This window comes from Medicago truncatula, chromosome 3, assembly GCF_003473485.1.
Source record: "Medicago truncatula cultivar Jemalong A17 chromosome 3, MtrunA17r5.0-ANR, whole genome shotgun sequence".
In the NCBI taxonomy this organism is placed as follows: domain Eukaryota; kingdom Viridiplantae; phylum Streptophyta; class Magnoliopsida; order Fabales; family Fabaceae; genus Medicago; species Medicago truncatula.
The window spans coordinates 15,114,010-15,185,689 of record NC_053044.1 but is presented as its reverse complement, the minus strand read 5'-3'; the positions used below and the strand labels follow the sequence as shown (position 1 = coordinate 15,185,689).

The window sequence follows — 71,680 nt, the reverse complement described above, 5'->3', positions numbered from 1 at the left end:
AGCTTAGCTGTTGATCTTTATTCTAAACATGTATTAAATTTATTGTTTACGATCTATTAGATACATACAAAGGCCTAATTCAGAACCCCGAAAAAGGACTACTCTGTTCATTCATATCTCTAGTTAATGTGAGATTTCAACACACCCTCACGTTCAAGATTGGACATCTGGAGTGTGGACAAATGTCGGTGGTCCAATAAAAACATCCCCCACTGCCTAGGTCTAGACATCTAGGCTCTAATACCATCTTGAAAAGGTTTTGATTCGACCTCAAAAAGCCAGGCTAGGATCTGATAAGGACTATTTGACCATATCTCTAGTCGATCTTAGATCTCAACAATTAGGATCTATAGACATGAGAGTATCAACTCTGTCCCTTCTTTTTGGTTTTCTGTTTTTGGAAGTGGTGCTTGTACTTGCTGATTTACTTTGTAATCAATGATAATGTTAGTTAATTTGGAAATACAATATTAAGTATATATTGCTTTTTTTTACATAAATAAAGTATATATTGCTGATATTGGGTTTTTAGGAGAATCTATTCCTGTCAGATTATTCCTCAATCCATATGAATTGACACCCACATATCACAATATCAACAACAAGTTCAGCGTGAAGTATTTTCTAAATCTTGTTTTTGTGGATGAAGAAGACCGGCGCTACTTCAAGCAGCAAGAAATCATAGTTTATCGCCTACTTGAGGACTCCTGAATATCTTGTGCTTGGAGAGCTATATGTTTTTTTTTGCCTTGCAATAAGGAATTGTTTGCTTGTGTCACGTTGTCCCACTCGGTCTATATTTGGTTCTCTTTTGATAAGAATTGATTTTGATTGAATTGATTTTGAGTGAATTTATTCTATCTAAAAGTGAGTTGCAGATAAAGTAATTTGTGTTTGGATACATTCATTTAAAATTGAGCTGAATTGTTTTAAAGAAAAATAAAAGTAAGTTGAATTATATTTTTTGCTTTGTTGAATCAATTTTAGAATTATAAGCTACAAGTAGAACTGATTTTCCTCCCCAAAATTGATTTCTTAAAAAAAAAAAATGCCAAACATAATTTTATGGAGTTAGAATTGCTTTTGTCACTTGAAAAACACTTCTAAGCATCTAGAAGTGAAACCAAACACTCATGAGTTGGTTTCATATGTTTTTAATATCATGTGCTGGTTCGGAGACATATTTAGTCTCCACCGTTGAGTTGTTCACATTTTTGTGAAAATTTTAAATTTCTGCATAAACATAAAACACTGTTTTTCTCCTCCTTTGCCAATATAAATATGATGATCAAGTATACAACTTAAACATTTAGGGGTTATTTGCTTTTTTATATATGGAGCAAACACAAAAGGTAAAAAAATAGAAGTATACGATCGATTACATATAAACATGATGATGAAGTATACGCCTGATTACAACACATTTAAACAAACAAAAAAAAAATTACAATGCATTTAAGCCTGGTTTTCTTCTTCATCGTCCTCTTTATCCTCAACAAAACCATATGGGGCACAAAGCTTGCAATTCTTCACCTTCTTCAAGAAATGCAACCCTTTGGTGTTCAGCTCGACTCCTTTGTCAAGCACCTTCATCGTGGCCACAACATTCTTGAAACCACGGGGAACATCAGCCAAGAAATCATGTTGAACTTCCTCGATCTTAGCTATCAACCCAATCCGGTTCAATTCAGCTAATTCTTCGGGCTCATATGATCCTTGAGGGTCAACGTATTATGTGGTTGTTTTCAGCGCGAATTCAAGTTGCTTTTTCTTACGCTTGAGCTCAGCCACCTTGTCCTCCGCGAACTTCTTAGCACTTTCAAATCCCTCCACTTGCCTTTTCGCGGCAGTGATCTCACTGTCCTTGTTGGCTCATTAGGTGATTAAACCGACCAGGATCTCTTGCTTAACCTTTGTAGTCAGTGAGTCAGTTTCCAACTTACCCACCCAAGCCTCGAGGATTTGCTTCTCCTCGAGTAAACCATCAGCTTTGGATTTATATATGATATCCAAGCTTTTCAAAGCCACTACAACACTCAATGTTTTTATTGCCTAGAGAAAACCTTATGTCAACGAGGATCCAATATGATCCATCGGAATCCAGTATGAACTGGAGAGTCTGTTCAAGAAGTCAAAGATTTTGACCCAATAATCAAGGTATTAGAAAGGTCCTTCCTATTTGTAGCAGTGGTTTTGCTTCCACCTTTTTTGGCAAGTTGAATCATCTTCTCCTAAAAGTTCAGCATAACGTCTACGATCAATACAAGAAATATAAAGTTAGTAACGAACTAAGAGAAATGCAAAAGAAATGTAAAGAATACACCATAGAAAGGAATAGGTTTTTACCCAAAAAACTTTTTGCCTCAACGACGCTCACACACCTCACAAGCTTGTAGGTGTTAATAAAGCGAGTCCTCTTGAGAGGCTGGCCCTCGAAATTAAACAGAGGTTCCTGGTTACTACCTACCACGTCAAAGAGAATCAGGCTAGAAACATAAGCCTAGAGTTTATTGTAGTCTCCATTCTCCCTCGTCGACATGTGATTGTAGGCATAAACGAACTCTTTTGTTTGCTGATCAAAATGATCCTTACACCAGTAGAAAATGAATTAAGGGACCTTAACATTAAAGAAGCTCCCATTTTCCCAAGCATAACTCCTTGTCTGCAAGATATTGTTTAAAGATGATTTGTTTTTGGGTTTGATGAGAAATACATATCCTTAAACTCTCGAACTAGATCAATAAAAATGCTAAAGAACTTCATGTTTGGCTTTAGAGACACCGAACTTCTGCCTCCACCCTTATCTGATCCTTGCAATTGGGTGAAAACAGAGAAGACAAACAGGATGGTAGGGACCAATTGAAGATATCCACACATCAACTCAAAGGCTCGAGCAAACGCCAATGAGTTTGGATATGGTTGCAAGTGGTATAACTCCAACCACTTCATGACCTCTTTTTTTGGAAGCCAGTAAAGGGCATCCTGAAACCCATATTCATGAACGCCACCTAATACATGGGGGTCATGTTCTCCTCGTATCATATTCTCTACGGAGGGAATACTTAATTCCCATTCCTCGCCCCCCCCCCCCCCCCCCCCCCCCCCACCCTACGATTTATGGCCATGAAGGGACGCTCATAAGTCCCCGGGAAGGAATAAATGCCTAGCGTCATCAAAGGTTCATCCCAATCCACACATCTATAAGCTCTTTGATTGAGATATGGCCTTGTCTTCTCCTAGCCATATCAAACCTAAAAGAGAAAGAGGGAAAAATGAATTCAACAATCGTATTAACCTTTCCTTTATCCGATTAAGTCGATTCAACGAGGAAGAGCATAAATGTTTCTCGCGAACGACGAAATCCCTAAAATGAAACTCTGATACCCAAAAATTCTAAATATATGATGAGAACCACCACTTACAATGGCTCCTAGTTTAATTCTAAGTTTAGAGCCATCGTCTAACACCAACATTCATAGCAGAAAACAAAGAAGAACTAGTAAACTACCTAGAACCCGGTGGTTTTTGAAAAACATAAACCGATTTCAGTGCATAACCACCACCTATCACAGTGGAAACAACTAACATTCATCTTCTACTATAAAAACATGATTACCATGTAATTAAATTGAAGCATAAAACATGAAAGAGATGAAAGACGAGAACATCAACCTGTTTTTAAAAAAGAAACACAAACGAGAAGAACGAACTCCTGTTGAATTTGAAAATGCAGAAGCATAAACTTCAAAAGCTTTGTAAAATACTCAAAATGGAATAAACTTGATAAAAGAAGAGTAAAAAGTGTTTAGAATAACTACCTAAGCCTTTTATACTCCTTCTTAAAACATTTGAAAGTCCAGAGACGCCCATTCAGCACAACGCTTCATGTGGAGTCACATTCCATTAAATCGAAACAATAGTCCATATCATAACATTTGATCAATCCAACAGATCAATACGAAATCCATCAAAGTCCAAGTGATAGGATGGATCCAACAAATATGAACCTTCCTCAAAAACCAACACTGGCACAACCAGTCAAAGGCAGGGATGGCAAAACGGGCTGCTTTGCCCCCGTTTAAGCATGTCCCGCTTAAATATGTAAAAAAAAAAAACAGGACGAGACGAGCAAAGACAATTTAGATAGTCGAGTCCAAAATTTCACCACGTCCCGCAAAATAGCGGGCTGACTCATCAAACAAAAAAAAACTATTTTTTAACGCACTTTGTTTTTATAAAAAACAAAATTTAGTGTTATTTAAAAAAAATAAAGCTGACAACAAATATATTTGTTTTAAAAATAAGTTTACAAGACAAATTTAATTGATGACGAATTATTGAGGTGCTTCACTTTAAATTTTGCCGAATCATTAAACAAAAATAAATAAAAACTAGCAAGTTGACGAGTTGGTGGGGCTGACCTGCACCGTCCTACCTCGTTTTTCAGCGAGGTTAATGAGGTGGGCCAGCTAGAGGTAATGAGTTTAAAATTTTGTCTCAGCTCGTAAAAAATAGCAGGCTAAACGAATCAACTCGAAAGATTGGGTTTCGTTTTGCCACGCATACCCAACGACCTATGTAATTAAGTGCATTATTAACCCTTACATGTGATACCCAGTTACCAAAGGTCATATCCCCTCAATCTCTTTCACGAGATACCCGCAATAAATTCTGACAGGACAAACAATCACGCCATTTGAGTGGACACCAAATAGTCACACCCATTCATGAGCAGTTGTTTTAACGAGCATAAGGTAAAACCTTTACCAAACATCGCTCGTAAAATCAACACTTCACTAGCTCTACGCGAGAAGGGTCCTTATAATTGAAAAAAAAAATTGCTCCTTGAGAGCACTCCGTGAAAACAGCTCTGCAACGAACATCATTATCCTTAGTTCTCTACGAGCATAATTATTTCAAATTAACCAGCTCCACGCGAACAAATTACAAAAAACAGTTTGAAATCAAACAATCAAATTCACTAGCTTCTTGCAAGCACAATTGTCTATACGAAAAATGTCCTTCTCGAACCACCCATCTCCATTACTCCTAAAACTTACAATTTTCACACAAATTACAAGCATAAAGCGAGCATCAGACTCTGCATGATTTAGTTCCCACGAGCATCATACCATCACACTCGAAGTCACCACTCTTACTCTAAGAGCAACGACTTGGAAGACTAATGTTTTGAACTTCCCAAAGGCTTATGCTTGCAACAGTCAAGACCCAATTAACTAGCGCAATTCATCGTTGAACAAATTAATCATTAACCAATTATAACTTTGACGGCTCCCATGATTGCTATCTATAACGCTTGACGGTTATAGTCGCTGAACAACGAATTTTGCCATTTACAATGACACCTGAACCTCCTCTTTACATAAGGGGACTTTACAGAGTCCCCAAAGGTACAATTTCCTTCATCCCTTACCTCTATTCTAACTCACAAACTGACATGAAGATCAAACTGTCTGCAGGTAAACCCCATATCCATTCCAAGCTTGTACAAACAACCAACTCATCGTACGGGACACCATTTTGTTTATTAGTTAAAATCAAATATATACATTACTTTTTAAAATTTTATACATAAATCAAATTAATCATTAACCCATTATAACTTTGACGGACAAATTTATCCATATTATAAAAGAGTTAGAAAATAATGTAGATATATTTTTTTTTTGTGGTGGCCGGGGTTTGAACCTAAACCTGACATATATTATGTATTGTCTTTATCAATAGAGATAAGCTCACGAGAACAATGTATATACATTACATTAGTGGTGACTTTTAGGGTGCACAAATTGTTAAATTTGTGTACCCATACACAAACATACCTTTAACCTTAGATTTACTATTTAAAAATTGAATGGCTTGGATGCAGTGATGTCTACATTTACAAAAGGTGTTTATAAGGTTAGTCTTAATGAAAATGAATTTTTAGGATTGTGGTGTATTTATTTACTAATAAAGTATGCATTAAAATTTAAATTTTTCTTCTAAAAAGTATATATTAAAATGTTAATAAAACAGAGATATTTTATTTTTTTTTAGGAAAAACAGAGATATTTTCTTGACAAAAAAAAACAAGAGAGATATGGTTTCGTCACTAATGTGACCTCATTTTATAGAAAATTGTTGTTGATACATTTGGTTTGACTGAGAAACACATGTAAAAGACGAAAATGTTGCTCGACAGTTAACGCCGAATTATGGAACCGGCTGCAGTTAAAAACCGAGGAAAACTGAAAACTTCGACAGTTAACTGCTGAGGAAACCTCAAACCTTTTTTTTTTTGTTGACAAAAACCAAAAATTGTCATTAATAATATTTATTGATTTTGAATGTTTCAATCATTATTTTATACCTTTCAATTGCAGCATTACTTAAATAAAAAAAAATCTTTGTGCACAATTATTTTAACGTAGAAAATATAACAATATATTATACCATAAAAAATCGTTGTGCACAATTATTTTAACGATTTTTTTATTATTATTTTTATTTAAGTAATGTGCAAAACAATATTCAAATGCTTAATTTTTACAATGATTTAAATGCTATTCTCAGACAAATCAAATGTGTCAGCAACAATTTTCAATTTTATATTAGCCGCGTGAATTTGCTTCCTTTTACTTATAACAAATAATTTTAAATACACTTATGTTTTAGGTTTGAAAAGTGAAAAAAAAAAAGGTCCCACAGAAAGTTTGAAAAAATGTAGGTTTATTGGTGATATCATGTAAGAGTTGAGAAAACATGTAAAAGAATTTCATAAAAAAGACGGAAAAAAATGACTCGCAAAAAGTAAAATATAAATTAAAAAAATGAATTTTTTGTACAAATTAATATATAATTAATTGAATTTAACTCTGTTAATAAAAAAAAAGCTGACGAAAAATAACAACCACTATTTACCGCTAAAAAAAACATTATTTATGTTTAAATAAATTTTAGGTTTAATTGCACTTTTCATCCTATCTTTTGCTAATTGTGCGATTTTGCACCCCATCTTTTGTCCCCATTCTGGTTAGATGGACCATCTTATGTTTAATTGCACTTTTGCCCCCCTATCTTTTTGCCAATTGTGCGATTTTGCACTCCCTCTTCTTTTTTTGAGCGATTTTGCACCCCTCTTTTGCCCTCTTTCCCCTCTTTTAATGATGATTTTGAACAAAAACACAATTTGCAAAAGATGGGTGCAAAATCACTCAAAAAAAGAGAGGAGGTGCAAAATCGCACGATTGACAAAAGATAAAGGAAAAAAGTGCAATTAAACCTAAATTTTATTACCGAATAAATGCATCGTGAAAATTCACATGTCTTTTAAAATATCCATTTAATAAAGTAAACAACTTTTGCAAGCCACATCCATATGGTCTAAGTATGTCTATACGTGAGATCCTAACCATCCATTCTTTAAGTGATAAATCAAAGGTTGAATGTGTGTTTGTGTACCTTAAAACCACCTACATTAATATATTGTCAAGAATAAATTGGATAGTGAGAAATTTTTTGGCTTAAGTGTACTTTTGGACCCCTATCTTTTCAAAAGTTGCGGTTATGTCCCCCTAACTAATTTAAATACAAAACAGCCTCCTATGTTTTGATTTCTTGGCAGTTTTGGACCCTCGGTCCATTAGTGAGGTGCCACGTGGCCCCCTAAATAATACACGTGACACCTCACTAATGGACTGGGGGTCCAAAACTGCCAAAGAATCAAAACATAGAGGCTGTTTTGTATTTAAATTAGTTAGGGATCATAACCGCAACTTTTGGAAAGATAGGGGTCCAAATTTACAATTAAGTTAAAATTTTAATAATGAAATTGGGGTTTTATAAATTTATAATGACGAGTGATTTGGAGTATAGCCTCGGGTACGGGTACAGGGTGTATATATATTCCATTCCCCTCTCTAATTTTCCACATTTATTGTTTTACTTTTCTTTCTCTCTCTCTATATCGCAAACTCAAACAAACGCCTTTCTCTCACCTCCTCCAATGGCCGACCAGCTCACTGATGATCAGATCGCCGAGTTCAAGGAGGCCTTCAGCCTCTTCGATAAGGATGGCGATGGTCTCTTTTCTCAGATTCCTTTTTCATTCTCTTTTTCTTTCATTTTTTTCTTAGATCTAGTCTAGTTATTCATATTCTTTTTTTTTTTTTTGCATGTTTTGTTTATTGGTGATCTAGGTTTCCTTTCTTGATTGACTTTTCTTTTTGTGTTGAATTGTTGATTGCTATTGTTACCGAATTTTGTTTGATTCGTGTGGCTTTTGATACCCTTCTGGATCGTAAGATTTTGAGCCTTTTTGAATTTTAATGTGAATTTTTTGATGATGAATTTTGTGCTAGATTTACTTATATTTGAAATCTGTGTGTTGCTGTAATTTGGTTTCATGTAGGAAATTGATCGAGCATTATGCATCTCTGGTTGAAATCTAGGAATTAGGGTTAGTGTTATAAGTTTATACCTCCCTATCATTATAGAAGACTTGTATATGATTGTGGTCATTATTCGGTAAAATCAGTTTTTAGAGTCTGAGTTCCGCAAAAAATGATAAAAATCGTCTATCTCGATTCATGTGCGCCTTTTGTTTTGATTGAAAGGGAATGTGTTATTTGGTTTCTTATTGCTAGAAATTCTTATACATGTTTGGATTTTATTATTTATGAGTATTTTTTTCCATTACGGTACGAATTATGAGGTTTCTGTTTCTACCGTGATGTATAATGGTGTGTACGAGGGAAACCCAACAAACACGTATATATACAGCTTCATACATGATTATCTTTTGTTCCGATGACATGTGTTTAACTATTTTGTAACACACTGTAGGTTGTATTACTACCAAGGAACTCGGAACTGTAATGAGGTCACTTGGGCAAAACCCAACTGAGGCAGAGCTACAAGACATGATCAATGAAGTTGATGCTGATGGCAATGGTACCATTGATTTCCCTGAATTCCTCAACCTGATGGCCCGTAAGATGAAAGACACTGATTCAGAGGAGGAACTTAAGGAAGCCTTTCGTGTGTTTGACAAGGATCAGAACGGTTTTATTTCTGCTGCTGAGCTCCGTCATGTTATGACAAATCTTGGTGAGAAGTTGACAGACGAAGAAGTTGATGAGATGATTCGTGAAGCCGATGTTGATGGTGATGGGCAGATCAACTACGAGGAGTTTGTCAAAGTTATGATGGCCAAGTGAGGACCAATCAACCATAACCGAAATTTTAAAAGCGTATAAAAAAGAAAAGGGACAGGGCAGATAAGTTTTGATGAGGATTCTATTTCCATTAGGGTCGTTAGTTTTTGCTGGTCGAGTGTCTATTTTCTTGTTTGCTTTAATTGGTACTGCTCCTTATTAGTTTCCTACTTGTTTGTTCTGTCCCTTGTTTCAGTAGTTTGGGTTAGCTGTTTCTTACCATGCATTGTTACTTCACTTTTCATCTTTTTTTGGTTATTATTATGAACCTAGAACTATTGGATGCAATTTGTGTTTGGTTAATATGCTGTTAATATTTACATCCTTTGGCATATGGTTTTGGATTTAATGCAATTGGCTTGTGAGTTTAAAAAAATGTTGACTTAGTTATATGTTTTATTTATGATTGTTTCATATATGGGTTTAGCAATCCACACCTCAAGGTGTGATTTTCACTTTTTAGTTATAACTTTGCTAAAAGACACCTTCATAAAAATTAGTCGGTGTCTCTTAGCAAATGCTCATAGAATAACTTGCTAAAAGACACCTTCATAAAAGGTGTCTTCTAGCAAAACCCTTTATATATATATATCACCACTTTTGAGAGGATTTTGAGTTATGCTGTGGATGTGAAAGACAAATTCAGCAGAAAATTGCAAATTTGTTTTTTTATTTTTATTACAAAGCTAAAACAAAGTATTTTAAATTTTCGAAACACTTCACTGATGCAAAAACTTTCACATTCCACTATGAATTAAGTGTTTGTTTTGCAGTAGAGGTATAGGAAACGCACGCAAAAGAGAAGCTACAACTAGTAGCTTCTGTTTTTTCACGTTGGAGGGGCCGTAGAATGCGCGTCATATCTCCTAGATGTCAAACCAAACACTGTGATAGTGAAAGGTTTTGCTTAGGTGTTGTAATCTGTGTAGGGGAAATTTAGCCCAGCTGTGATTTTTTTTCCTTTGTTGATAAAAAGATGCCATGAAACTTGACTTTGTTTATATAAATAAAATAAAGAACAATGATTTCATAGGGTAACAACGTTATATAGAATGTTGAACTTAACTTGTGTTTGCTTCACATCAAAGCAAAGCATGAGTTGAAGAGAATGAAAACAGCTGAATTTGATTTGGTGTCTGCCTCTTTATGTTGTCTTTCTCTTTATGGTCCTGATCTGTAGGGATGCTTATTACGTAGCAAAGAATAACTTTTTCCAGATATACTACTAACTTGCATTCAAAGCATGTGGGAGAAAAGCAGTCCAAAATATTCAATTATTTTAACAGAAGGCAAAAGAGGGTGGAATTTTTTAATAGAAGAAGGTCTAATGGTATCATTCCGAATTAAAAGAAAGTATTGTCCGGAAGTATATTTTCAAAACGTGTGTTGGTTTTTTTAGAAATGTGGGAAGTTGAAAAATAAAAAACAAATAACAATAAAACAAAAGTTATGCATAATGGTAGACATCTCCATACATTAAAACAAGCAAGTTTTGTCCCCGTGAGCATAGCTCAGTTGGCAGGGACATGCATTGTTATATGCAGGGGCCGGGGTTCGAATTCCGGACACTCCACTTATTCTCTTTAAAAAAGGAGAATTCTAGCCACTATGTGCTACCTGATAAAAAAAAAAAAAAAGTTTTTAATAAGGCATTGGTTAAGCAATTAAAATAAGTATCAAAATGTAAAACTTGTCTTTTCAAGACAAAAGATCTATTAATAGATTCCTTAACCATTGTTCTTGGGATAGCCATACAGCGAAAATCGTGGAGTATGAACCAATCATCATGGTTTAAAGTAGGGACATGGCTAGGAACAAATTGTCCCCTATGAAAATGCCACCAATTTTCGTCTATGCATCAATCTCAGTCAGTCATTTTTAATGAAAGATCAACGACTATCAATAAAAATCACACACACGGGTATTGTCTATTTCATTTCCCTCCTCATTCACGTCTCAGCTTCGTGTGAAAATATTCAAACCGTTTCATCTTCAATAACAACAACAACTCGGTGAACACAATCTGTATTGATGTCGTTGTCGAGTGTTACTTATTGACATCGTCGTCGCATGCTACATGTTGACGTTGTCGTCGCCTGCGCTTTGGTTGACGACGTTGTTGTGCTCCGTTGATTGTCATTGTCTACTCTGTTTTATCATCATCGTTGTCGTCATCTACCGCATCAGTGGTTGACGTCGTCTCTCCGCTGCGACATCCATTCATCGTCTATTCCATTTCATTGGCTCTGCTGTTGTTTCAAGCTAATAGGTAACAACTCTTCAAAATTTGTTTATGTGTAATGTAGTTGGGTGATAGTAAACTTAGTTGACAATACTAAAATTATTAAAGTTACAATAACTTGACACTCGTTTTATTATAGTATTAGTAGAACACCCGTACACAGACGCTCAGAATCGCGCGTAGCGCTCCATTTTTGAGATTTTTTTTCTTCATCTTCTTTCTTCCCCTTCATGATCTTTTGTGGTCGTCTTCACACATCTTCCTCACCTTTATTCATCTTTAAACCCAAAAAAAAAATGAAAACAAGAATAACAACTTTATATATTTTTTTACTAAATAATAACTTCATTAATTAGCCCACTTGATTTGGCCAGTGATATTGGCCTAAGACTAAAATGGAAAAACAAAGGTAAAATAAACAATAAAAAAAGAGTACAGAGTAAATGACTTGGTAGATATGAGACTAAAATGTGGAACACATAAATTAGTTAAGGGATAGTATTCAACTTAAAAAAAAAAAAAAAACAGTTAACTTTTGATTACTCGTCTAAACTGCGATCATTAGTTAAAGTTGTGTAAGGCAGCAGAATAAATAAATAAACTTTGAATATTGAAGGAAAAGAGATCGAAAAAAAAAAAAAAAAAAAAAAAAAAAAAAAAAGAGGTCGGGTATATACTATATAGTTGGTATGGAATTTAGGGGAAGAAGATGAGAGACAGAGAAATGGTAGCAATTTCATTATACAGAGGGAATCTTCACCGAGCACCCGATGTGCCTCGTCGATGGTTAATGCCAAACCCTAAAATCTCTCTTAAAGATTTCAAATCCCTTTTATCTCGTCGTTCAAAAGCTCTTTCCAGAACCTCTTCTTCCTCCAACCCTAACCCTAACCCTAACCCCAATCATGTTGTTGATGATGTACCATCATCCACCACAAACCTAAAACAACTAATACAAATTTCCAATGAACCTGAAAAAGAAGAAGAAGAACAAGAACAAGAACAAGAAGAACTCGTTGATTCCAAGAAACCGCTTGATGGATCCGAATTCAAGAATGATGGTTTAGAGAAAGTGTCTGATGATGATGCTGCTGCTGCTGCAGCTGCAACTTCCATGGAAATACAAACTGACCCGGTAAGCTTATTTTGTTTATTTATTTATTTTTTGAAAACTTAGTATCCGGCCACATGACCCGACTAATACAATGGGTCCAATCCCACCATCCACTTGCGAAGGTTGTCTTATTTATGTAATTGATGCCAAATGTGTGTGTGTTTGGTTGTATTGTGGGGAGAATTGATTTTGATAGAATTGATTTTGATAGAATTGATTATGTAGAATTGATTTTGGTTAAAGGATAATTGCTTTTGATAGAATTGATTATGTAGAATTGATTTTGATAGAATTGATTATGTAGAATTGATTTTGGTTAGAAGTAATTCCAACTAGAAGTGGTTTGTGTTTGGATACATTTATGTAAAAGTGAGTTGTTTAACTATAAATATGTATGTGAAAATCAATTCAATAATCAAAAGCTACAAATCCTAGCTTCAAGTATAATCAATTTTGGAGGCAGAATCAATTTTACTCGACAACAACCAAACATGTCAGAATCAATTCTACACCTCTAGAATCAATTTTGGTCACTCTAGAAGTGGAACCAAACATACACACTAGTGTATTTAGTTCAAAATTAATTGATGCAGCAGCTCTAAATGAGATTTTAGATACTTGAAATATTTTATACAAGCCTGCTATTGGTTTAAACCGTGCTGATAGAAGAATTTATTTTTGTGCTAGATTATTGAAAATCATGTAGATCTGCTTAATGATGAAGACGAGAAAAGGAAAAAGGAAGTTCAGGACAAGTTACAAGTTTTGAATGCCAAAAAACATAATCTGGTGTTAGTGTTGAAGCAGGTAATGACATGGTTTGATATGTTTTTCTTCTTTATGTGTGTTTTTGAATTTAATTAATCATGGTTGGTTGCATTAATTGGCAGATTCTTAATGCAGAGGAGGAATTGAAGAGACGGAACAGTGTGCAACAGCAAGGGATTGCCATGCGTGGCCCTTCTGTTCCTCTTAAAGCCGATGGGACCAATGATACTGCTTCAGTTTCAAGGTATATGGCTCCAAGGGTTGGGTCTGAGGGAAATCTTGTAGGTGACATGGATGGTGTTGAAGCTGATGATTTTACTAATCATAATATGCAACATTCTCGCCTTGTACTTCGAACTAGTAGCATGTCTCCTTCTTCAGACTCCCCTCTCAGGAGGACCCCTAGTGGTCAACAGAACATGGTAATGCACATGGTTTATCACGATTAGTTATGTCACAAATGTTTTTCTGTTTGTTTAACTGTTTTTTTATTCTTTTATTTTGAGAATTGGTACTTTGGTCGGTGTTTTTAGCATGAATATATGTAGGAACACCAATTCTGACAAGACTAGTTAGAGTTTAGTTATGCTTACATACGTGAGATGGATTCATGAAAATTTAAAGAACTGATATATTAAAATGAAAGTGGTACAGTAGTGATCTCTATCGCATTTCCAATAGTCTAAGCTCCGAACGATTTCCTAACATACTCTCCCCATCAATTTATTATGTTCTCCTTACAGCTTCCTGGAAATTTGAATTATAGATTAACAAATCCTAGATAATCCGTAAAGAAAAAGGGCAACCCGGTGCACTAGAGCTCCCGCATATGCAGGGTCCGGGAAGGGGTCCCACCATTTGGTGTATTGTACGCAGCCCTACCCTGTTTTACACAAGAGGCTGTTTCCAGGACTTGAACCGGTGACCTTTCAGTCACATGACAACAACTTTACCAGTTGCGCCAAGGTTACCCCTCCTAGATAATCCGTAAATCAAAATTTAAAAATAATATTGCAACAAATAATAGATCGATTTCTTATCTCTTCTAGTGTAGACTCTAAACCTTGGGCCCACTACTCTGTCTTGCTAGTTGGACTCTTATCAGCATGCCACTAACTAAACCCAAATACTCACCAAGTATTAAATTGTGCCTGCCTGGAGGACTTTGCACCTGTTTTAGCCCCGGCTGGTAGTTGTATCAAGTACCAAGACATGTTCAATCTGTATTCTTTGATTTTTCAGTGACTAAATTGAATTTGATGGAGGTCATGTTTCATGTACTCTATTGCCTGATATCTTTTATTGCTATGATCTGATGCTACAAACTAGCTTTTGTTACAAAAGTTTTTTGTGTAGTTGTCTCAGCTGCATTCCAAATATTTAATCTTATATTTCTCCTAATTTTAGCTCGTTACCATTTTAGTAGATACTTTCGTAAGTAGATTAAGCCATTTTCAGCTAAGTTGAGTCGAGGTCAATCTGGTTCGCATACATGATATAGAGTTAATGTTTACTCATTACTTTTTTTATGAAGGTTTCAAACCCTGCTCGGGGAAGTTTCGCAGCTGCTGGTAGTCCATCACGTTTTGCTCAATCAGGACAGCAGGGAAATCCGATGAACCTACCTTCTGTATCTGTGTCAGGAACTAGTTACATTGCATCATCCCCTTCCCCAGCGGCATCTGGTGGAACTTCTGTTTTTAGAGATGCGCGACACCCAAGTCCATGGAAGTAGAACCCTTTTCTTCCTTGTAACAATGTCAATGTGTTTATTGAGTTCTGAACTTCGGTTGCTGTATATAATTCTCAGAACGAGCTATGCTACCTCTGTCTCTATGTACTGAAAATTCTGTGTATTTTGTTTATTTGTTTAGTGTCCCTTGGGTGGAGTTAGGGAGGTACTTGGAGATTGGTCTAGCATGATACCATAATGCCGAATTCTTTTTTGTCTACTCTGTTTAGCTTAGCTTGATTTCAATGAGATACATCAAAATTGCCTTACATACTTTTATCGAACAAGTTAATTTTTATGTATCTCATTGGCATATCGAATAATTTTAGATTATTGTCAAGTTTTATACATGATCTTTTAATCCAATGATGAATTTTGTAATATAGATATGGTGTGTATACACACACACAAACACGGTTTTTAGCTACATGGTCTCCATTTTCTGCTTTAGGCCGTACTTTTGATAACGAATATATCTGTTTTTAGAGATGCGCGGCTCCCATTTTTACGCTCCATTTCTACTATAGTTGATGGTTTCTTCGTATAAAATAAAATTTCCAGCGTAGAATTGAAGTAGGGATCCCTTTTTCGAGAAAAATAGATAATAATGTTTTTTTTAAAAGGAAAATAGATAATAACTTTATAACTTAAGTTTTTGATGAACAAAAGTCTAACTATATTTATTATCTGTCTCATTACTACCCCAAATCATATTCACAGTTATCCCCAAAACCCAAACTCAAACAATTAAATACAAGTTTTTTTTCCATTTTCTATACTGTATCACCACGACATTTGATCCAAATTTGGTGTATGATAGAACACTATGGCGTCATTTGATCCATGTAGCCGACCCCACTTAGTGGGATAAGGCTTGGTTGTTGTTGTTGTTGTATACTGTATCACCACGACATCCACTGTCATCACCAACATTCGATACAAGCAGGGACTGAAACTCAGTCTCAAGTTTAGTCTCATCTTAACACCACCACCATTCACACAACCCCAACAAAAACATCAAGATAGCTGCTCTTTAAAAACCTCAAATTCGCTGCCGATCGGACTGTGACTCTTGGTCAGCTATTTTTGTGTAAAATTCGACCAGATCATAAATTCCAACGGACTTTTTTATTCTCTCTAACAATGTGAGTAATTTTGAGGTGCCAAAAGAGCAACTATCAAATGTCAATCTCTCCAAACCTCACATCACCAGGACCTAAACCCTTCACCTCACAACCCAATTCCATAAACCTCAAACCCATATTCTCTTTACTCCCACCTTGCTTAACAAACTTAACAATCTCCTTATCAAAACTCACAACTCTAAAACGAGCCATTTCAGGTGGAAACCAACCACCACCTCGACCTTTTATTCCAAGCCTCCGACTCCAAGCAAAGCCATTTTCAACACAGACCAAACTCGTTATCACACATACTTTTTAAATGGCCCACATTTGTACAAAACCTTTCTTCGGTAATGACATTTAACTCTACATCCATTTCCATTACAAGTCAAAATTTGAGAACACAGGGTATTTGAACCTTTAAAGCTACTAGAAACATGACATTAAGAAACTTTCCGTAGTACAACCACCAGAATAAAAAAAAATCGTACAACCAAGCACAATATTTTCACACTAAAAATAGCTGTAACTTTATAAACAAGTCAAAGCATAGCCATTCCAGCTGAATGACACACATATATATGCCTTAAGTAATCTCAAACTTCACAGATTTAAACATTACATAAACATGTTGAATTACTATGAATGACCAAAAAGTAATGAAACTTCCACTTGGTCAAGACTGGACGCAATGAGGCAGTCCAGTATCATTTAATGATTTGGATACCCTTTTAACTTGTAACACAAAGCTCCGGATACATCCCTCTATTAGTGCCGAATACTTAATGAACCAAAATTTTTGTTGAAGATAATACATAATCCATTGGATGTGTTCAGCATCATCAGCTTCAAGTCCAGCTCAGAGATCCATTCTGGAATGTTATACTTGGTTATAATGGTAAGAAAAGAAGAAAAAAAAAAAAGACCGCATTCAATAAAACAAAAAAATGAAGGGTCTTTTGAAACAGTGTCCCAAAGCCACGAAAGTAAATGAAATGTTTAGTGATACCTGTCAAAGGCAGCAGAACTGATAGGAATTACACCTTCTGGAGACACAAGAGCATCAACTGGAATATCCGTTGAAGTAACTGGTATTACTCCATCATCTAGTATTTGTTGTGAATATGACAGTGCAACTACAAATAAAAAATGTGTTACTGTGATGCACTTTGTAGGCCTTAAACAACCAAAAATATATTGACTACAAGGAAGAAATGCATACCAAGCAAGGGCTGCGTCCAGTTCCGTGTCTCTGCTAGGTCCCGATAATTTTTCAGGAAGGTATCGTAGTAACTGCGGAAGGGGGAATATTAACTGTTAATCCTTGGACTATGATTTAATAGGGTATGAAATAATAATAATAATCATAACAACGATAATAATAATTATAATACATTCATAAAGCGAATTATTTCTTCTAGGTCCCAAGTGGGGGGTGGGAGTGGAAGCCAGAGCAAAGTCAAAAGTATCGACCGGCAAGACACAAGAATTGTCAGCGCAGGAAGGATTTGAACCTGAGTTCTAGAGAGGAGCATACTCCTAGGTCCCAAGCCTATACACCACCAGGCCAATCTCTAGGGATTCAAGGAGTATAGAGATTGAATACATTAAATAAGGGAATTATTCCTTTTGCAATATAATTCTTTCATTTCAGGGTATAAGAAGTGAATCATAAAGCATAATAGTTAGTGAACGAGTCACTATTTGAAGCTTTTAACAACCATTTAGTTCACCAAGATCAGTTTTGTCAAAGGTCAGTAATACTAGACAGGCCAGAATGATTGATTGTACTCAAAATATCTCTATCTCTGTAATATACAATACTTATGAAAATGGCAGAAACAAATAGGCATCATCACACAAATGATCCACATCTTTCATTAAATCATGACATCAATGTACAAAGTTAAGGAAATAAAACAAACAAAACAACACAATAGCACACTACAGGGCTTACGGTGGTGTACAAGCCCACTTTCACACAACGAAAAAAGCCCAAAATTGACTTCACTTGCTGAAACACATAAAAGCTTATATCTTATTATTTATAAGACCTCAATCCTTTTCCATTTTAAATGATATCACTCCAGCCAAGAGGAATTTTCAAACAGAGAGAACTTTTGAAGACCAATATTGACATGGAAAAGGATTGTGGTCTTATATTTGTTGGATATTGTAGATGATTTTTGTTATATTTACTCCAAGTGTCAAATGTTTGAAGACTAAAGCATTTTTAAGATCATAAGAGATAGATATCTTAGGTTTGCAGGATGCAAAATGAAGCATATTTCCTTGATGAAATTTCAAAATTCCTTAAATTTTTCATTTTGTACTTATCTTCAATTTACAATCACTGTCAACAATGAATTTAGTATCAATATATGAAAGCAATACTATTGATCATTAATTTTTGTATGGTAAAAGTCTCCAAATCTAAAAACAGTTAACTTTTTAACTATTTATATCTTTATTATTCATATGCTTCACTCATAATATAATCTAAGCATTGCATGGATCTTTGATTAGTTTTTACACAACTGAGACTTTACACTACAAGAGACAGATTGTCCGAGGACTGGGATGCTAGAAACATAAAAACATACCCTCCACCACGGCCTAAGCGTCTTCCAGATTTGTCAAATGCCAATCCTGGGGAGAAAAAATAATTGAATTGATTAGCTATATGCAAGATTAGACATCAATAATTAAGTAAGAAATGAGAAGCTTACCAGGTAAAAGCATAATATCAACTGGGTCATTCGCCTGCAAAACTGCACCAAAGAGATCTTTCAGACGGTTGTTGATATTGGTCAATCAGGGTAAGTAAAAATATACACTAGATGGAAGTCAACCCTACAGTACAAGAGTTGGAAAAACAACATTAAATGCACAAAAGTTAATACAATTACGAGGCTTTGCTATTTCTTTATCTTTTTCATTAAAAAAGAATTTGGAAAAAAATCTCTATCATTTAGATTAGGATATGCAGATTATCTGTAAACATATGTCATGTAGGATATAGAGTTGCAGACTAGCCGATCAAGTATTGAAACAGCTGGATGCTCATAGGAACATCAGACTATTGACAGTTAAACCTAGAAAAACTAAGATTCAACAAAGTTTAGCTTCAAATTATACTTAGTATGAGTTGACAATGGTGGCATTTTGAAAGTTGGCAACATCTTTGACAGCTAAAGTAAGATAAGAGAATTGGACAGTACATGAAAAGAAAAAATCGAACAATGAAAGAGAGAGAAGTACCATCTTGACGTGCATTTCCATCGGCATCAACTGGAGTTGGTTCTAAGATGTTCATCGAGTTTGCAACAAGATCATCAATACGCGATATGTTAAGCATACGCATGTGACTATTTTTATCCTCCACTCGAGGTACATATAGTTTTTTATCACCTGCATTTGATATTGATAAATAAAACTCATTGATTTTGGACACATGGAATAAAAATTGGCCAACAAACTATGAAACACTGAAGCACGGATAGACACGACACGGACTGATAAGCCGACACCTATAATACGAACCGACAAGCCGACACCCATAATAATTTGAAAGAACAAAAAAAAAAAAAAAACACATAATTCAATACTCCCTCCATTTTTAAATATAAGCAAAATTGACCTTTTTTGTTAGGTTCATTAAAACGGATGGAGTATAATTCAATGTAATTACATGCATCAGGACACTCTATGCTTCAGACACATGAAAGTATAAAGAAAAGAAGACGCGTAAAACATAGAAACATACATACCAGCGGGTGGAGGTTGCAAAATATGAGACAAAAGTTTGGAAGTATCAACTTCCCGTAAAGCACTGCAACTTATGTATGCGCATAACCCACGACTTGATTTAAACCACGGAGCACCTACAATTATGTCCTGAATAGCTTTGTCTGAACCAAAAACAAAGGAATTAACAACAACAACAGATTATATTAGATTAGATTAGATTGTATTACCTTGTTGAGATCTGAGGGATGGGTCGATGGCTTTAAGGGTTTTTCTGACCTGAGTTCGAAGAGCTTTCTTCTGTTTGAAAATGGCGTCTAATTCATCACCGGTGTTACAGTTCGTCGACGTCATCCTCAACAACATACCATATGGCTGCTGGGCGTACAACTGTCCACTCACTAACACACCTTTCGCGGCTGCTCTCATCTTGGAATCTGGATTGTGTGAGTTTAGGCGGTAAAGTTACATAACTTTGGCTTAATCTCATCCCTTAGATGAATCGAGCATTCAAGATCAAGCCACGTGTTAACAAGAGAATAACGCAAATCGGTGAAGGAAAATGCTTAACTTTTTTGAGGACTTTGTTTGTGGGGTGAGTCTATAAGTGCCAAATATTAACATTTTTGACCTATTTTACAAGAAATTTAATGTTTGAAAATTTTGATTTTCTTCTTATTTAGGGCATTTGTTTGAGGACAAACAAAGATTTAAGTTGGGGAGAGTTGATAAGTGCTAAAATACTGTTATTTTCAATAGCACTCTCATTGACTTGATTTACAAGTAAATCATAATATTTAAAGTTTTTAGCCAAATAAGATGCTTTCACCTATTTCCCTTCATTTATGTAGGTTCTTGATCGGGAAAGCAAAGACAAAGCATAAAGTTTCATAATTGTCTAAATTCATAATGTTGTTAGTTTCGTCTAACGAATTTCACCGCCTAACAAAACTTTGTTAGGCAAGCAGGAAGCCCGTCTAGCGAATTAAATCATGTTAGTTTCACTAGGCAAGCAAGAGGCTCGCCTAACGGAAAGCGAGAGGTTTAAAGAAAGCAACTCATACTCAGACTATTGTCACCTTATCTACACATAAAGCTAACAAAACTTAATGAAAAAGAAAATACAAGTAAAGGAGGTTATGGAAACCCAAACATGGAGAAACCAATCTTATTGGTTAAAGGAGTGGCAAATGAGCCTATAAATAGATGGTATCCTTCATTCCTTGGGGGAGCACGTTTTGGAGAAGGGAAAAACAGAACCAAAACACTTGATTCTTTGCAAAAGACCTCAATAAACAAGAGGGAAAGAGAGAGTGATCTAGAGATCACAGGTAGGTCGATATTCATGTATAACTTTCCGAGCTTATGTCATAGAAACAATCGACTATTTTTTCACAGATGCATTCGAAGTCACTTGTTTCTATGGATCTCATGTCGTTAATCTTAGCAGGGGAAGTACAATGAGAGATAAGTGGAGTTATATTGACATAATAGAAATATATAATCAATTAAAGAATGATATTAGACGAATAGTTCACGAAGCTTAATCTCAACAATATAATCTCTCTACTCTTATTTTATCATATAATTTGCCAAGACCAAATTCATGAACAAACAAACTTTTAATTTTCTTACTTGAAATAATTTTAGTTGTTGAACGGATCTGATATCACACGAGTCTCTGTGAATTCCATATTTTATCTTTGATAAACCGGCTTACTTACAACTGTATGAGGAAAGATAAAATTCTCTTTATCAAGCATCAATTCTCTATTCTGCACCGGACAAGACATATTTTATGATGAACGATTCTGATCATAGATTTAATCGATTCGAGATTCCAATTATCCTTTTCAAAGAATCAATTTCAGGGATGAGTTTTGAATTGACGAACTAGAATGAGAATGAGTTTGAGGAACAACGATGGCGAATGAGAATGATATTTTTGATTTCATAGATGAAGTAGTTTTCGATGAAGAATGAAATGAAGAACAGTATTTTTCACTGCATGTGAATGAATGCCATTTTTCACTATGAGATTTTCTAGCCAATGCTACATTTTCATGTAGTGAATGAGCATGAAGTTAACCAATTTTGATCATAATTGAGATATAATAACTTAATTTTGCAGAAAAAAGTGCAGACTAATTAGCAAAACGAGGAACAGTTAATAATAGTCATATAAACAAACAAATCCTAGACAAGTTTGTCCAAATGATCCTAGTTGGAGTTAAGCAGCCCAGACATGCTTTGAGATTTCATTGACCTCTATGGTATAGGTATTGTGTATAGGAAACATGCCCTATGCTTCCAACACTTTACCTTGCTCCTTGGTTAAAGCATTCACAATATCCACCACAAGCTAGACTATTCTTGTTGTTCCTTTTGGGCACAACCTCAAATTTCATTCATTCATCTACCTATGCTTCACTTCCTTTATCTGTCACAACACAAATATTGTTAGCATAAGCAATTACAATCATCACAATAACTACTAGAATTAGGAAAATACTACAAATAACATGTTTTTTATATATTATAAAATACTTTCTCTGATCACAATTATAAAAAAAAAAAAAAAACTTTACTGGTCCATTGCATGTATAATACATTATGTAATTATGAACCTAAAAAAAATATTTTTTTTGCTTATAATGTGACCGGAAAGAAGTATGTTACTTCCAATGAGAATCCACTATTTTGTTATAGGAAAATGGTAGTCTCTCATTGGATGTCATAATCAGACCATTGTACACTAACTCAAAAGTTATTTTGATCTTAAATGTAAATGAAGGAGACACAATGTCACAATAATATTTGGATACATCATTACAGATACATTCTCAAAATGTAATTTTCTCTTGGTAATTTCAAAGATCAATCTGACTAACACATAACATGTTTAAAGATCAAACTAACGAAATATAAATAAAATGGTTAAACTTACTAAAAAAAAATAACACATTCAAAAATAATTTTAATTTTGATACATTTAGAAATATACCAAACTATAATGTAATTTATGTTCACTCCTACTTTTCTTTCACACTCTTGAATTCAAGTAACAAAAGTAAAGATTATGTACTAATGTTTTGTGTGTGGATCCCTATAACAGTTCAAAAGCTACCAATACCATCCCCACAGTTTCTATCAGTGGACCTGCTGGATGACCCAAGTCCTAAAGTTACATGTTTAAGGTCATATTTTCAAATTTTCAATACTATTACATGAACTTAATTCAAGTGAAGAGAAGACTCCAAAGTTAGTTGATGACAATTAGAGGAAGTTAATAACAGTTGTACTCTATGTTAGACATAGCCTAGCTTATGGTGCAACTTACATCTTGTATACATACTTTGTAGTCTTTATTCAATAAAGTAAGGAAAATCAATGAATCAATCTATCTTGTTTGCAAGTTCTCTCTCACAATTTCATCACTCATAATAAATACTATCCATGTAAAATTTATATAAAAAAAAAGCCACCACTGTACACAACCTATGAAGCACAGACACTTCTCGGATTAGGCGTGTCTGACACCGACACGATACCGACACATATAATTATACCGACTTATATACTATCCATGTAAAATTTATATAAAAAAAAGCCACCACTGTACACAACCTATGAAGCACGGATACTCCTCGGATTAGGCGTGTCTGACACCGACACGATACCGACACATATAATTATACCGACTTATGTGATTTTCTCAAATTATTAACCGTGTCAGCATGTCAGTGTCCGTGTCGTGTCTGGTGTCCGTGTTCGTATCTGTGTTTCACAGTACACAACAAACAATGAATAGTTTGTATTCAAAAAAACTAAGTGAAGACATATTTAGTTAATTACCTGTCTCACTGTCTATATTATTAACACTGTCAGAGTCAGAGTGTAAGGAGTAAGATCCAGTTTCTGAAAAGGGTGATCTATTTTCTATCTTCTTCATGCGACCAAGCAAATATGTTTTATCTGCTTTAATATCTTTAAAATCCTCTCCTCTTGCTTCATTGAGTCTGTATGAAGGAGTATTACCACCACCACTTTCTTCTATTAAAGTTCCATATTTGTTTCTATAAAAATCCAATTCAGCTTCTAAAGCTCTAATCTCTTCCTCTCTTTTGATAAGCATGTCATTAGTTGCCTCTAATGCTTCCTCATCGTACTCGGCCTGTTCTTCCATCATTCTTTGATACTGCAAAGCTTCCATCTGCACTGCTGCTTTCTCAGCCTGTAACCGTGTGATCATTGCCATTGCGTTGTTTGCAGCGACAGCTGAAGCACTTCTTTCTTCGTCCAAATCCATGTACAAAGCCATGAGTGATTTCCGGTCCAAACGAACTTGTCTCTTCAAATTGTTTACAATGGCATCATCGAAATCATTTTGAACAGAATTCATTACCTCGTGCGAGTCAGAGGCAAATTCTGTCTTTTCTAATGGTGATTTCTTGTTAAACCTGTAAGACCATCTGGGACTGTTGTTTGTTGAATCTGAGAGTGGGATTCCAAAGAACTTATTGCCTCTTGTAAATGTCGGGGTGAATTTGCTTGAATCGTCGTGTATATCATCCCCGTCTGCCAATAGAGGCACAGTGGTTTTGATGTCTTCCCTCACTATATACATATAGAACAAAAACATTGTCATATACCATAGTTAAAAGAGTAATATGCCACATTCACAAAATTAAAAGATTAAATGTTCATTAGGTATCAGTTGAGTTCAATGCCAAGAGTTTGCATTATAACATCATTGAACTTTGTATATTAATATGGCATTGTTAGTTCCTACCCTAAGTTTAAAGCTTTGAATCTTCTAGTTATAACTTCTTGAATGTCGTTTAGCTTCCTAGCCGAGATGCCCTCACAGACGACTTTTTCTCGGTGTCTAGTCTAGTACTAATTTCAACCTTCACTCAACTTTTTTATGGAAAAATATCAGTTTTTGGTAAATTATCGACACTAAGAGTTTCGACATAGGGTTTTAACCCTGAAACTCGTAATTATAACTTCTTTATCTCCTTCAAATGACCAGTAAAGATCCCTACTTAGACATTTACCGAAGGTTATATAATTTCGGAACTAAATATTTATCATAGTTCATTACAAAATAGAGCCTATAAACTTAGATTGAAGTGATGCAAAAATTTTGGTATATTTATTCATGTGTTTTGTAAACTCACTTTTGACATTATGGTGGCCATCATCCTCCTCTAGATGCTCAGAGTCATTTGGTGACATAAACTTGAGTGGTGTATACCCAATGTGAGGCAAATCAAGAGAATGAGGATGATCGTTTTTTGATGATGAAAATGGGAAAGCTCGTGGTGAAGGAGTCGGGGCTCGTGCTTCCGAGTGTCTCGCTTTGGCAATATAGGGAGAAGAAGACTTAACTTTCAATGGTTTTCCACAACAAGAACATTTCTGAGTACTATTTCTATCAAGCTGCATCATTAAGCCATCATCATCTTTCAAACTCAACTGAATAGGTTGTCCATCCTCAACAAAGCATTCCAAATCCTTATGCAAAATCCCTACAAGTGATTTATAGGTATCACAATCCGATTCCTTCTCCGTTGCGAATGAAAGCAAACAACCTTCACACATTTTCCTTATGTCAGAGAGTTTCTTGTGATTATGGCAAAATGCAAGAGACGACATATCTTTCTTGTGAGCCTCACACACCGACTCGTTGTAATAAAAATCAGGATTTCTATGAACCATTGCGTGATCGAACCTTGTGCATAACCAACAAGGGATTTTCAATTCAAAAAATCTTGCATACTCATTGGCAATGAATGCTAGAAACCCATCAAGGAAGAGTATGAATATTAGCACCCATTCAAGAAAAATATAGATCACCAAGTGTGGGAATTTCCCCAATGCTTCCTCAACAAAATGCGAAAATGATCGACTAGCCATTTTTCTTATAACTAATTTCCCTTTTTCTGTAACAAACAAATGTGCTTATTGGAAAGATAAAGAAAATGGTAACAACTCAGATTAATGTAGCAAGATGGAGGAAGATCATGACCTTGTTTGGGGACGAGATCAGGATCTTTCTCTCTCTTCTCATCACACTGTAAAGGAAAGGAAGAGAGAATTAATGTGTAAAAAGTTATTGAAAGACAATGTTTGGATTCAGAGCTATGGATGGTGGAATTCAATTAGCTTAAAATAGAACATAAATGTTGGGGGAGACCTGAAATAACGCTCTATCATCTCCTCTTCTTTCTTTATTTTTAATAATTTTTCCATTTTTCTTAAAAAATACAATAACATTATACGTCACCATTTTTCAATTGAATTGCAAAGAAAATATATTTCCCAACGTTTTATCACATAGGAAATTGTTGTTTATTAATGACATGAGTCCTGTATTACATATAGGGTTGAATAACTCAACCAGTTTGATCTAAAGAATCAAAGGAGTTGAAGAATTAAAGATACATGTTTCAAGTCTAGGCAATGAAAAAAAATACTAACATATTAACATTTGTCATTAAAAAAAATGTATATTGCAGTTGAAAGAATTTCAATTACCAAACTTGATAGCTAAGCAAAATCAAGGAGATAATTCTCAAAGCCTGACAAAGATAACACAGGTAAGGTGAATTTTATACATACTAGACGGAATACCCAAGGGTTTCACCGGTTTATCTAAATACTATTACTTTTCACACCTTATGCCTTTTCTCGCGCGCCTTTTTTTTCTTCCAATTTTACCCCTGTCCGGATTTCGTTTTCCGGATTGCATTGTTAGAATTTTACAGATGTTTCCGGATTTGAAAACCCGGAATAATGTTTTACCAAAAGTTTTGCAATTTTAATCTTCAAAATTCGTAAAATAAAATGCAAATAAAATAAAAAACAGAAATAAAAAGAGACAAACATAAAAACAACTGATTTTATTAATATATGAACAATACATTACAATAATTTTCAAGTTTTTTAAGCTTATTACATAAGATCCTAAATTTATTCCTACTCTTAACTTATTATGGGGAAGAAGAAACCAATTCTGCCTGATGGGACATACCAGCAACTTTGGTGTTGGTGGGGAGACATAGGGGGCACAGGGGCCTCTAGGGAACAAGAGACCACGATGGTCAACATGACACCCAAGCAAACCAACCTCACACCCAGACTGACCCCTTCCCTATTGACCGATCATATGACCCCTGATGGATTTCCAAAGAGGCCTCTTTCTATGAAAGGCCAACGATGGATACACATCGTTGTAGAAGGAAGAAGAGAAGAGGAGAAAGAAGAGGGTGTGAGAAATTGTGAGGAAAAAAGTAGGTGGGAAAGCCATAATTACAGTAAAAAAATGTGTAAAAACGCGTTTTTCAACTTGACCACCGGTCAAAACGTTTGAAAAACGTTTTCTTTGTGGTACAGACCACTGGCCAAAATCTTCTCGTGTAATCCAGAATACACATATATTATGGATTTTGTATTCCGGAAAAATACGATCATGGCGTGAACCAAAGGGAAACTTGGGACTTTGTGTATGGTGATGGTTGGTTCGGATTTTAGAATCCGGATTCATTCAACATTGGATTCTTTTGTGTGTCCCACATTGCACCAACAATTTTTGTGGTCCACATGCCTCTATAAATAGGGGTCGATGTTTTCATTACAAGTAAACTACATCAGACAAAAAAACATGGAATTTCTTGGCTTTGATCCGAACACCAAGCTAGCGGCAGTCTACTACAACGGTGGAACACCACCCCATCTGTTTAGGATTCGAGACGATGTCACCCTCTCCGGGCTAAAGGATGAGCTGGATCAAATCAACCTTCAACTCAACCACAAAGACACGAGGAGGGTGGTCGGAGTTGAATATCGATGTCCATTGTGCAACTCAACCGAATCTCTTTGCTTCAGCTGGATGAAACTCAAGAACGACGATGACGTGCGAACCATGTTCTCTGTCTTTGGTCAGCACAGTACAAGAGGACCAATCGAGTTGGACGCTTCATTGGTTAGATCTGCTGAACAAATTCTGAAAAGTTTGCACCGGACCAGGAACTACGAAGAGATCCGGGCTTTGTTGGAGGGACCAGAGGAGGAAGAAGTTAGTTTAGATGATCTGTGATAATGTGCTATGTTTTAATTAATCGCGTGTTTTATGTTGTTTTAATTACGTGTTAGTTATGTGTTGATAAAATAACCGAAGATATGCTTTTCGGATTACGAAATTCGAATTTGCCTAGGGCGTATGTGTGTTTCGGAAAACGAAATCCGGAATACCTCAGCATAGGATTCTTTTGTATGGACCACATTGCACCAAGAGTTTATGTGGTCCACAACATCCAAGGACCTCTATAAGTACATCCTTTCCGGTTTTTAGCTTCAACACCATCAAAACCTACAAACACACCAAAGAAAACCATGCTAACTTTTGTCATTAAGCTGAGGATCTTCCCCACGTTGTCGCAAATAGATGAGTTAACTCTCTATTTGACGGCGTGATGAAGATCTTCTGCATGCCGTTAAAAATACAAACATCACACCAAAGAGACCATGCAATTTTTTTATCATTGTGCTGAGGATCTTTCTCATGCTGTTTTAAATATATAGATCTTTATATAACAGCATGATGAAGTTCCTCAGCATGTTGTCAAAAATATATAGATACTCCTTGATGCCTCCTTGACACATAGATAACCAGTGGCGGAGCCAGGAATTTCATAGAGCCTGGGCGGAAAATATATCACAAATTTTTTTAAAAAAGAGGTTCATCTTTTTTTCAACAAAATTACAATTTGAATTAAGAGAGATGGAATATTACCTGCCAAATAGCGTGCTAGATAAAATCAGGAGGTAAATGCCCTTTCCGAGATTTCTTTGCGGTGAATGTTCGAATAATATCAATGTCATCAAGTGATTTGAATATCTCCCGCTCGGTGTAACATATCATCAAATCATTTAACCACTCATTGTTAATCTTGTTGCGCAATTTAGTCTTGATAATCTTCATTGCTGAAAAAGCTCTTTCAACGGATGCAGTCGACACCGGCAATATCAAAGCCAACTCAATGAGTTTGTAGACCAATGGAAATACCAAATGTTTCTCAGTTTGAACCATCTTCATAGCCAAACTTTGAACATCTTCACAAGAAGAAAAGGAAGCATGCCTTTTCACTTGAAGTACATAAGTGTCAAGTTGCTCCCTTATTGTTCCACGATCATCATCAGACTAGTCAGCATGATAAATATCAGCAAGACGAGCAAGCTTATCAACATCAAATTTGGAGAAAGAGTTCTTGGGGGTCAAGACATGAGAAGCAATCAAGGACAATGTTACTTCCTTCACTAAAGCGATGATCCATCTCCACACATATTTTGTCAATAGCAACATAAAAAATCTCTGCACGGTAATGGTGAAGATTAGTGACAGTCCTCCCTTCTAGTCTTGAACGACCCCTAACCGGTATTTCATCATCCATATTTGGCACCGGAATACCTTTAGCAACACAAAATTCTTGTACATCCAAAAATAAATTATCCCAACCATTATCTCTCAATGTGGCAAACCGAGATTTGACAACATTAATTAAATCCATGGCAAGCACAATATTAAGATCTTTTCTTTGCAAGATTTTTGAAAGCTCGTTTGTGATACCAAACAACTTTAACATTAACTTCAAAATGAAAACAAATTTAAAGCTCTCCATTTTTTCTATCAAACCCGCTGCTTGAGATGGTCCACGTCCATCTTTATCAACCATACTAAGCACCACTAACACGGAGGACCACATTTGATCCAAACGAAGCAAGGTAATATGATGTGAACCCCATCTAGTATCCCCGGGTCTAGCGAGACTACATGATTGGTTCAAACCCCTTCCTGTAGATATCTCACCACTCGATAGTTTACTTAAAATATCTTCGTGTTGTACCTCCGTCAAAGCATCCATTCTCTTACAAGATGCACTTGATGTTGTTACAATGAAGGATATGTACTCAAAGAAATCATTAATAGATGAGCAACTACTAGCAACGGACACAATCACCAATTGCAAGCGGTGAGCATAACAATGGACATAGAAAGCATAAGGGTTTTCATCTAGGATCTTTCTTTGCAAACCATTAAATTCACCTCTCATATTTGAAGCCCCGTCATATCCTTGCCCTCGTATCCTTGAAATAGATAACGTGTAACGATCAAGAATATCATAAAGAGCATTCTTTAGTGCCTCAGAAGTAGTATCTTTGACATGATATAGTGCAAAATATCGTTCCACAACTTCCCCTTTGTCGTTCAAGAACCTATAAAATATTTGATGGATATGGATTTAAAAAGTCTAACAGTAGCTTTGAAAAAAGTCTAGAACAATAGCTTTTATATCATTATGGATATGGATTTAAAAAGTCTAACAGTAGCTTTCAAAAAAACCAAACAATGTAGAAATTGGAAAATACAACTACTGACCTCAACATCACCGCCATTTGCTCTTTGACGGATATATCACGTGACTCATCAATAAGCACAGAGAATTGTTTATCACCAAGCTCTTCCGTAATCACCTTCATAACTTCATGTGCACAAGACATTGCAAGATCCTTTTGAATGTCACCGCAAGTCATTTTGCAATTTTTTCCCCCACGGTCAAAAGCATCTCTCACTTGTTCATTCTTTGATTTTTCCCAATCTATCAACTCTCTAAAATTTCCCTTGTTTAGAGAATTAGACGTTTCATCATGGCCACGGAAAGAAATGCCTTGTGATACGAGAAATTTAGTACAATCAAGAGAACAAGTCAAGCGGATTTTATACAACTCTTCCGATTCCCTAGTTGCTCTAGCAATCTTACTTGTCACACTTTGTCTTTGATTCTTATAATCATCATAATGCTTGATACATTTGTTGTGCATACTATTATGACCACCAATATGATCTTTCAATCCTTGAGATGCATGCTTCCAATCTTTAAATCCGTCTTTGTTGAAGACTTCATAACCAAAGTGCTCGGCCCTCCCGGGTTGCTTAAAGAGAAAGCAGTAAAAACAATAAGCTGCATCCTTCGATTCGCTATATTCAATCCATGTATATTTGTTATACCATGATCTAGAAAATGATCTTGCATCCCTCCCAAATTGAGTACGAGGAAAACTTGCCGAATTTGGTTGTGTTGGACCCTTCAATATATATGCCCTCCTCACTTGGTCTTGAATATCCGGAGCATACTCCCAAATTTGTTTCCTAAGACCTGGATCACGCACAATCTCATTTGGATTAAACTCATTGACCACATTAGGCGGTGGTTCTTCTACTTCGGTTTCCGGTTGCACAACATTTACATTCTCGATCCTTGTTCTATCTACCAAAAACTTCCTCATCTCTGAAATTTAACGATTCAAGTGAATATTCAATTTACATAATAACAAGTTTAAAAAATAAAGCTAACAGTTCCTTAACAGTTAACAACTAGCTTTTCCATTTCTAAAAAAAAATCACTAGTTTAGTTTTTCCTTACCAACTATTAATCAATTTTTCAATTCACATAACAACTACTAATCTCAATTCACATAACTACTAATCTTTTAATGTAGTAGTATTTCCCATTCAAACTTCAAATAATCATTCCCCTTTGTAGTAGTAATTTCTCATTCTAAGTTTCTAACTTCAAAATCAAATAATCATTCCACTTTGTTGTCGTTTAAATTTGTCCTTCAAATGATCAATTTTTCAATTACACAACACACCAATTTTTCAATTGCAGATTTGCAGTCACCAATTTTACAATTTTTCTAAAACCCTAAAACAAGGAAAGAAAGGAAGGAGAAGAGATTACCTTTAGAGAATTAGAGTGAATGAGAAGAGATTAGCAACCAGGAAAACTAAGCAACCAAGAGACAGATGAGAGAGAGATGACTGATGATGAGTGAGAGAGCTGAGGAGTGAGAGAGCTGAGTTACCGAGAGAGAGAGCCAGAGAAGAGGGTACCGAGAGTGAGAGAGCTGATGATGGTGTGATGTATTTGCCCATTTTTTTTTTTGAAGTGTGTAAATGGGCCTATATGTTGGGCCTAATGTGAGGAAATTACGGATCGAGCCCGGGCGGTAAAACCGCCCCTGTAGATAACTCAAAAATATCAAGAGGTTTCTATGAGTTCGATCCTTCTGCCTGCTAGATGAATATGTCATTTGGCAAGGCAGCAGGATGGAACTCAAAGAAATCCTCTTGAAAACACCTTTCCGAAAGATTCAACATTTATGTTATTATGGTTTTTTTTCAACTGTTTATTTGTCTTATGTTGATTCTATTTATGTTATGTACCTTTGTTCTATTTTTTCCAAGGCATTCGCAACGAAAACGATCCAAAAAAAGGGTCTGATGCGGTTCAGACTTTATAATCCGGATCACCTTCATGCATTCCGGATTATAAAATCCGGATCACCAAAGGTTAGGCCGGTTAGTGGAGTTTTAATACGTTTTTTGGACGGTTTTGAATGAAAAACACGTTTTCCTTGACTTCCAAATTACCTAGACTTGTTTTAGGCTATAAAAAGACTTGGATCTTCAACATTTTCCTGCATTCTTCTTCAACCTCCTTTCTTACATTTTCTTCAATTTGTTTTAGTTTTTTAGGTAGATTTTAGGAGTGTTAGTGGTGTTATGGTCATTGTTGACTGCTCATACGACCCCTGCAATTGCATTGCAGCTTATACGGGGGTTGTATAACGGTCAACAGAGACCGTTGACATCAAATAAAGACACAAAATATTCATATCGTATTTGTCCGGATTATCGGTTCCGGAAACACTAACAATCTAGTCTTGAATACGAAATCCGGACCAGGGGTAATTTTGGAATTTTTGCAGGGCGCGCGAGAAGGCATCAAGGTGAGGAAAGTAATAGTCTTATCTAAATTCTAGTTATAAGAATTTGGCTAAATTGCATTTTTGGTCCCTTAACTATTTAGGTAGTATCGCTTTGGTCCTTTAATTAAAATTCGATTTATTTTGGTCCCTTAACTTCTCTCTGTTATATATTTTGGTTATTTCCGTTAGTTTTAATTCAAAAACGTTAGGTTTTCTTTATATTTTTCTCATCTTTTGCATCTTAATATCATCTCCATCAACATTCAACAAGAAGAATCTTAGAAAAATTCTATAAGAAATGAGGAAAATCTAACGTTTTTAAATTAAAACTAACGAAAAAGACCAAAATATGCAACGGAGAGAAGTTAAGGGACTAAAATAAATCGAATTTTAATTAAGGGACCAAAGCGATACTTTCTAAATAGTTAAGGGACCAAAAATGCAATTTAGCCTAAGAATTTTTGTGTTTCAGATCCTTTGATTATAATGAGTTATTAGAAATTGAACAGGATGGATACTTGTTGCTATCAAAGCATGAATATGGTAAAACTAATTAGATATATCCTTTTCTAAATAATCTTGGTTTGTAATATCTGATTAGTTTAATAGTCAAAGAATGATTATCTAACCTTAGTTCATGCATCAACCGCTTATCTAACCTTAGTTTATTTGAACAGTTCGCAAAGTCTTATTATAGTTGATTTGATTAGTTTTAAATTGAATTGTACAAACCTAAGGTTTAAAACAATTAGAGTGATAAAAAAAATTAGAATGATCATCCTATAGTTTGCAATCTAATGAACTATATTTATAGATCTAATGAACAAGTAATTATAGTTCGCAAAAGTCTTCTTTTAGAACATTTGATTAATCTACTAATCAATGTCGTATGATTATAGACCTAATGAACAAGTAGTTTGTCTAAAATAAAGTTTGAAGTGGATTTTTCAACCAATTAGAAGAAAAGACAGACCTTTGTTTTGACCAACAATTTATATAACCTTAGTTAACATGGATAGTTACCAAAGTCTTATTTTAGTATATTTGATCAGTGCAATACTCACTGTTAAATGTCTATAGACCTAATTAATAAGTAACTTGACTAAAAGAAAGTTTTAAATTGAGTTTTCATTCAATTAGAATACATGACAAACCATTGTAAATATATCAAAGGTTTATCTAACCTTAGTTAGCGTGGATAGTTCACAAAATATTACTAGAACTCATTTGATTACTGTAATATTCAATGTAGGATGATTACAGATCTAATGAACAATTAAGTTGATTAAACTAAAGTTTTAAGTTGAATTTTCAAACAATTAGAAGAAACGACATACCTTAATTTAATACTTTTGATTAGTGTAATACTCAATGTAGAATGATTATAGACTTAATAAGCAAGTAACTTGAATAAAATAAAGTTTTAAATCGATTTTCCATCCAATTAGAAGAAAGGATAAACCTTAGTTGACCAAAGGTTCATCTAACCTTAGTTAACTTTGATAGTTTTCAAATCTAACAATAGTTCATTTGACTAGTGTAATTTTCAATATATAATGATTACAAAACTAATGAACAAAAAACTTGTTTTAAATAAAGTTTTAAAATGAGTTCCAACCAAGAAAAGGCAAACCTTTGTTGACCAACAGTTTATCTAACCTTAGTTAACATGGATAGTTACCAAAATCTAAGTATAGTACATTTGAATATAGACCTAATGAACTAGTAACTTGAATAAAATAAAGTTTTAAATTGAGATTTCTTGTAGTTAGTAGAAAAGATAAAACTTTGTTGACCAAAGGTTTACCCAACCTTGGTTAACATTGATAGTTCGAAAAGTGTTACTATAGTTTATTTGACTAGTGTAATTTTTAATGTATGATGATTATAGATCTAATGAACATGTAATTTGACTAAATTAAAGTTTTAAACCGAGTTTACATTCAATCAGAAGATAAGACAAACCTTTGTTGACCAAATGTTTGTCTAACCTCATTTAACTTTAATAGTTACCAAAGTCTTACTGTAGTATATTTGATTAGTGTAATACTCAATGAAGAATGATTATATACCTAATGAACACATAACTTGATTGAAATAAAATTTTAAATTATATTTTCAGCAATTTAATGCAGTTCATTACTATAGTTCATTTGATTAGTGTAACTCAATGAACAAATGTTTACTCCCTCCTATCACATTTATAATTAACTTTTGCTTTTTTAGATTCATTAAATAAATGATTAATCTGAAATATAATATAGGTCAGATACACCACTTTTTTAATGAATCTAAAAAACTAAAAACTCCTTATAAATATGACTGGAAGGAGTATATTGAGAACTCAATGTAGAATGATTTCTACATTGCAAACTTTATTATAGTTCGTAATCTTCAAATTTAAAACTTAATTCTCGTTTAATTCTTATTTAACTATACAATTGGGAAGGCCCAATTTTTTCTGTGTGGTGGCCGGGATTTGAATCCCAGACCTTGCATATTTTATGCATTATATATATCTATACTGATGAGTCAATAATGAGTCATTAATTTGTGTCTTTTATTTAATATTTAAGTTTATTTTATTTAGATTTAATATGTTTTTATTTCCTTCTAGAACTATTTTACTTCAATTGCAAGTTATTATATTTCAGGAACGAATATTCAAAAGATTTAGTCTTGGAGCAAAAGAAAGGAGAATTGGAGCTTATTCATGCCATAAATATGAAGATCTCATGCAAAAATATATTATGGAAGGATTCATGCCAAAAATATGAAGATCTCATGCAAAAATCTATTGTGCAAAGAATTTGAACATCTTGTCAAAAAATATAACAAGTGGCGCGACCCTTTTACCCTTTTGCTGTTTTGCTTCTTCGACAAAGCTGCCTATTTTAGTATTTCTGACCTAGAGCCCATGGTTTCTTGTGCAACAATTTAGTGATTTAATTCTTAGGGCTCAAGTCAATGTTAGACTATAAATAGAGCAGCCATCTAGTTGTAAAACCATCTTTTGTTCGTGGAAATAATAAGTGACAATTGTTTCTTTGAATAAAAGTTCAACCTTTATTTTATGTTCTTCTTCTTCTTCTTCTTCTTCTTCTCTTCTATGTCTACAATGAACGTTAGTGAGTAGACTTCTCCTTGTCTTGGGATTGTTAGATAAGTCTAATGACATAATCCTAATCAAACCAAGTTTTAACCCTAATCTTATGTAACCCTAATCTCTAATCTAAATTCACCAATTTAACATGAATTAACCATTATCAAACTGTGGAAACGAAAGTGGAGGGTTTGATAATTGGTAATCCATCATCTCAAATATCAATTCATAAAACGAAAGCGGAGTTTTGATATTCGAACAAGTGAATTTAGACAAGGATTGTAAAGGCAGCGAAATAGTCTTTTCAATCCTTGAGACATATAAGTTTCGAACTTCAAGGATTCTAATAGTAATCAAGTCAGCGAAATAGGCTTGGTTGCTAGAGGAACCAAAATCTAATAGTAATCAAGTCAGTGAAATAGGCTTGATTGCTAGAGGAACAAAAGAGAAACTTGTCTTTATAAGTTAGGTCTAACATGAGATTTTAGGTTTAATAGTTTGGTTTGTGAAGGGTTTGTCACCATGACAGACCAATGATCCCAAGACACCTCTTTTATTATTATTGTTATTTTCTTTTAAACAAAAATACAACTTTCTACCTTCTAAACTTTCAATCTAATCATTATTTATGGTTAATTGAATTCATAACTCCCTGTCGGAACGATACTCTATTTTTACTACTTCGATAGAACCGTACACTTGCGGTTTTATCCCATCACATACCAACTGAGCTAAGCTCACACCGTACTGTAATAAACATAAAAAACAAAAGAAATTAAAAAGTTAAACATGTGCCTTTTGACACATGTTAATATAACAAAAATAAAAATTATATATTAAAATTGTGTCAACATAATTTTATAAACGTAATGATTAATTTTTTCTAATAAATACTCCATCTGTTTCACAATACTTGTCGTTTTTAAAGAATAATTTTAATTCACATTACTTGTCACTTTCAAGTTTTAATGCAACATTAATTATCGGTTTGTCAATAATACTCTTACCTATTTATTGTAAAGAGAGAAACAATAGAATGAAATAATAAAACTGTCCTTCCCTTTTAAAACAGAACAAAACTGTCGTTCAGTTATCATTTTTGTTGCATTTTTCGTCCTACCCCCTATTTTATCCTCCAAAAACGCACATGTGTCAGATTTTTAACTGATGTGGCAAATAAAACACCTATGTGGCACTGCATATGTGGATAATATCATTTATAAAATTGAAGAAATTAATTATATTTTTATGGAAAAACATTTTAACATTTTGATAAATAAAAACAAATTAAAAATTAAAGATATATAAGGGGGAATCTTAATAGAAACCCTAGTTTCTCAAAATCCCCAATTCGATTTCTCTTCTCCTTGCCTCCTAGAAACGAAAAATTCATCTTCTTCTTCCTTGCTTCCATCAGCTCGATTCGACCATGGCAGATAAGGGTAAAACAAAAGTTGGAGATGGACCATCAAGGTGGGACCTAGAAATCGACCCAAAGTACTGTTTCAAGTATGAAAGGAATCTCAGAAATTAGGATTTTTTCGGTTGTTGTGCTCAATAAAGAATATTCCTTGTACATACATGCTTTAGCCATTGTTTATTTCTTGTTTGAGCATATTAATGATGTACCCACATACTTTAATGTTTGTTTGTGTCATGGTTGAGAATATTTATGAGGTTCTTTATGAGATTCCTTGACCCACTTGCACCATGTGTGAAATGTTGTGCTTCTATTTTTAGAGTTGTTTATTCAAAGCGGTCCACATTTGCTGGATGTTATTTTATTGCTGACTATATGTGGTTGTTGCTGTTTGCACAGGCCAATTGAGGACCAAGTCTTGAAGTTACGGTTTAACCATAGGGGTAGATTTGTAACTTTCCCTGTAAGGCTTTATATGGATGGCTGTGTAAATGAGGTGGAAGACACTTTTGAAACTGATAAGTTGTGCTATGAAGACATTAAAAAGCTGGTCCTCAGTATTGGATATTTGAAGTTCAAGTGTTTGTGGTACCAACATCCAAAATTTTCATTTTAGCGTGGACTTAAGCCTTTAAAAAATGATACTGACTTGTTGGAGCTTGTTGCTGATGCTAGAAGGTGTAATGTGGTTGAAGTATTTGTTGAACATAAAGTGGATATTCCTGAACTTGTGGATTTTTGTGATGAAGGTCCTTTGGTTGAAGAGCTTAGGGATGAAGATGATGGTAGCTCTGATATTAAAGAAGTTGTTATGGATGAAGTAGATAAAATAGTCACAAGGAAGGGGGGGGGGGGGGTGGGGGGTTGAATTGTGACCCTTTAAAATTTATCCTGAAACTTAAAAGTGATTCTCAAGTAGTTTACTTGGAATAGTTAAGTTAACTTTCTGACTTCAGAACGTTCTGAAGTTCATACACAAAAATAGTTTAATAAAGTAAATGTGCAAGTGTGTGTTGTGTATACTATAATTAAAGAGTATAGAGAAGAAGGAAAGAACACACAGAGAATTATAGTGGTTCACCCAACGTGGGGTAGTCCACTCCTCACAATCTTGTGAGAGTTTCCACTATGGTGCTTGAGATAACCTCTCAAGTCCTACACCTTACAATCTTTGTTCACCTGAACAATTACAACAACTGTATTCTCTAAGCCTCAGCAGGCTTGCACCTTGTTGCTAAGTTAACAACTTTGAATTTTACAACCTTTGCTCAAACTAACACTTTAGTACCCCTAAAGCTAGATGAGACTTTGTTACAATTTGTATGGAGGTTGGATGTTTGTGAATCAAACAGAAGAGAAGAGAAGGATGAAGTTATCTTTAAGATAACAGAGAGTATTGATTTGCACTAAGTAAACGAAAGCCTTAGAGATTGATCAATTTCAGTTTTGCAAGAGCTTCAAATTTTTTTGTTGTTTTCTTGTATGCTTTGCAATGGTGCTAGTTTTGCTAAGGCCTTGATCTCTATTTATAGAATCTTTGGGCTCATATAGCCGTTGTAGGGTGTCCAATGGTCTTATGCCATGTGTCCTGGGTCCCACAAGCTTTAACTTGAAATTCTGGGCAAACATTCTGATCTCTGATGAACATCAGAATGTTGTTGTGTTCATGATGATCTTCATCTGGGTTCATCATGATCTTCATCTGGGTTCATAATGTATGAATGAACACATGAATTTCTGGCGTGTCATATGCTTTCCATATGAATTTATGAGCAACAATCAAGGTATGGGCTTTTCCACATACATCAGAATGTTCCTTCCCCAGATTTGCCTTGGGACCGGTGCAGGAAAGATCTAGTGGGATTCTGCATCTTCATGCCCATGCTTTGAGGGATTGTGTGGTCCTTATACTGTACCAACTTCCATACGTGTCTATCTCTTGTTGATCAGGACAGATTTGCTTTGCTTTTCACCTACTGTACTATTCATAAAGTAAGCATGTGCAGAGCTTGAACATTCTAACCATCAGAATGTTCCATCTGTTTCACTTAGGATGATTTGTAAGACTACCATTTGATGTAATCAAATCCTAATAGTGAAACAATAATGAAAAACAGTGATTTTAACATCTAGGATGATATTCCCTTGTGGAATATTCCTAGTACATTAATGTTCATAGTCTTAAATGAACATTGAATACCTTCTTTGACATAATCCTTGTATATGCCTTTATTGCTTGATTGATCCATGCAAATGTACTTTCCTGGACATATACCCATGTCATATGTGCCTTGTATGACCTTGATCAAAGTTCTTGAGACTCTTGGCTTGTATAAGAACAACCTTCTGATCTCTGCTTGAACATTCTGATCTTCGAACAACATTCTGATCTAACATTCTGACCTCAGTGTTAGATCATGAATTCAAATGTCCTTTGATTTATTGATTCTTGGTATGATTTAAACCTTGTTCCTGTCTTAGTAAAACAATCAAGAGCACAAGTTAAATACAAAGGAATTAATCAAAGCCCATTAATTCTCTAATCATATTTGTTTATTATCTTTAAAATTAATTTAGGGATTTTGCCTCAACAATGGAGGAGGTTAGAAATGTAGGGACTACTGAGGTCAGAGATGAAAGTGGTGGGAAAGGAGGAGGTATTGGTGAAGGTGCTGAAGATGGAGGTTGTTCTGATGTTGAACAAGTTGTTATGGAGGAGGTTAGAAATGCAGGGACTACTGAGGTCAGAGATGAAAGTGGTGGGAAAGGAGGAGGTATTGGTGAAGGTGCTGATGATGGTGAGAACAATGAAGGTGTAACACCTCGTTTTCCCAATATAAAAATTTCTAAACATTTATCAGAGTAAACATCATAAACGGGATATCACATTCAACATAATCCAAAATCAGTTAAATAACAATTTAACTTTCATCAAATTACTTAAACAATGCAGCGGAAATTATTTCATAATCCATAAATCGTTTTGGCACGTAGGCCCCATCAAAATATTTCAACAGTTAATCAACATTATAAAAATAACATAAATGTTCACGTAAGAGAATGAAGCATGCATAACAAACACCCCATCCCGTTACGTATCAGAGCGACCTAGACGACTCAGTGAGGCAAGGCCACTCACGACAGCAAACTGCACACTTAAGCACGATCACCTGCAAGTTACTCATACGAAGAGCAACATTTTCAAGCAGAAGGGGTGAGATTTCATAACACAATAACATTAATCAATATAATTCGAAATCATAATTAACATCATAATCAGTCTTAATCATCATTGCATCTTTGATAAACAATTATCAAGTAATCACAACTTCAATCATCATTAATAACATAAACATCTTTAAACTCAACAAATGCGACAATGCAACTTAGACACTTATATGCATGTGGTACCAATCGTCATCATAGTATTAATATACTTTAATCGTGTGGAGGACAAAGCTCCTATCGTGTGGAGGACAAAGCTCCGATCGTGGTGAGGACAAAGCTCAATGTATGCTAATGCATGGACTCTATCAACAAAACATCTTAATCAACTTATCACTTATACATCCAATAATTTGGAGTTCATCATCAACTTAATTCAGACTCATGCAACTTAGTTAAATAACAATTGCAGTATAATCAAATCACATCAAGCTTAATAACAATTCATTTTCAACAATTTCTTGATCATTCAATAACAATTCAAGTAAATGCAATCAATCCATAATTCACTCTATATTCACTTAACATTTCATAAAAGCTTCACAGTTCTCAGTCAATATCTTTAATGGGTCTCATTAGTACCTAAAGTTCCTTTCCTAACCAATCCAAACAACTAAGGTCTCACAATCCTCAAATGCACTCAGTTCTGGAAGTGCTCGCGAGGCGAGAGCATCTGCTCGCCATGGCGAGTACAAGCCAGATTTCCAACTAAGGTTCTTCCAAGTTCAATCTCGTTCTAAATCATTCTCTAATCAATAGTAGACACCTAAAGGTACTCATAGGCATCTAAGGTTCAACTCAAAAGTCAAAAACTCAGAAAACGACATGCTCTCTGGTCAAGCTCGCTATGGCAAGTAGGGTTGCTCGCCGTGGCAAGCTACAACAAGTAACTCGCGAGGCGAAGGGTTATGGCTCGCGTGGCGAGCGATGAACATTCATCACTCGCGAGGCGAGGATTGTAACATCCGAGACTGCTTTCAGCATTGCCGACTGACCCCACAAATCAACACGAGTCTTTTCAGCGTGTTTTGTCCTCACTCGCACACTTACCGGGAAACTTCCCGGTAGGTCGCCCATCCCAAAATTGCTCCAAGTCAAGCACGCTTAACTGTGGAGTTCTTATGGAATGAGCTACCGAAAAGAAAATGCATCTTGTTGATATAGGTAGTACCCAACAATTCTTATAAGCCTTCCTTCAACCATGTAGTCCCATACCTACACGGCCTCAGGATCCCTCTCATTTCGATGTGATTCGATTCCTCTAGAAGTTGTCGGGAGCCACTCATTGTCGTGCCTTGTGCTCCGGCGACCACTCCCCGCCCTCGTCAGCCTTGGGTGTTACAAGGATCATTGCTCGCTATGGTGAGCGATGAACTTTGGCTCGGGCAGAATGCAGTTTTTGCAAAAATTTCATCAACTAACATGGTTCTAAGCTTAATTTCAATTCCAGAATTCATCCTAAACATATTCTAAGGTTATAGGACGGTTTCTACATCAATCTAATCAATTTTTACCCTTTGATCATCAATTTTAGGGATTTGAACTAATTTCAAAACTTTTCTAAATCAATCCTAACTTTGTCAATTAATCATCAGAATTATAACAATCAATATTACTGAATTATTAGTCTCACCCTTACCTTAGTTTGAAGAAATCGCAGCTTTCCCTAGGTGATTCTCTCTTCTCTGGCTTTTTCTCCCTTTTCTCCAAAAATAGTCGTACGTACTAATTTTCTACAACCTAGGTCTTTCTTTTATACCTTTTCCTAAAATCTTATCTTATCTCACTTTCTCCCCCAAAACTCTCTAAAATCTCAAAACAGCCCTCAACTAAATATTTTTATTTTCTTATCAAATCTTATTTTATTTAACAATAAAATAAGTCTCATAATCTTATCAAATCATCAAAACACATCAAATCATTCAAATCAACTTAAATCAACAAAACTCACACATATATTATATAAATATAATATAATTGCCTAAACTCGATTAAATAAATAATTAAACGAAAGTGGGTGTTACAGAAGGTGTGAACAATGAAGGTGAGAACGTGGAAGTGGTTTGTTGAAACAACCAGTCACAAATAGCATGGTGGGAAAAGATGAGGTATTGTTTGGATGCATGTTTCTTGAAAGGTGAGCATGGTGGTGTTAGCCAATATTTTTAAAGGCTATCATCAAATTCAGTCAAAATAGGTTGACCTTGTATTCGAAGGAACTGTTCTCTCATTCTTATCGAAGTTGGACTTGCTGGAAATACTCGGAAGCACGTCTTTCAGTTCGACAAGCGAAAAGTTATCGAAAGGAAGTTTTTTTATGGTTCAGATAAGGTCAAGCAACAAATATTTCCAAGACACATTCGAAATTCAAATCGAATGGATATGCATCGTTAGTTTACTGCAATTATAGTTTTAAATTCAAATCTAGGTAGTTATTTCTATTTGTATAAATAGTAGTTTTTCCTAAGGAAAAAGGGTCACAAGTCAATCATACAAAAAACTTACACTCAAATTATCCGCATGGAAGAGAGAAACGAGTCACAAGTTGCAATGTATGAACATGTGTACCAATTTACATTCAATCAATGCAATTTAAGTTCATTTTCTTAAATGTCTTTACAATTTACTTGTTTCTTTTGAGCAATTCATTTACCTTTATTTACACCGATTTCGATTGGGTTCAACTGGGTTGAATTTGATTGTTTTTTACTTTCTTTTATCGAGTTCTTTAGGAACAATATTAAATTTCTGGAAAATAACAAACACAATATGTCCTTAAGATTTACTAGTTGATCTTGCAAGTAAATATTTTTAAACCAGTGGTTGTTTACCAAAAATCAATGTAAACAAATTGGCACGCCCGGTGGGACATTTTGTGCTTTTGTTTAGAAGGTTTCTTTCGAAATTTAAACTAGTAATAATTGTTGGTTTGCATTGTGTATGCGATTAAGGAATAAAAAACTACTTCCTGAAATGACGTGTCCTCCTCCCATTCCGAGCGCAGTGGCGACGAGTGCCGCAAGTGCGTCAGGGACAACAACCAACCCACCAGGGGCTATGCAATCGATCCAAACTAGCATCATGGAAACTGTAATAGAGCCAGTTAGATTGACGATGGCCGCCCAAACTTCCCAGGCCATTCCAATTAACTGCTATGGCCACTGATGAGTCATTTATTGCTTACTTTTATATGCTTTTTAGTTTAGTTTTATTTAGATTTTATTTTATTTTATTATATTAGTAATATTTCCTTTTTAGGATAGTTTACTTTAAATTGCATTTTATTTTATTTCAGGAATGAATATTGGATGGATTGAGTCTTGGAGCAAAAGAAAGGGACTTGGAGCTGATTGGATGCAAAAATATGAAGATTGAGAGACAAAAATATGTCTCCCCAAAGTCAGAAGCTTGGCACGGCCGTGCCACCCTCCAGAGTGCCTTTTGCTGCTTTTTGCTTAGATTTTAAGCTACTCTATTTTTAGCCCAAATGTAATTGCTTAGATTTTAAGTCAAATGTATGCTATAAATAGAGTAGTCATCCACCACAAATATTCATCTTTACTTGGAATACAATAAGTGACAATTGTTTTTCTAATTAAAGTTCTTTTCTTTTCCTTTATTTTCTTGTCATTTACTTTTATGCTTTCTCTATTCTCCCCCATGTCTACGATGATCATGAGTGAGTAGACTTCTCCTTGTCTTGGAATTGTTGGATAAGTCTAAATGACATAATCCTAATCAAACCAGGCTCTAAGCCTTAATCTTATGTAACCCTAATTTCTTATCTAAATTCACCGCTTTAACATGGATCAACCATTATCAAACTGTGGAAACGAAAGTGGAGGGTTTGATAATTGTTTAACCATTATTCCAAATATCAATTCATAAAACGAAAGTGGAGCTTTGATATTCGAACAAGTGAATTTAGACAAGGATTGCAAAGTCAGCGAAATAGGCTTTGCAATCTTTGAGACATATAGTTTCGATCTTCAAGGGAACTAATAACAATCAAGTCAGCGAAATAGGCTTGGTTGTTAGAGGAACCAAAATCTAATAGTAATCAAGTCAGCGAAATAGGCTTGGTTGCTAGAGGAACATAAGAGAAACTGTCTTGAGAAATTAGGTCTAACATAACATTATAAGCTTATAGTTTTGGTTTGAGAAGGACTTGTTATTTAGATGAAACCAACGATCCCAAGGCTCTTTTTATATTATTAATTTTCAACTCTTGAAAACCCCCAACTTACAATTCTTTTCTCTTCTAATCATTTCCAAAGGTTAATTGAATTGAACTACTCCCTGTCGGAACGATACTCTTTTAATACTACTTCGATAAGACCGTGCACTTGCGGTTTTATCCCATCAAGTTTTTGGCGCCGCTGCCGGGGAGTAATTTTGATTAACTCTTTCTTTGTGATTAGAACTCTTTTCTCTCCCTCTTTTCTTCTACTTCTTCCTTTGTATTACCAATTAACTTCTTGGGTTCTCGATTTCTTATGCGAAGAAGTAAAAGTCTCGGAGAATTTATCCCTGAGATCGAAAGTTTTTTGCATAAGAAAAAGAGAGAGGCACAAAATAATACCGCTATGGCTGAACGCACTCTCAAAGAGTATGCTACTCCTTCAACGGAAGAGCCACAAGCTATTATCGTGTACCCAACGGTTGAGGGTAATAACTTCGAGATCAAGCCTGCACTACTCAATTTGGTGCAGCAAAATCAGTTTTCTGATCACTCACTGAGGATCCAAATCTCCATATTTCTTCCTTCCTTAGACTCAGTGGCACCATAAAGGAGAACCAAGAAGCCATAAGACTTCATCTCTTTCCCTTTTCCTTAAGGGAGAGAGCTAGCGCTTGGTTCCATTCCCTAGAAGTCGGTTCCATCACTTCATGGGACGATATGAGGCGAGCATTCCTTGCCCGATTTTCCCCCCCATCTAAAACCGCTAAACTTAGAGACCAAATCACGCGGTTCAATCAAAAAGATGGGGAGTCTCTCTATGAAGCGTGGGAGCGTTTCAAAGAAATGCTTAGGCTTTGTCCCCACCATGGCTTGGAAAAGTGGCTTATAGTCCACACGTTTTATAATGGCTTGTCATATACCACTAAGATGTCTGTTGATGCAGCTTCAGGTGGAGCTCTAATGAACAAAAACTATACGGAGGCTTATGCCTTGATTGAAGACATGGCTCAGAATCACTACCAATGGACCAACGAGAGAGCCGTCACCGCTCCTACTCCCTCTAAGAAAGAGGCAGGTATATACGAAGTCTCTGAATATAACCACCTTTGTAACACCCCGTTTTCCCAATATACAAATTTCATAAACAATTATCAGAGTAAAAACCATAAACGGGATATCACATAGAAACGTAATCCATAAACAGTTAAATAATAATTTAACCTTCACAATATCTTTAACATAGCAGCGGAATATTTAATTCAAAAATCATAAATCAGTTTGGCACGTAGGCCCCATCAAAAATAGTTCATAATCCATAACATAATAAAATATAACATATTATCCACGTAAGAGAATGAAGCATGTTATAGCATATAACCCCATCCCGTTACGTATCAGAGCGACCTAGACGACACAGTGAAGGCAAGGCCACTCACGACGGCAACTGCACACTAAGCACGATCACCTGCAAGTTACCCATACGAAGGGCAACATTTTCAAGCAGAAGGGGTGAGATTTCATAATACAATAACATTAATCAATGTAATTGAGAATCATAAATTAACAACATAATCATTCCATTATTAACTTTGCATAATTGCTAACAGTTATCACGTAATCGTTTGTTCAATAATTAGGAATATCATAACATATCAAATAACACTTATCACGTAATCACATATTCAATCATTATCAACAAGGCATCTTAATCATGACAATGTGACAATGCTCTTAGACTCCTTATATGCATGTGGTACCAATCGTCATCATAAGTATTAATATACTTTAATCGTGCGGAGGACAAAGCTCCTATAAAACGTGCGGAGGACAAAGCTCCTAATTTTCGTGGTGAGGACAAAGCTCAATGTTATGCTATGCATGGACACATATGAACAAAACAACGTAATCGACTTATCAACATGCATCCAATAATTTGGAGCTAAACTTCATCATATACTTATGCACTTAGTTAAACAACGGAAGCAGCATAAACAGATCACATAAACAAAATGATATCATTATATCAATAGCACATAAATTGCATCATTATCAAGTTTTCATATCTTGCATGAATATACAATACATTAGTTCATACTCAATTAATATCAATATAGTCTTAAACAACTCTACAGGCTGCAGTAAACATCATCACTAGGTCTCAATGCCAATTAGGGGTTCACTCTTGATCAACACATGCGACACAGATCGCACAAACACTCAAACAACTACCTTCTGGTTGTACTCGCGAGGCGAGAGTTCTTACTCGCCATGGCGAGTAACACTAATCTCCCAAACTGATGTTGTTCTGGGTTCAATCCTGTCCTAAAATCATTCCTAACCAATACTAGGTATGTCTAGGCACTTAAAGGCATCCAAGGTCCAACTAAAAAGGTCGAAACACGAAATATGACATACACTCTGCCTAAGCTCGCGAGGCGAGGAAAGGTTGCTCGCCATGGCGAGTTGCACCAAACAACTCGCGAGGCGAAGGAAAGGGGCTCGCGTGGCGAGCGATGAAGTTCATCACTCGCGAGGCGAGGATCATCACTCGCTGTGGCGAGCGATGAACAGAAGCACGGGCAGACTAGGGTTTTTCTCAAAAATCCATCACACAACATGGTTCAAAGCCTAATTTTGATTCCAGAATTCATCCTAAACATATTCTAAGGTTATAGGACGGTTCTTACATCAATCTAAACAAGTTTTACCGTTTGATCATCAATTTTTAGGGCTTTGACCTAATTCCAAAACTTCTCTAATTCAATCCTAACTTGGTCAACTAATCATCAGAATTACAGTAATTAACATTATTGAATTATTAGTCTCACCCTTACCTGGTTATGAAGAAATCGCAGCTCTCTCTATGCTCTTCTCCCTTCTAAGCTTTTTCTCCCTTTTCCAAAAGTTTTCACGTACAATCCGTTTTTCTAACAATTAGGTCTTCTCTATTTATATCTCTTCCTAATTACTTATCTTATCTCAATTTCTCCCCCAAAACTATCTAAAATATCAAAACAGCCCTCAACTAAATATTTTATATTATTTTCAAATCTTTATTCTATTTATCAATAAAATAAATCTCATATCATAATCAAATCCTCCAAAACTCATAACTTATCACGTCATCAATCATATCATCAAAACATATCAAAATCATGCATATATTATATAATTATAATATAATTGCCTAAACTCGATTAAATAACGATTAAACGAAAGTGGGCGTTACAACCTTGCTGCTAAGGTTGAGGCATTAACCTAAAAATTTGAAAAACTTAATGTTAATGCTGTCACACCTTCTTCTGCATCCCCTCCTTGTGAAATCCGTGGTATATCCGGTCATATCGGTGTTGATTGTCAGTTAGGTAGTGCTGCCAATATTAAGCAACTGAATTACGCTCAATATAACCAAGGAACAAGGCCAAATCAAAATTTCTACAAAAATCCTCAAGGTTCCTATGGACAAGCAGCACCACCTGGCTATACAAACAACCAGAGAGTGGCTCAGAAATCAAGTTTGGAGATTTTGTTGGAAAATTGCATAGCTAATCAAAATAAAAATCTTCAAGAACTAAAAAACCAAACAGGATTTATGAACGACTCTCTCTCCAAACTCACTACCAAGGTTGATTCTATCGCCACACACACCAAAATGCTTGAGACCCAAATCTCCCAAGTAGCCCAACAAGTGGCCACCTCTTCTCAAACACCAGGAGTCTATCCTGGTCAACCTGAAACAAACCCCAAAGCTCATGTCAACGCTATTTTTCTTGGGGGTAGTAAGCTAGAAGAGACCGTTGCTAAAGCCAAAAGTGTCAAGGAAGAGAGTGTTAAGTGTCTAGGTAAGAAAGGTGTGATAGAAAGTGAGAAACCGCTTGATAAGAACAAAGCACTTACACCATTAAGGCTTACTAAGCTCAACTTGGAGGCTCAATTCACAAAATTCTTAAACATACTTCAAAAGATTTGCATTAAGATTCCCTTTGCTGAAGCTTTGTCTCGTATGCCTCTATACGCCAAGTTTTTTAAAGAAATTTTTTCAAAGAAAAAGGCTATAGATCATAATGAAACATTAGCTTTGACAAGGGAAAATAGTGCAATCATCAAGAATCCGCCTACAAAGCTTAGAGATCCAGGAAGCTTTGCCATCCCTTGTATGATAGGGAGTGAAACCTTAAACCGAGCCTTATGTGATTTAAGAGCTAGTGTTAGTCTGTTGCCCTTACCCCTCTTTAAAAGGCTGGGGTTGGGAGAGTTAAAGCCTACTGAAACAACATTGAAGTTAGCCGATCGTTCTGATATCCAACCTGTCGGATATGTCGAGGACATCCCCGTCAAAATAGAAGGGATAGACATCCCAACTGATTTCATGGTGCTTGACATAGATGAGGACAATGAGTGCCCTATAATCTTAGGACGACCCTTTCTCGCCACTGCGGGTGCTATAGTAGATGTTCAGAATGGTAGGATTGTTTTTCAACTGAGTGATGAGCTGATAGGGTTTGAGTTGGAGAATTATATGAAAGGTCCCGCTCTCTATTCTTGTAACATGATTAAAGGTCACGATGTGAAAGAACGCTCATTAGCGTCATCTACACCATATGACCTCTTTGATCCCTTCTAAGGACACTTTCTTATAACGTCAAGCTAATGACTATAAAGAAGCGCTTCGTGGGAGGCAACCCACACATTTAACTGCTTTTGTTTTGTTTTGTTGTTTGTTTTTAATTGTTTTGTAGGTAATTGTCCGAGTATGATTCGAGAAAACGGAGAAATTTTATAGCCAATTCATCCAGAACCTTGGCACGGCCGTGCCAGACCTAACCTCCCAAAAACCCTCCAAAACTCCAGAAACTTGGCACGACCCGTGCTAGGGTTGGCACGGCCGTGCCCGACTCCAGGTAACAATATACCTCACCTTTCATCTTCTTCTTCCCTCATTCTCCACCACAAACATCTCTCTACATTCAAACTTCTCTCAAAAACCTCCATAACCATAGAAATTTCAAACCTTCATATCTCCCTCAAAAGCTCACCATTTCACAAAATTTCTTCACCTAATCAACCACAATCAACATTTCAATCATAACTCTTCAATCAAAAACAACTTTCCTTCATCCCTACCAAAAATCATCAAATTCATAACCCCCATTCACCTACCTAAAAACCCACAAATTCATCACCAATACACTCAACCCAACTCCTAACAATTTCTCAACCCCCAACCCCATCATCCAACCAACCTTTTCCACCAAAAACATTTCCCAAAACCCAACCTTCACCCAAAACACTAAAGGTCAAACCAAGGTCAAGGATCAATGGCATCTAGGAGAGGTGGAGCAAGCTCTTCCGGAGGACCACAATCAAAGAAGAAAACGCAGGCCAAGAATCATGGTATAATCTTCAAGGACACCAAGCAAAGGGACAAGTATAAAATTCTTATCTGTAAACCTTTGCACCCTTGTCGATATCCTGATCCTTATACTTTGCGTGTGCTAGGACTAAGGGACAATGTGTTTAACTTACTCGGAAATTTAGGATGGGTTGATATGCTTAGACCTATGAAAGGTTTTGAAAATTTCACTTATGAATTCTTAAGTTCTATTGAATTTACGAAGGATAAAGTGAACTTTGATAACCCCGACCATAGAGTCTCCTTCCGACTTTTGAATATGGATTACGAGATGTCTCTTGAAGATTTTTGTTTAGAGATGGACTTTGCAAATGCGGGGTTCATCCATGACTCTTGGAATCCAAATCTCAAGTCGGAAGACTACGACCCCGCTCTCTTTTGGAAACGCATCACCGGGTTAAGGCAATATAATCCTCGCAACAATAAAGCTAGTAACATTCACAACCCAGTCCTTAGATACCTCTAGAGAGTCATGGCTTGTACTATTTGGGGTAGAAAAGAGGTAGGAACAACTAGGACGGATGAGCTTTTTATGCTTTGGGCAATTCTTAGTAACAATCCCGTTAATACTTGCTTCTACCTACTTGATTACCTTTCCTCCATAGGTGCTAAGCCTGATAATAGAGCTGAGATAGTAGTCGGTGGTATCATTACCTTCATCGCTAGGAAGTTTGGAGTGGGTGAGGAAGAGGGGATAAATCCAATTAAGGGCAACAATAGGCTTAATATTGAAACCCTTGTTGCTATGAATTTCATTAAGATTCCCCCACCCATGACTTATGCACTTCAATTTCGTCTACCTCTTTTGTTTCTACTTCCTAACCCATCTCGGACTAACCCCGAGGTGGAGGAAAATTTGTTGTATGTTGGTGATGGATTACAGGTACATGAAGAGCATAATCAAGGTGAGGAAGAAGGTGCCCACATGCACCATGAAGAGGAACCCAATGACCATAACGCAGACAATGAAAGATGGGCATGGATGCAAACCGAGGTACAAAGGATAAGCACCGAGCAACAAAGGCAAGGTGTTGAATTATCCAGGCTAGGAAATGATGTCCTAAGGGGCAACCGCATATCCGAAGAAAATAACCAAATGCTTCGGAACATGATGCAACACTTCAACCTCCAAAGTCCTCCCTATGGACCTCAATAAAAATGTGAGCTTTCCTCTTCCTCTTTTTCACCTTATCTCTTCACTCTCTATCTCGTCCTTCTCCTTCTTCCTTTTTCTTCTATCTTGAATCATTGGGGACAATGCTTCTCCTAAGTATGGGGGGAGCCTAATAAAGTGTCTTTAGTCGTAGTGTTTCCAAACTCCCTTGAACTTTATTCTTTTCTTTTGTTTTATTGTAAAAGGCATGGTTAAGTAGCTTGTTTTTAATGAAATCAATCATGACATAAAATTTTTATTGTCTCCTCTTATTGGTCGTTTCTTGTACATGAAAGTAAACTCTTGTGTTTTAAGTTCTCCTAATATACCCACATCTTGTTTTAAAGTGAATAGAACCTCCAATGAGATATGCACAAAGTTGCTTCCCTTGAGTAAATGTATAAATAGGTATTCTAAGGAAATGCGTTCTAATTTTAGTGGTACATTAACCTTTAAAAATTCTCAAAGTAAAAAATAGTATAAGTTAGTATAAAGGAGTTCATAAAAGGCCAAGCTTAAAATTTATTTCAAGGTTGCATTATTGAATCTAGATTAGGGAAGGAGGTAGGCCCTCCGACTTCCTACGTGATGGGATAAAACCGCAAGTGCACGGTCTTACCGAAGTAGTAAAATATGAGCATCGTTCCGACAGGGAGTTATGAATTCAATTAACTTTAGATAATGATGAGACTAAAGTTTTATAAGGTAGAAAGTTTTGGGTTTTTAATTGAAAGTAAATAATAAAAGAAAAGATAAAAGCCTTGGGATCGTTGGTTTCATCTAAATAACAAGTCCTTCTCAAACAAAAACTATAAGCTTATAATGTTATGTTAGACCTAATTTCTCAAGACAGTTTCTCTTATGTTCCTCTAGCAACCAAGCCTATTTCGCTGACTTGATTACTATTAGATTTTAGTTCCTCTAACAACCAAGCCTATTTTGCTGACTTGATTGTTATTAATTCCCTTGAAGATCGAAACTATATGTCTCAAAGATTGCAAAGCCTATTTCGCTGACTTTACAATCCTTGTCTAAATTCACTTGTTCGAATATCAAAGCTCCACTTTCGTTTTATGAATTGATATTTGGAATAATGGATAAACAATTATCAAACCCTCCACTTTCGTTTCTATAGTTTGATAATGGTTGATCATGTTAAAGCGGTGAATTTAGATAAGAAATTAGGGTTACATAAGATTAAGGCTTAGAGCTTGGCTTGATTAGGATTATGTCATTTAGACTTATCCAACAATCCCAAGACAAGGGGAAGAAGAGAGAAAGCATAAAAGTAAATAACAATAAAGTAAAATGAACTTTTATTAGAAAGACAATTGTCACATATTGTATTCCAAGAAAAGATGAATATTTGTGATGGCTAGCTACTCTATTTATAGTTTACATTCGACTTAAAATCTAAGCAATCACTAGAATGTTCCACAAGTAAACTAAAACAGAGTAGCTTAAAATCTAAGCAAAAGCAGCAAAAGTAGTTCTGGAGTGTGGCACGGCCGTGCCAAGCCTAGCACGAGCCGTGCCAAGCTTCTGACTTTGGGGGAGATATATTTTGTCTCAAATCTTCGTATTTTCGTACCGAATCAACTCCAAATCCCTTTCTTTTGCTCCAAGACTCAATCCATCAAATATTCATTCCTAAAATATAACAATATGGAATTAAAGTAAAATAGTTCAAAAAGGAAATAATATAAATATAAAATAAACTTAAATCTAATTAAAACGAAACTAAATAACATATGAAAATAGATAATAAAAGACTCATCAAACTCCCCCACACTTGAATCTTTGCTTGTCCTCAAGCAAAAGGCATAAACATGGTAGCATAAACAATATTATCATATGACAATTTAATTAAAACACATGTCTCCTCAAGGGCTTAAATTTCAAGCGTACACTAATTACAAACTCAAGCATTTCTTGTAAACCTTATTCAACCCAACAATCAAGTTTCAAGTGAGTGTGTGTGTGTAGTCCAACCCTTTTCTTGCTCCTGTATAAGATAGATATTATGAGGAAACATGTTCTAATCCTAGTACTAAACCAACCAGGAAAAACTCTTTCTTCATTTCATATAAGAGAGATGGGAGTATTTGCAATCTTTTTGATCTTTGCCATTTGCACATTTTTGGAATTTCAACATACTTTATTTAAGAAACAACACCTTCACGTAGGAAGTCGGAGGGCCTACCCCCTTCCCCAATCTAGATTCAGCGGTGCCCCTTAAAACATCATCTTCACGTAGGAAGTCGGAGGGCCTACCCCCTTCCCCAATCTAGATTCAATGATGATTTTTAAAGTTTTTCAAGATAACATTACCTTCACGTAGGAAGTCGGAGGGCCTACCTCCTTCCCCAATCTAGATTCAATAATGCAACCTTGAAATTATTTTGGCTATTTGGCTTTTTATAATCTCCTTATACTAACTTATACTACTTTTACATTGAGAGTTTTTAAAGGTCAACGCACCACTAAAATTAAAACGTATTTCCTTAAAATACCTATTCATACACTTACTCAAGGGAAGCAACTTGTGTTTCATTGAAGAATTGTATTCACTTTGAAGCAAGATGTGGGTATATCAAGAAAACTTAAAATACAAGATTTCACTTTCATGTACAAGAAATAACCAATTAAGAGGAGACAATAAAAAATTTATGTCATGATATTTTTCAATAAAAACAAGCTACTTAATCATGCCTTTCACAATAAAACAAAACAAAAGAATAAAGTTCAAGGGAGTTTGGTAACACTACGACTAAAGACACTTTATTAGGCTCCCCCCACACTTAGGAGAAGCATTGTCCTCAATGATTTAAAAGAAGAAGAAGAAAAAGAAGAGGATGATGAAGAAAGAAGAGAAGTAGAGTAAGAGTAGAGGAAGAGGAAAGCTCACAATTTTATTGAAGTCCAGAAGGTGGACCTTGGAGGTGAAGGTGTTGCATCATGTATCGGAACATTGGATTGTGTTATTCATTTATTTGATTTCCCCTTAGGACATCGTTTCTTAGCCCGATCATTTCAACACCTTGTCGTTGTTGCTCGGTGAATATTCTTTGAACTTTGGTTTGCATCCATGCCCACCATTCATCATTATAGTTTCCACCGGCTTTTTGTTCATGGTGCAAGTTTGCACCTACCTCCTCTTCATCACCATCATTGTGTACCTGTGGGTTAGTGCCAACATAAACAAAGTTTTCTACCACCTCCGGATTAGTAATGTCCGAATTAGGTAGAATAGTCAAGCAATTAGCATTATTGACTCTCCACTCATATAGGTAATTGTGAGAAGGACCATGGATTCAAAAAAAAAACATGGTAGTGAGGGTTTCTAAGTCTAGATAGTAGTTTCCCTCAATCCTATTTATCCCTTTGTTCACATTTACCACCAATTTTTTTAACAATGAAAGTGATGATTACACTTACCACTATATCATCTTTATATCCGGTTTCTTTTTAGCAATTGAAAAAGGATAATAAATCAAATAATAGCAAATGTTAACATGGTGGTTATAAAGCATAGCCCACAACAAAAATATCTCAACATTCCTCATCATTCCTACCTCTTTTCTACCCCATATGGTGCAAGCAATAACCGTGTGAAGGTACCTAAGCACAGGGTTGTGAATTTATTCAACAGCCTAATCACATGCTCATCTATTTCTAGTCTATCCAAAGCATTAACATCAGGGTACCTGCAAGGAGAGATAGTTCTAGAGATTAGAGAATTATACCTATTTCTTTGCTCGGAATCCTTGAATTGGATCCCATGATTGCGGGCTGTTGATTGCTTCTTGCTTGCACCTCTTCCGGAGGCTTCAATATCCTCACCTTTCGTTTTTGATGCCATTGACCTTAGCTTGGTTTGGGTGTGGGTGGATGATTGTTGGTGAAGTTTGGAGAGAATTATAGATGTTATTTGATATGGATACGGGAAGAAAAAATAAAATAAAAAAATAATTTTTTTTTTTTTTTTTTGCTGATGGGTTGGCACGGTCGTGCCAACTTTCTGGAAAAAGAGGGAAGATTTTATTTTATTTTATTATTATTATTTTTTTTGGTTATTGGTCAATGGCTTCAAATTTCTCTCTTTTTCACATCATAGTTGAACAAATACCTACAAAACAAATCAAAGTAACAAAAAACAAACAAAATAAAAGCAATTAAAACTCGTGGGTTGCCTCCCACGAAGCGCTTGTTTAAAGTCATTAGCTTGACAATCGAGAGGTTTCTCTACCCTATACCCAATCTTTCCCAAAGGGATAAAGGCATCAAACTGACATTCTCTCCCAAATCACACATAGCTTTTTCAATGGTTTCACTCTCAATCACACAAGGGGTGGAAAAACTCTCAATCACTATGAAGTTAGGCTTAGCAAGCCTTTGTGGGACATGGATTTTGAGTTTATAAGGTGGTAAAACGATTGGCTTATCACTCTCTCCTATGACTTTCTCACCTTGTTGCTTTTCACTCTCTATCTCTCCCTCAATTGTCTTAGTTTTCATAATGGTGTCCTCAAACTGCTTACCGTCCCTAAGTTGAATAACATTTATAAGGCCTTTGGGGTTGGCCTCGATCAAATCATATGCTCCTGTGAAAGTTTTATTCATCAAAGCTCCACCTGCAGCTGCATCAACATTCATTTTTGTGGAAAACAAAATACCATTATAAAAAATGTGGATAATAAGCCAATTCTCAAAACCATGATGGGGGCAAAGCCTAAGCATTTATTTGAAACGCTCCCACGCATCGTAAAGAGATTCACCATCTTTTTGAGTGAATTGTGTGATTTGACTTCTCAATTGAGCAGTTTTACTATGGGGAAAGAAATGCCTTCCTCATTTGGTTCCATGAAGTGATAGAACCAATTTGCAATGAATGAAACCAAGCACTAGCTCTATCCCTCAAAGAGAAAGGAAAGAGGTGGAGCCTTACGGCCTCTTGGTTTGCCTTCAAAGTTCCACTGAGTCTTAGAAAAATTGAAACAAGAAGATTCGGATCCTCAGCGGGTGATCCGAAAAATTGATTTTGGTGCACTAGGTAAATAAGTGCAGGCTTTATTTCAAATTTACTACCCTCAACCGTTGGGTACAGAATAGCATCGTATGACTCATCTGAAGATGTGATTGCATACTCTTTGAGAGCACGTTTCTCATCCATATTGTTATTATCGTCTTTGAGCCATGCCTGAAATCAAAACGGTTAAAGATAGAAAATAAAAAATAATAAATAAAATAAAAAATAAAATAAAATAAAATAAGGAGAAAGGGAGGGAGAAATATTTTATATATATAGAAAAAATAAAAAGTAAATAAAATAAATAAATAAATAAAGAGATAAGAAAAGGAAAGAAAATATATATATATATATATATATATATATATATAGAGAGAGAGAGAGAGAGAGAGATAAATATATAAAAAATAAAAAGATGAGAAAAAGAAATAAAATATTTTTTTTTATATATAAATATATTTTATTTACTTATATAATTTTTTTTTTTTTTTAGACTAAACACTATTGAAAAGTTAATCAAATTACAATAACTCCCCGGCAGCGGCGCCAAAAACTTGATGGGATAAAACCGCAAGTGCACGGTCTTACCGAAGTAGTAAAATATGAGTATCGTTCCGACAGGGAGTTATGAATTCAATTAACTTTAGATAATGATTAGACTAAAGTTTTATAAGGTAGAAAGTTTTGGGTTTTTAATTGAAAGTAAATAATAAAAGAAAAGATAAAAGCCTTGGGATCGTTGGTTTCATCTAAATAACAAGTCCTTCTCAAACCAAAACTATAAGCTTATAATGTTATGTTAGACCTAATTTCTCAAGACAGTTTCTCTTATGTTCCTCTAGCAACCAAGCCTATTTCGCTGACTTGATTACTATTAGATTTTGGTTCCTCTAACAACCAAGCCTATTTCGCTGACTTGATTGTTATTAGTTCCCTTGAAGATCGAAACTATATGTCTCAAAGATTGCAAAGCCTATTTCGCTGACTTTAGAATCCTTGTCTAAATTCACTTGTTCGAATATCAAAGCTTCACTTTCGTTTTATGAATTGATATTTGGAATAATGGATAAACAATTATCAAACCCTCCACTTTCGTTTCTACAGTTTGATAATGGTTGATCCATGTTAAAGCGGTGAATTTAGATAAGAAATTAGGGTTACATAAGATTAAGGCTTAGAGCTTGGCTTGATTAGGATTATGTCATTTAGACTTATCCAACAATCCCAAGGCAAGAGAAGTCTACTCACTAATGTTCATCGTAGACAAGGGGAAGAAGAGAGAAAGCATAAAAGTAAATAACAATAAAGTAAAATGAACTTTTATTAGAAAGACAATTGTCACATATTGTATTCCAAGAAAAGATGAATATTTGTGATGGCTAGCTACTCTATTTATAGTTTACATTCGACTTAAAATCTAAGCAATCACTAGAATGTTCCACAAGTAAACTAAAACAGAGTAGCTTAAAATCTAAGCAAAAGCAGCAAAAGTAGTTCTGGAGTGTGGCACGGTCGTGCCAAGCCTAGCACGGGCCGTGCCAAGCTTTTGACTTTGGAGGAGATATATTTTGTCTCCAAATCTTCGTATTTTCGTACCGAATCAACTCCAAATCCCTTTCTTTTGCTCCAAGACTCAATCCATCAAATATTCGTTCGTAAAATATAACAATATGGAATTAAAGTAAAATAGTTCAAAAAGGAAATAATATAAATATAAAATAAAGTTAAATCTAATTAAAACGAAACTAAATAACATATTAAAATAGATAATAAAAGACTCATCACTACGTGAAGATAATGTTATCTTAGAAAAGAAAACTTTAAAAGACATCATTGAATCTAGATTGGGGAAGGGGGTAGGCCCTCCGACTTCCTACGTGAAGATGATGTTTTAAGGGGCACCATTGAATCTAGATTGGGGAAGGGGGTAGGCCCTCCAACCTCCTACGTGAAGATGTTGTTCCTTAAATAAAGTATCCAAAATGTAATTGGCAAAAGATCACAAAAGCTCCTATCTCTCTTATACGAATTGAAAGAAGAATTTTTCTTGGTTAATTTAGTACTAGGCTTAGAACATATTCCTCATTATATCTATCTTATACAGGAGCAAGAAAAGGGTTGGACTACACACACACGCTCACTTAAGACTTGATTGTTGAGTTGAAAAAGGGGTTATAAAGAATACTTGAGTTTGTGATTAGTGTACTCTTTGAAATAAAAGTCCTTTGAGGAGACGTGTGCTTTAATGTAATTGTCATATGAAAATGTTATGCTACCATGTTTATGCCTTTTGCTTGAGGACAAGCAAAGATTTAAGTGTGGGGGAGTTTGATGAGTCATTTATTGCTTACTTTTATATGCTTTTTAGTTTAGTTTTATTTAGATTTTATTTTATTTTATATTAGTATTATTTCCTTTTTAGGATAGTTTAATTTAAATTGCATTTTATTTTATTTCAGGAATGAATATTGGATGGATTGAGTCTTGGAACAAAAGAAAGGGACTTGGAGCTGATTGGAAGCAAAAATATGAAGATTGAGAGACAAAAATATGTCTCCCCAAAGTCAGAAGCTTGGCACGGCCCGTGCTAGCATTGGCACGGCCGTGCCACCCTCCAGAGTGCCTTTTGCTGCTTTTTGCTTAGATTTTAAGCTACTCTTTCTTAGCCCAAATGTAATTGCTTAGATTTTAAGTCAAATGTATGCTATAAATAGAGTAGCCATCCATCACAAATATTCATCTTTACTTGGAATACAATAAGTGACAATTGCTTTTCTAATTAAAGTTCTTTTCTTTTCCTTTATTTTCTTGTCATTTACTTTTATGCTTTCTCTATTCTCCCCCATGTCTACGATGATCATGAGTGAGTAGACTTCTCCTTGTCTTGGGATTGTTGGATAAGTCTAAATGACATAATCCTAACCAAAACCAGGCTCTAAGCCTTAATCTTATGTAACCCTAATTTCTTATCTAAATTCACCGCTTTAACATGGATCAACCATTATCAAACTGTGGAAACGAAAGTGGAGGGTTTGATAATTGTTTATCCATTATTCCAAATATCAATTCATCAAACGAAAGTGGAGCTTTGATATTCGAACAAGTGAATTTAGACAAGGATTGCAAAGTCAGCGAAATAGGCTTTGCAATCTTTGAGACATATAGTTTCGATCTTCAAGGGAACTAATAACAATCAAGTCAGCGAAATAGGCTTGGTTGTTAGAGGAACCAAAATCTAATAGTAATCAAGTCAGCGAAATAGGCTTGGTTGCTAGAGGAACATAAGAGAAACTGTCTTGAGAAATTAGGTCTAACATAACATTATAAGCTTATAGTTTTGGTTTGAGAAGGACTTGTTATTTAGATGAAACCAATGATCCCAAGGCTCTTTTTATATTATTAATTTTCAACGCTTGAAAACCCCCAACTTACAATTCTTTTCTCTTCTAATCATTTCCAAAGGTTAATTGAATTGAACTACTCCCTGTCGGAACGATACTTTTTTAATAACAGTTACCAAGCGTTGTCCCTTCAAATGGAGCGAATAGCCAATTTCTTGGGTGCTCCCCCAGCGCGAAATATACCAGTGCCTCAAAACGTAAATGTGAGGCCAAGTGAAAACCCTGTCGAAGAACAGGTTAATCAAGTGCCTGAGAATCAAGCGCAGGTAGTGCGACCAGAGATAGAAGAAGAACTTGTGAGGGCTTCCATAATAGTAAACAGGCACCAACATGCAGACTAAGTGGTCATGCAGGCCCTTTGAAACAATTACGAGGGCCAAAATAACATAGCCAATGTGGTCGAAGCCTTATTAGCCCATAATGGTTTTAACATGGGTTTACACAGGCCTAATTTTGTATCGGCTTTATCTGAATATGTGTTAGAAACTGATTTGCCGAGAAATTCGAAAGTCCCCAAATTCACAAAGTTCGCTGGGGAAACTAATGAATCGACCGTCAAACACATTGCTCAATATCTTATGGAGGTTGGTGATATGGCAAATATATCAGTGGTGCAGAAATGGCCTACCGGTGTGAGCGTGCAGTGATGTTGTTCAGGTCTTGGGTTTAATAACTTGAACCAATGTTGTTTTATAATTTATTCTTCTTTTCCTTTTTTCTTATTTAATTAACACTTAACTCATGTTTTTCTTTAATAATTAATTTTTCTTTTTATTTTTATTTTTTCTTCTTTAATTATTTTTTTAGTATGAGAGGGCTTTTTCGATTTGGACATAATTTACTATGGATTTGAGATTCATCTATCCTCAATCCTTTTTCCAATTCAGGCAAATTCTCCATAACAAATTGGATTATATATTTACAAATAAAAACAAAATATAATATTTTTTCTTCTTATTTTTTTTAGAACACTTCTTATAATTTTTGGCTCATACTTATCATATGAAATATTAAAGCGCTAATAACAAATATTATAATTTTTTTAATTGAAAGAACAAACATTATAATTATTCTCTAAAAAAAACATTATAAACCTTTTATTTTTGCCTTAGTACAAATTAAGAAAAAAAACAACCTAGAAGATTGATAAAGATTCACTTGACGTTATATTTATATATTATTGATTAGAATATTGATATTTTCTGTGTTAGTTAGAATATTGACATTTTTTAATCATTATAGATCTGATTTTTAATTTAAATTGATATTTGCTCTTTTAAAAAAAAATTATATTTTTATTTAATTAGTGATATATTTTTAAATGAGAGCCGAGCCTCTGAAGTCTGAATACATAGAAAAGGCCCTGATTGGATCATGCTAAACATTTTATTGAAAAGTGTTATCCCTAAGGGATATAAGTTTGAGTGAGTTCTCTCAAAAAAAAAAAAAAAGTTTGAGTGAGTCATCAAAGGATGATATATTTTTCGTAAAATTCATTTTGGAGTTTGGACTGCTTCCGGCCCACTTTGTTAATTACTAGTATAGTGACCCGTGTTGGCACGGGGAAATAAAAATCTTTTTTGATCAAATGTATAGATTTTAAATTCGATATGAAAAAAATATCATCTTCATTTTGTATATATTTTGAAATATCTAAACATTGCATATAACGATAAAAATATTTGGATTATTATACTTGTACTAATTATTTGTAGCATAAGATGCACTCATTGTTAAACTTAGCATATGTAATTTTCTTGCAAAAATACGCCGACGTACTGCGTAATAATATTTGTTGACAAAATGTATTTTATTAATCATAAAAACTAAAAAATATGTTTTTATTTTTATATAATAGTCATTGTCACATGCATACACGTAGTCGGTAAATGCAAACGTTTAATTTTTTACGGGTGTGTATAAATATAGTTGGGCTACAGAAACGCCGATTGTTATTTGTTTTTAATTTTTACAAAACAAATGGTCTAATGTAAATATTGTATTTTAGGGTAACAACGATGTAAAAAAAAAAGGTTTCACGGATTGTTAAACCTGAAAAGTTCATGAATTAATAGTCAATGACAGGAGGATCTGCTTATATAGAAATTTCATGTCTATAATTACCGGTACGCCTTACAAAGAAATTAAAAATAAAACGACTTCCAAACAATAGGCAACTTTAGTTTTATATATTATAGCAACAACAATTCTAAAACATAACCAATGATCATACGTTTTGAAAAACTTCACGATACACAACATTTGTGGTCTCCTTACAAACATTATTATCTTCATCCAGGATGAGCAGCTTCAGACCTTTTCTTGAAGTTACTCGAGAGACAGCGACATAAAGTTGTCTATGCGTGAACACAGGCTTAGGAAGATAAACCCCCACCCGAGATAAAGATTGACCCTGGCTTTTATTTATTGTCATTGCAAAACAAAGCGTCAATGATTTATTGTCATTGCAAAACAAAGCGTCAATGGAAATTGTCTGCGTCTGAATTTGAAGGGTAGTCCTGGATCACTCGGAATAAGATTCATCCTGGGAATGAATACCCTAGTACCTGCCCTTTTTCCTTGTAATTACGGTAGCAGTTATCGTGCTCTTCCCTAGATGTATAACTGTCAGCCTAGTACCATTACACAGTCCATTGGCCTGATCGATGTTTCTCAACAGCATAACTGGACATCCCACCTTTAGTTTCAACCTGTGATTTGGAATTCCAGAGCTCTTAATACCATTAAGAAATTCTGGTGTGAACCACTCGCTTTGGACATCAGAATTTTCACCCGATCTAAAAATAGAATCAGAGGTTAAATACTCTTTCTCTTCACCTGGAATCAGCGACATCATAAATTCGTTAACATGCTCAATTGAATCAAGCGTGGGTGCGAGTATTCCCCTTTCTTGGAAAAATAGTTGGTCACCAAGGTGTTTCTACCCTTCAACGGATTTGCTGATTCTGATATCAGAAAATCTTCAGGAATTTCTACCTTCATTTCACCATTGTCACCCGAAGCATCGTTGCCGTCTCCAATTAAGAGTATCCACTTGCAAAAATTAGCAATTTCTTCCTGCTCTGCAGGTACCGAAGATGCATCTAATAGCAAGCCTCAAATCATTACAATAAGTCCATATCTTTGACGAATTGACCGAGGCATCAACAATATCTGGCCTCGTTCCTCCTCGGACAACAGGAAATATCTGCCTAAAACTACTGCCATTCCACCAAAAGGTTTAAGTGCGTTTAGGGGATCATTCTTGGACATGATATCAAGCAATGATCGGTCAACAGCCTCAAAACACCGTCGGTACATCATTCGAGCCTCATCCCAAATTATCAACTTTGCAACACGCACCAGGTCTGCCCTAGGACTATCCTTTTCCATCGTAAGCGATGACGCCTCATTAATCTCAATAGGGACTGTCGGCGTGGAGTGCGCGGTTCTTCCACCTGTAATAGAAGAGCCGCTATACCGTTGGATGCAACATTCAATACAATTAACCCCTTCGATCTAACAGCAGCCGACAATCTTTTCCATATAAAGGTTTTTCCAGTACCACCGTAACCATATAAGAAAAAGAAACCATTGTCGTCAGAATCAACAGACTCCATGATCTTGTCATGCACACATCTTTGTTCATCAGTCAGCATCAGTAACATATCAACGTGTGTCTTTTCCAGTTCAACTTTGTTGTAATTTAGCTCATCAATGATAAGCTTGTTTGTGAAAGTTGGCATGTCAGCCGCGTTTGGCCTGGGCATAGATTTGAAGTCAGTAAGCGACGTCGGTTTTCCTGAAGCAGCATTTCAATTTCAATCAAACACATGTTCTTCAAGTCATCGCCACCGATACGCATATCTACATATTAAATGTAAAGTCACGAAATTAATATGAACACCTAAAGAAAAACGATAGTAAGAGAATATATGCAATGCAACAGAAAAAATGATATTAAAGTCACGACTCAATTCTTAATCAAAAAAGCTTGTTTCAGCTTAACTCAAACTAAAAAAATAAGCTTATTTGTAAAGGATTTCCCAAGCCATTATTTATTTAAAGCGAAAATAAATAGATATAGGAACTGCTACAAAATGATGTCATGAATGCTCACTAATCTAGATAACGTGAAAAAGTAATCAATTAAAAAACAGAAAATGGGAACAAATTAATCAAGATATACATAGTGGAAAGCTATATATGACAGTTTTGTGGCGTTGACAGTAGATAAATATATTTATTTAATAGTGTATAATCAAATTAATAGTGTATTTGTTTTTTTTTTTTTGAAAGAATATTGTATTTGTTTATTATCACTACTTAAATAGATAAATATATTTATTGAGATAGGCATACAATACTTTGAACAGGACTATGTTAACCAATTTTCTAAAATGTGCCTTATTAGACAGAGAAAAAAAATGCAAAAATTAGATCGTAAACAAAACAAAAAATGGTGCATAGATTTCGTAATAAGTACAATAAACATTACCCAGAATATTCAGACGCTTCCTACGTTCAAATAAGATATCATCGGACAGTAGCTGCCATGCCGCATCCCATACTATATCAGGGCTCGTCATTGTCCTAGTGGTTAAGAGATGCACAAACAACCAACACAATTGATGGCCCGAACCTAACTCACCATTTTCCGTGATATCATCTATAAACTCTCTGTCGTCATCAAGTAATCCTAAAGCAGAGCGTGCTTCCTGGAATGTGTCATAGGTATGTCCATTAATCATTTTTATGCATCTATATCTCATGCAGCCCTTCTTAACGGTCAATAGTATCCTCATGTAGTACAACTCAACGGTCAATAGTATCCTCATGTAGTACAACTCCCATATATCAGGCGGCGTGTAATGAAGCCTTCCAATTTGATATCCTAGTTTACGTGGCTGCCACTGTTTGTCCTTCTTCTCATAAGTAAATCTTGTTGGAAATTCAGCATATGTTAGATCTCGACCGCCTACATACTGATGATTTGCTTCAAACCACGCGAGAAACATGGTCTATGATTCCTTGTTATACATCACCACGTCCTCGATGTCATGATCACCATCATATAGTACTGATTGTTCATTATGCAAGTGAAACGTTAGTTTGAGAACATGAGGCCATTTATGGTGTATATCAAAAGCAAATATCCTCCAAACAGCCTCGCCAGGTGAAACATAACGACAATCGTAATACTGCTTTATTTCATCAACCGGCTTGGACTTATCACGATTGTCACCGTCAATAGACAACTGCATCAATGCCTTATCAGGGACTTTGTTCACATATTTGAAAAGGTACTTGATGGAGTTGGATTTGTTACAACATTCCACATTTACATGACCTCCGTATCTAATGAGAAGATGTGGATTGTATGGGACGACATATCGATTATCCAATAGGACCCTCTGCTTGTCAACATGTATCCCAAAATCGCGAGGTTTGTACCTCGGATAACCCTCGTCAATCGTCGTAGTTCCTTTATAATCCTTCGGATAATATTTCGTACATCTGCCCCTGTCCATGAAAGGCGAGAAGGGACAGACACCACCACATGGCACGTGGCGCTGACGTGGCATGCCACATAATTAATTTTTGTTTATTTTTTTTCAAAATTCTAACAATTCATTTTTTAAATTGAAAAATCGGAAAATAAATATAAAAAATAAAAAAATCGGAAGTAAAAAAAAAACTGAAAATTAAAATTTTTCGATTTTTAATTAATTTTTTTTCTTCAAAATTCTGAAAATTCATTTGTTTTAAATTAAAAAAAATCAGAAAATTGAATTTTCAATTTTTAATTAAAAAAATATTTTTTTCAAAATTCTGAAAATTAAAATTAAATTTTCGAAAATTCATTTTTTTTTAATTCTGAAAATTAAATTATATTTTCAAAAGTTATAAATTTTGAGATTATATAATTTTCAATTTTATTTTTCTTAAATTTATTTCTAAATTTTAAAAACACTAATTTCCAATTTTTTTCTTCATATTTCAAAAAAAAAATTGGAATTTTTTTATGATTTTTTAATTTATTTTCAAATTTTTTAAAAAAATGACGTGGACTGCCACATGGCAAAAGTCGCACAGTCAACAGCTGCCACGTGGCCAAAGTCATCCCATGTCAGCAAAAAAGTGGAGCCAGGGACCTTTTTAAAACAATTTTTTTTTTTTAATAGGGATGTTTTTAATTTTTTTTTTTATAAGGACGAAAATTAAAACGCGTCCAAATTACTGGGACGGATTGCATATTTAAGCCTAAAATACTACTAATATTACAGTGTATACCTGCATCAACTTTGCCAAACATTCTTTTTTCTTAAAATCATCCATCAATTTATCCAACTTCATTTTGAACACTCAACAAACAATATCAGGTCTATCAGATGCCTTTAAGTTTCGTTTAAGAAAATCTTGAATTTCTCGCCAGTTTGTACTGCACGCGATTGTTACAAACAGATTGGGATATCCATAATTCTTACAAATTGACATTGCATCCTAACAATTATTAAACATGTAATGTCTGCCACCCGCAAAGAACGGCTGTAACACTATCTTTCGTCCAACATTAGACGCATCAGTTTCACCCATATCCATTGCCTCGTGCAAACCATTCAGAATGCCGCACATTATGGTCTTTTGATTTTTTCTAATGTATCTCAACCGTTGTGATTCAATCATAGTATAACAATCAACGGATCTCCTCGAGTTAACAACATTGCCATAATCAACGACCCTGTCTTGCATTCTATATGCAATCTATTCGCGTATGATGCAATCCATTTCCGCTTGTCTTAAGTGTTTTCAATGAAGATGTTGGGTTTCTCTAACCCAAATATGATGATCCAACAAATTGTAGACTCCCTCAGAACTCCAAACGTTATGATGAAATATTTTTTTATTTTTAGGTGTTATTTTCTTACTTTTTTTATATTAAATATAAAAAAAATATTTAAATTTTTTGTATTATTTTAAATTCCTTCACTTTTGATCTTTGGTGAAAACTAATCATAGAAAAACATGAATGTGTTATGCTCAGCTGACAAAATGCATGTCTATTAAACTTTTTTATGATTGATGATTTAGGAGAATATTTTGATACGTGATAAGTGAGTCATATATGTATGAAGAAAAAAAAGCACAAACTTTGATCTGCAATAGATGAAATATGTGAGAATGCAAATAAAGGAACTAATAGTTAAGGTTTCAAATTAGAAAGGCAAGAAAGTTTGCATCCTTATTTATTTTTCAATACATGTTGACATATGTATATCTCTGTATTGAAATCATTTGATTGTCATTGTTTTTGCTATAAATACAATAATGGATGGTTAATTGGTAATATAATTTTTATTAAAAATATTATACTGTAAAATTTATATTTATGGGTTAATGTAGTGATTGAGGGCAAGACAAATTTTAGATTCGTATAAAAACTGAGATCCAATTAGTTGCTAAGAAAAAAAAACCCTTTAAGTTCAAAAAAATTAATTTGAAAATTTAATCTCTATCTCAATGTCCTCTTTTTTACTTATTATTTTTAATGAAGTAATTATATATTTTTTATTATTATCAAGACATAATTGTATCTTTAATTATTGTGAATGATCAAAGTTTGGTTGTAGAACCCATTAACAACACTAAGGCGAGCTAAGGGAAAACGGAAAACTTGCTTTATATTCTCAAATGATTTAAAGAACTCTATGAGTTTCTTCTTTAAGATAGCCCTGATTGGAGCATTTCAAAGTTTCAACAAATCATTTATAATTAAGACAATTAAAGTATGTGTTTAATTTTTGAAAGAACAAAATAGATTTTTTTTTTATGCTTATTTAAAGGTTATTTAAAGGTACTTAATTACTAACAATTTTTTATATCGTATTCACGCGGAAGTCACGATCCTTTACTATAAGCATACCCAAGTCTTTGGAATCAAATGTCGTGAAACAAAGAAAAAAATAGATAACCTATTTAGAACGTTTGTACCAAATTAATTTCATTCAAAATATTACAATGTTTATTTCAAATATTACAATGTGTTCACTTATTTAAAAAGTTTGTATCAAATTAATTACATCCAAAATGTTGTTGATCCTTAGAGATATTTGTCTTAATTAAAAAATAATAATGTCTAGAATTTTCATGATTTATAAACATGAAAAAATAAACTCCTTAATTATTTGGTCAAAGGTTTATTTCATGGCATTCTTAAATTTTTCTCGAAAAAAAGAGTTCTATCTACTCTTTTGTGAAAATGACTAAATGAGCTGTAACTATATTACTCAATTAATATATTTTTTTTATTAATTACCATTTACATTACAACATATATGGTGTTGTGATGGATAAAATAAATATGTTAATCAAGATTATTACTTCCCTCAACAACAAAAAAATATTGCTATTGATTACCATCCAATAAACAACTGGTCATAGCTTTCTTTGTCAACTACATAATGAAAAATAATTTTTTAAAGATTAAAGAAATTATTGAAATAAAATCACAACAAATTATAAACGAATATACAATTTACCGAAGAAAAGAGGACATGGGATTGCTGGTGAAACTTGGGTGTTGCCATTTGACAGTGTGTGTGCATGATGTTTATTTTTGATTTCGACTAAACTGACTTTAAATATGCAGAAAATGATAAACTCAATTATGAACTAATAGTAAAAAGCATTAAAATGATAAGTAATTTATTAACTAATTTCATCAATATAATACTCCTTTGTTCCATTTTTCAGTCCGATTACATATAAATCATACCAAAAAACTACACAATCCTTCTTTGTATAAGAGACATAAAATAGTGACTCATCATAGTAAAAAATTTATCTAGATTATTTTCTAAGAACGACTAATTTCTTTGGAATCTCAAAGTTTGTCATAATGTCATCTTTTTTTCCCCTAGGCCCTCGTGTGAAGAATATGTTGTCTTGAACTCAACCATCATATAATCGGTTTCATCTATAAAATAATATCTCCATATTCTTATTTTTTGTGCTTGTTCGTGATTTCTTGATTCAATACCCTGTATGCATAGGAACCACAAAAGTAAAAATAAAAATAAAAATAAAAACTATAGTATTCATTTATAAACCATCCATAAATTTAAATAGAATAATAACGAAAACAAAAAAGCATAACAATGTCATAAAAGCATAACAATGTCATAATAAGGAAAAAATAAAATAAGTCACATGAAAAAAAATAAAGGAGAGATGAATAATTTTTTTATAGGAGAGATGAAGAAACTACTTTTTATGTGAACATTTGATTCATCAAAATCGCAGCATGAAGGAAATATTACTTTTGGAACATTGATATCAAAGAAAAAAAATATGAAGAAAAAAGAATAAAAAAACTAAACAATCTTTGTCTGAACATTTGATTCATCAAAGTCACAACATAAAGAAAATATCAATCTTGGAGCATTGATATCAAAGTTAAAAAAGAAGAAGAAGAACAAAGAATAAAAAACGGGGGATAAGAGTTGTGAATTGTGATGTGAAATTATGCCAATCCATATTTCTAATTTATAGACTTGTTTCACACCGTAATTTGATATAATAACCATTATTTTTTTAACATTCCTAAAAAACAATTGTTCTATGCAGGGTATTCATTTACAAAATTATTTGGTCATGAATCAATTTTAATGTCCATAAATTGTTTTAATAGCCATTAAAAGCGTATCATAAAAAAGTCTCCTATTCTAATTTTTTTTTTTTAGGAAATCTCCTATGCTATGTTATAGGTGATTTTGACATATATATATATATGTAACATAATCATTTAAAATAGAGGTCATTTTTTTTCTTCTGATTATGTGTTTTTTTTTTATTATAATATATGTAATGATCCAAGCATAAACAATTAAAATTTTGGTCAGTGATAATAGTGAATATTTTCTCACTAAATGTTTCATTAAAAAAAATAATTTTTATTAATAGTTTGTTTTCATTATTGTTTTCAGATTATAGTAATATTTAAGTTTGACCCAGTTTTTTAATAATATTACAACATATGAACTTCTTTATTTTTTTAACGAAAATACAACATATGCTATTTTTTAAGAACGAAAATACAAAATACAATGAAGTGTATCATTTGGTTTTGTTACTTTTAATTTCAAACACAAAATAATTTGGATATAAATAGATTCGTGTGTATATGTGTGTGAAAAGAAAAAATTCAATTAAAATAATTGTTAAGATATATTATATATTTAATATTCCATGAATAGCAACACATCAAATTAGAATAATTTTATAAAACTCAAATACAAATAAAATTAATAGCATTAAATGTCAAATTCATAAGAAATGTCTACATTATTTGATGTTTTTTTTTTGAATAAACACTATTATGTGTTATTATTAATAAAAAACAAATTTGAATAATTTAATCAATTGTTTTATTTTAATCTATGAATTCAAATATTTTAATTCAAACTATCTTTTTTGAAATAATTTTAATTTAAACTATTTGATTATTAAAAAAAATTATTTGATTCAAATTTGTACTTTTTGAATTCGAAATGTTTGATTTCTAATATAAATTCAAGTAATAGAATTTGATATTGTAAAACTTCCTTTTATACATGAACATTAAATACAAATATGTGAGGATGATTGTGGTGAGAGTATTTTGTGAGGATCAATATGGTGAGAGCATTTGTAATAAAGAAAGGGACATGTGGCAACACCAAAACAATAGTAATTCATTTCCATAAAAATCTATGAAATAGGTCTTAAATTTATATTATATAGATATAGATGCTCTCAACGAGTTTTCGTGACTCGCCCCTCTCTTTTATTTTATATTTCTTTTAGATTCACAGGATGAATAGTATAGCTATCTTGAAATTTGCTTATCTATACAAACTTTCATCCATTATGATTCACAGGGTGAAAACAAATTAAAGGCTCTCCTCACATATCTATGCAGAATTTCATCATTGTGGTAGTCTTTATCTTGAACTGTGGCCATTATTTTGTTATTTCAGTATGATGCAGTTATATGAATAGGAATTCTTCTTCTCTTGAGTTGTATAATAGATTAGACACTACAAAATTTCAATAGTTATGCATTTTAGAAGGGTGTATGTGTTATAGTGTATTAGGCTTGTTAGGCTAAAATTATGATGAGTTTAGTGTTAGCCTACGCGTCAGCCAATGCCAACAAATTGGGTCGTGACAGAAACTTCTCTCATTGTGACATGTACTGATAGCGAGCTGGAGCGACCCAATCCCAAGAGAGCAATCCATAAGCACTTTTGGATAAGAGACCATCACCTTTAATTTGGATACTATTATTTGTAATGGACTTTTGTCATCAATCAAGGGCTTAAGCCCATTAGCTTACCCGACCCACTTGGGAGAGGTAATCTAGGTATTTAAAGACTATAATTCATAACAATGAGGCTATGATGAAAGCTAGTTGCTATTTTCTTATTAATTTTCCTTCCTGCGCCGTTTTACTCTTTCTCTCTTCTAGCATAGCTTGTTATTTGATTGATAGCTGCAAAACTTAGTTATCATTGGTGCTTTCATTCCTTGACCCAATGCCTCCAAAACCTACCAACCCCACACCTAAAGAGCTCGATGAAGCCATTCAATCTACCAACCAAAGATTGCATGAACTTATCCAAACCAACCAACAAAACCTCCAAGCCGCCATTAGAGCTTCTACCCGAACCTTTAAAATGCGCCTTGACAACCAGGACGTCATTATGGACTCTTGGTTTGAAACCCTCACAGCCATGATTAAGAAAAAATTCGCAGCCCTAAACTCTTCATCCACATCTAACAACCCATCTTCATCTACATCTAACAACATACTATTCTCACCAGGCCCCAACAATGTTTCCCTCCAAACGGAACCCCACTCTTTTCACCCATACCGGTCTCACTTCCCAAAAACCTTACCTACTCACGCCCTAGCCAACCCACTATCAAC

The 71,680-nt window shown here is 34.6% G+C and overlaps 7 protein-coding genes and 2 non-coding genes across 10 annotated transcripts in view; 4 read left to right on the top strand and 5 right to left on the bottom strand.

The window, feature by feature from the left end:
- The window catches only part of LOC25488835 (vacuolar protein sorting-associated protein 26A), an 8,030-nt gene extending 7,090 nt beyond the window's left edge, over positions 1–940 (top strand). Inside the window, exon 11 of one of the 2 annotated variants that reach the window (XM_013603984.3) lies at positions 533–940. In XM_013603984.3, the coding sequence (XP_013459438.1) occupies positions 533–711 (179 nt within the window). In that variant the 3' untranslated portion in view covers positions 712–940. The remainder of the gene's footprint in view (positions 1–532) is intronic. The other variant, XM_013603985.3, reaches the window with a different exon arrangement.
- A 6,983-nt stretch (positions 941–7,923) lies between these two features.
- Positions 7,924–9,567, top strand: LOC25480533 (calmodulin-1). The gene is made up of 2 exons (XM_039832307.1): positions 7,924–8,084; positions 8,848–9,567. Exons 1-2 carry the CDS (start codon positions 8,009–8,011, stop codon positions 9,219–9,221), a joined length of 450 nt encoding a protein of 149 aa, XP_039688241.1. The 5' UTR covers positions 7,924–8,008; the 3' UTR covers positions 9,222–9,567.
- A 2,492-nt stretch (positions 9,568–12,059) lies between these two features.
- Positions 12,060–15,422, top strand: LOC25480532 (uncharacterized). The gene is made up of 4 exons (XM_013587014.3): positions 12,060–12,595; positions 13,262–13,381; positions 13,465–13,764; positions 14,877–15,422. The coding sequence occupies exons 1-4, from the start codon at positions 12,170–12,172 to the stop codon at positions 15,075–15,077; spliced, it is 1,047 nt and encodes a 348-aa protein (XP_013442468.1). The 5' UTR covers positions 12,060–12,169; the 3' UTR covers positions 15,078–15,422.
- A 1,187-nt stretch (positions 15,423–16,609) lies between these two features.
- On the bottom strand, positions 16,610–20,398 carry LOC25480530 (5-formyltetrahydrofolate cyclo-ligase, mitochondrial). The gene is made up of 8 exons (XM_013587011.3): positions 20,176–20,398; positions 19,969–20,109; positions 19,460–19,609; positions 18,928–18,969; positions 18,802–18,847; positions 17,421–17,491; positions 17,208–17,334; positions 16,610–17,070 (listed from the first exon to the last, which is right to left on the bottom strand). The coding sequence occupies exons 1-8, from the start codon at positions 20,372–20,374 to the stop codon at positions 17,058–17,060; spliced, it is 789 nt and encodes a 262-aa protein (XP_013442465.1). The 5' UTR covers positions 20,375–20,398; the 3' UTR covers positions 16,610–17,057.
- Positions 20,399–23,787: 3,389 nt separating this feature from the next.
- LOC25480529 (probable myosin-binding protein 5) lies at positions 23,788–25,867 on the bottom strand. Its single transcript, XM_024774489.2, has 2 exons — positions 25,125–25,867; positions 23,788–24,495 (listed from the first exon to the last, which is right to left on the bottom strand). The coding sequence occupies exons 1-2, from the start codon at positions 25,865–25,867 to the stop codon at positions 23,793–23,795; spliced, it is 1,446 nt and encodes a 481-aa protein (XP_024630257.2). The 3' UTR covers positions 23,788–23,792.
- A 2,893-nt stretch (positions 25,868–28,760) lies between these two features.
- Positions 28,761–31,076, bottom strand: LOC112418190 (zinc finger MYM-type protein 1). The gene is made up of 3 exons (XM_039831918.1): positions 30,345–31,076; positions 29,254–30,226; positions 28,761–29,153 (listed from the first exon to the last, which is right to left on the bottom strand). Exons 1-3 carry the CDS (start codon positions 30,830–30,832, stop codon positions 28,761–28,763), a joined length of 1,854 nt encoding a protein of 617 aa, XP_039687852.1. The 5' UTR covers positions 30,833–31,076.
- Positions 31,077–45,478: 14,402 nt separating this feature from the next.
- Positions 45,479–45,585, bottom strand: LOC120579778 (small nucleolar RNA R71). The gene has a single exon (XR_005645523.1). It is a non-coding gene; the product is annotated as a small nucleolar RNA R71 (small nucleolar RNA).
- A 10,405-nt stretch (positions 45,586–55,990) lies between these two features.
- On the top strand, positions 55,991–56,097 carry LOC112418191 (small nucleolar RNA R71). Its single transcript, XR_003008436.2, has one exon. It is a non-coding gene; the product is annotated as a small nucleolar RNA R71 (small nucleolar RNA).
- Positions 56,098–62,269: 6,172 nt separating this feature from the next.
- LOC112418258 (uncharacterized) lies at positions 62,270–64,727 on the bottom strand. Its single transcript, XM_039831917.1, has 5 exons — positions 64,208–64,727; positions 63,275–63,511; positions 62,922–63,167; positions 62,655–62,813; positions 62,270–62,547 (listed from the first exon to the last, which is right to left on the bottom strand). Exons 1-5 carry the CDS (start codon positions 64,725–64,727, stop codon positions 62,270–62,272), a joined length of 1,440 nt encoding a protein of 479 aa, XP_039687851.1.
- Positions 64,728–71,680: the final 6,953 nt, after the last annotated feature.

Excerpts from the sequence above, each read along its gene's own strand:
- LOC25480533 (XM_039832307.1), top strand. The coding sequence starts at position 8,009 with ATGGCCGACCAGCTCACTGATGATCAGATCGCCGAGTTCAAGGAGGCC. Across the intron at positions 8,085-8,847 it reads CTTCGATAAGGATGGCGATG|GTTGTATTACTACCAAGGAA; the intron begins GTCTCTTTTCTC and ends AACACACTGTAG.
- LOC112418190 (XM_039831918.1), bottom strand. The coding sequence starts at position 30,832 with ATGCACAACAAATGTATCAAGCATTATGATGATTATAAGAATCAAAGA. Across the intron at positions 30,227-30,344 it reads TACATTGTTTGGTTTTTTTG|GTTCTTGAACGACAAAGGGG; the intron begins AAAGCTACTGTT and ends AATATTTTATAG. Across the intron at positions 29,154-29,253 it reads TTAGTGAAGGAAGTAACATT|TCTGATGATGATCGTGGAAC; the intron begins GTCCTTGATTGC and ends CATGCTGACTAG.
- LOC25480530 (XM_013587011.3), bottom strand. The coding sequence starts at position 20,374 with ATGAGAGCAGCCGCGAAAGGTGTGTTAGTGAGTGGACAGTTGTACGCC. Across the intron at positions 19,610-19,968 it reads TTTGCAACCTCCACCCGCTG|GTGATAAAAAACTATATGTA; the intron begins GTATGTATGTTT and ends TATCAAATGCAG. Across the intron at positions 17,335-17,420 it reads CTGGACGCAGCCCTTGCTTG|TTGCACTGTCATATTCACAA; the intron begins GTATGCATTTCT and ends TTTTATTTGTAG.
- LOC25480529 (XM_024774489.2), bottom strand. The coding sequence starts at position 25,867 with ATGGCTAGTCGATCATTTTCGCATTTTGTTGAGGAAGCATTGGGGAAA. Across the intron at positions 24,496-25,124 it reads CACCATAATGTCAAAAGTGA|CAAATTCACCCCGACATTTA; the intron begins GTTTACAAAACA and ends CGACGATTCAAG.
- LOC25480532 (XM_013587014.3), top strand. The coding sequence starts at position 12,170 with ATGAGAGACAGAGAAATGGTAGCAATTTCATTATACAGAGGGAATCTT. Across the intron at positions 12,596-13,261 it reads TGGAAATACAAACTGACCCG|ATTATTGAAAATCATGTAGA; the intron begins GTAAGCTTATTT and ends TTTTTGTGCTAG. Across the intron at positions 13,382-13,464 it reads TGGTGTTAGTGTTGAAGCAG|ATTCTTAATGCAGAGGAGGA; the intron begins GTAATGACATGG and ends ATTAATTGGCAG.
- LOC112418258 (XM_039831917.1), bottom strand. The coding sequence starts at position 64,727 with ATGTTTCTCGCGTGGTTTGAAGCAAATCATCAGTATGTAGGCGGTCGA. Across the intron at positions 62,814-62,921 it reads TGGAATGGCAGTAGTTTTAG|ATGCATCTTCGGTACCTGCA; the intron begins GCAGATATTTCC and ends GCTTGCTATTAG. Across the intron at positions 62,548-62,654 it reads ATCAGCAAATCCGTTGAAGG|GTGAAGAGAAAGAGTATTTA; the intron begins GTAGAAACACCT and ends CGCTGATTCCAG.